Source organism: Capsicum annuum, chromosome 11 (assembly GCF_002878395.1).
Source record: "Capsicum annuum cultivar UCD-10X-F1 chromosome 11, UCD10Xv1.1, whole genome shotgun sequence".
Classification (NCBI taxonomy): domain Eukaryota; kingdom Viridiplantae; phylum Streptophyta; class Magnoliopsida; order Solanales; family Solanaceae; genus Capsicum; species Capsicum annuum.
In genome coordinates this window covers 72,823,764-72,895,852 of record NC_061121.1, presented here as the reverse complement: position 1 = coordinate 72,895,852, position 72,089 = coordinate 72,823,764, and positions in this window count along the sequence as shown.

Sequence of the window (72,089 nt, the reverse complement as noted above, 5' to 3'; positions counted from 1 at the left end):
CGAAGGAAAACACAATCACCAAAACCAAATCTCAAGGCACAAAGCCTATGGTCTGTATAAAACTTTTTCCTACTCTGAGCTGCTCTAAGTCTATCCTGAATGATCTGAACTCTGTCTAAAGAATCAAGAAGCAAGTACGTACCTCGAGGTCTTACCTCTAAAATATCAACCAACCCACTGGAGAGTGACAATGCCTACCATACAAAGCCTCAAAAGAAGCCATATCGATACTAGAATGGTAGCTTTTACTATACATAAACTCTGCTAAGGCCAAATGCTACTCCTACTGGACACCAAAATCCATCACACAAAGGCGGAACATATATTCTAAAACTTGGATAATTTTCTTTGGCTGACCATCAGTTTGGGGGTAAAATGTTCTACTAAGGTCAACCCGAGTACCTAACTCAACCTAAAAAGTCTTCCAAAAGTGCAAATTAAACACAGAACCCCAATCTACAATGATAGACACCGGTGCACCATGAAGTCTCACAATCTTACGAATATAGATACGGGCTAACCTCTTAGCACTGTAAGAGACTATCACAGAAAGGAAATATGTGGACTTGGTTAATCAATCTACAATGACCCAAACACAATCAGATCCATGGGAAAAGCGAGGCAATCCAGTCACGTAATCCATGGTAGTTTTTTCCCATTTCTAATTGGTAATGGATAACCTCTGAAGCAATCCACCAGGTCTCAAATGCTCGGCCTTCAGCTGCTGACAACAAAGGCAACTAGATACAAAATCCACTACATCCTTCTTCATACCACCCCACTAGTAATGCTACCTCAAATAATAATACATCTTGGTCACTCCCAGGTGGATATAATACCTAGAAAAATGAACCTTCTCCAAAATCAGTATGATCTAATCACCCAGTCTCGGCACACAAACTTAGCTTCGAATCCTCATAATACCATCTAAATCAATTGATGCTTTCTTAGCATTACCACTTAACACCTTATCTCAAATCAATCCCAATCTTATATCATTAAACTGATGAGCTCAAATCTAGTCCATCAATGTAGACTAGCCTCTACAATTGCCAAAATAGATTCAGGTTTTGAAATATCAAGCCTAACCATATGGTTAGATAATGACTGAATCTCTAAGACTAAAGGTCTCTCTTGGGTCAAAAGATGTGCTAAGCTACCCATGCTAGTTGACTTCTGACTCAAGGCATTTGCAACCATGTTAGCTTTTCCCGGATGATAGAGAATAGTCAAATCATAATCCTTGAGTAACTCAAGCTAACAAAGCTGCCTCATATTAAGATATTGCTGGGTAAAAAAGTACTAAAGGCTATGAAGATTCAAGAAAATCTCATAACGAACTCCATACTAATAGTGCCTCCAAAACTTCAAAGCAAAAACAACCATACATAACTCCAAAATCATGGATACTAGATAGCGTAATTCCTCTAAAGGGGCTTCAACTGATGACAAGAATTTGCAATCACCTTACCCTCCTGCATTAACACAACACCTAACCTAACACCTGAAGCATCATAAAACATGATAAAGTCCACGCCCTCCTTGGGCAAAGTCATGATAAGAGCTAAAGTCAACAAATCCTTGAGCTTTTGAAAGCCTGCGTCACACGCATCAGACAACTGAAAAAAATCTTCTTCTAATTCAACTTAGTCAAAGGAGCTACAATAGAAGAGAAACCCTCAACAAAACACTGATAATCCCTGGCCAAGCCAATGAAACTCTGAATCTCAATGGGCGAAGTAGGTCTAGCCCAATCATGAACCACTATAATCTTGGCTAGATCAACCATAATTCCCTCTCTAGTCACCATATGACCCAAGAAAGAAACAACCTCCAACTAAAGCTAGAGAACTTGGCATATAACTTCTTATCTCTCAATCTCTGAAGTACAATCCGTAAATGCTCCTTATGCTAAACCTCACTCTTAGAATAGACCAAGATATCATCTATCAAAATAATAACAAAGGAGTTAAAATAGGATCAAAACACTTGGTTCATTAACTCCATGAATGCGGTAAGGGCATTAGTCAACCCAAATGACATGGCCAAGAGCTCATAGTGACCATATCAAATTCGAAAGCCATTTTTAAAATATTCGAAGCTCTAATCCTCAAATAGTGATAATCAAATATCAAATCAATATTCTAAAACACCGAAACATCCTAAAGCTAATCAAATATATCATCAATACAAGGAAGAGGCTACTTATTTTTAACGTCACCTTGTTTATCTATCGATAATCAATACACATCTGCATAGACCTATCCTTATTCTTTACAAATAAAATAGGCACACCCCAAGGCGATACACTAGGTCAGATAAATCCCTTATCCAATAACTCCTACAATTGGTCCTTCAATTTCTTTATCTCGGCTGTGGCCATCTTATAAGGAGGAATAGAGATGGGCTTGGTGCCTCGCTCAACATCAATAGCAAACTTAATATCTGAATCTGGAGGCATACTAGGCAAATCTATAGGGAACACATCCATGAATTCATGAACAACACAAGTGGAATTGGAGAAAGAGGTAAAACGATACTAGTATCATGAATATGAGCCAAATAAGTTAAACATCCCCTCTCAACAAATCTACGAGCCTGAACATAAAATATGATCCTCTTAGGACCCAAATAAATAGTACCCTTCTAAGTATCCTCGGCCCACCCAGCAAAGCCAAAGTCACGATCTTAGCAAAATAATCTAGGACAACATGATTAGGAGCAAACTAATCCATACCCAAAATAATATCAAAATCAATCATATCTAACACAACCAAATCTACCAAGTTCTCAAACCCAGCAAAAATCATGACACAAGATTGGTACACCCGATCCAACGTTAAAGAATCACCTATTGGGGTAGATATATGAATAGTCATGGCAAGAGGCTTACTAATTGAATGAACACCCAATGTAAAATACACAGACATATAGGAAAAAGTCAATTCAAGATCAAATAACACAGATGCAGGTCTTAAACAAATAGGGATAATATCTATGATCACAGCATATAAAGCCTTTGTCTTAGATCTCCCTGGTATAATATAGCACTATCCATGACCATGAACAACCTAAGTGATCCCATGACCACCACTATGAGATCTACTACCTCTATTCGTCGCACCTCTGGTAGTACCCCTACCCCTCATAGCTAAAATAAGAGTAACTCTAATCATACATTGAGGTTAGTTCTTAGTCACATAGACAATCTCATCACACACAAAGCAATCTCTATGGTCCGAATCAATAGAAAAAGGTACAACTAGGCTCGGATGAACACTCTAAACTGCTGAACTAGATGATCCACCACATGAACTCTACAAAGCCACCTATATCGGCCTACCTTGATATCCATGAGAACCTCCAAAATCTCTACTATGAGAAACCTGACCTCTGAACTCACCAAAATGACACACCTTCCTGGTGCCTCCTTGAGATACTCAAAGAATACCCCTAGTAATCTTAGCATAATCCACCATACTCTAAAAAATGCCCTAAATACAACTATCTGTGATGTAGCTAACTCAAGAGAGATATCTAAACCCTTCACAAACTTCTAAATCTTCTCAAACTCAGTGAAAACACTAGCATAGAAATATCTAAACTAGGCATGGAACCATTCCTCATACTTTGATACAATTATGGAGCCCTACTTCAGGCAGTCAAACTCATCATGCATTCGATCCCTTAAATTATAAGGCACAAATATCTTAAAAAAGGTATCAACAAATTGATCCCATGTTATCTCAGGAGTAATAATAGGTTTACACCAAACAAAAAACCTCCACCAGTCTCTAGTAGCATCTCTCAATTGATAAGTAACATAAGCAACTCCATGCGACTCAAGCGAACCTAAATTATACACCTTCTCATGATAATCAATCAAGAACTCATAGGCATCCTCATCCACAACATCACTGAATCTAGGAGAATCTAAATGAGTAAATCTCTCAAACCTCTTTTAATCTTCAAAAGAAATAACAATACTCACAACAATATGAGGCGTAGTGAATCTAGCATACTGAGATACCATATAAAGAGGTACCATAGACAAAGGATGAACTCCCAAAATCGAAACACCACACTCAGATACGGGAACTGAAATAGGAATAAGAATCGAGGTCTAAGAAGTACCCCAAATAGAAGCACGTGCAATAGAACGTTCCACACTCAGAACTAGAGGAAGACCCAACATAACCAAAGGAGAAACCTCTAAGATAGTCAGTAAATACATAATCAACCACTCCAAAACTAGGGCAGACAAACTCTAAGAAACTGGAGTACAACCCATACCTCCAGCCTGATCAACACGAGGCTCAAGGAAGAGTCTCCTAGCACTCCTCCTAGATGGGGATAATCCAAAGGCCTTTCTACTCCCTCAGCCCGTCCATAACTTGAGGTTCATCCTCTTAATTGAACTCTCTCTTAAAAAAAGCTTCGTATCTCTAACCTCATGGGACCTAGTCAACATCATCTACATAGAAAGAGTGAAACACAACTCAGAACACAAGGTATGAAAGAATTTCACATGGAAAGGAATAAAATAAGAAAAGTTTCCTAAGGCATCCTATAGCCTCTCGAAGATCAATACAAATATGTATGTACTGATTCATGAGACTCTATTAAATATCTCATTCTTACACCATTGAGACCAATAAAATATGGATGCTCTGATACCAATTTGTCACGACCCAAAATTAAGGGTTATGATGGCACTTGTCGAGGTGTACCTTAACAAGTAAGCCTATCTCCTAAATAGATACACAAAAAGGGGAAAAGACAAAAATACCCCCAACCTAAGGCTTTTTGAATAAAGCCAAACTATATAAGATGATATGTGCAGAAAGAATATAATCAACATACAACCATAACTCCCAAAACTTAATGTCAACAGTATAAGAACATATCTAGTACAACTCAAATCCAAAAGAAATACATAAGATGGAAATATAGGAAAAACTATCTCTAAAATAAAAGTAAGGAACTATTCTATAAGAAAGGTATTAGAATGCATTTGGGTAATTAAAAGTCAATCACTACCTCAAAAGCACCAAATATCTACTGAATCAACCAAGCTGGGACGCACTGACTTGGACTTTCACTGAAAGGGCACAATAGGCATGAGTGCGGTCCACTTGTATTTAGTAGGTATCATTGGTTGACCGAGAAAAGTAAATAATAAAACATACAAAATACACATAAAGGGACATCACCTGCAATCAGAAAATGTCCCACAATGGTAGCCCACACCGCTTGCACTAACAGTTCTAATATATCATATATATTTAAAATAATAATAACCAGATAGAACACAAGTATACATCATATCATGTATAAGTAGAAACAAGGGAGGACATGTATATACAAGATCATCAAGTACAAATAGTGAAGGATACATCAAATAGATATATAACAAAATATGACAATTCAATCACAGCATAAACATAATAAAACAGGTGTAATGTATAAGATAATGATGATAATGCACGGGGTTGTCGCACTACATTCGAATACACCTACGCAGGAAAGCCTACCAATATGGTACCCATTCGGGGTTTGTTAACCCATATACAGTCCATATATATATATCTATATCTCCTCCCCGCACATCCCTTGGGGAGGGTTTTATAAGATGTCACATTTTCTGTCATAAAAAGGTGTTGCCAGTGTTTCCTGGATATTTCCAAGGTGGTACCATTTGTTTTATGAATAGCTATGATATGAGGATAAGATGATCATAACAAATCACAATGAATATTTCCACAACCAAACACAAGATGTAGTTCCACAACTAACCATAATGATATATTCCACAACCATGTAAGCCAATATCCACTAATTATTTCCCACTATCCATGAAATTCCACATGATTCATAAGCTGATAAAGTATGAATATAACAATGCTACCACATTAGGCATTTCAACAACATAATATAATTATTCACAAGTATATCAGGCTATCCACATCATATAGAACCCTACACAGTTACATAAATCACGTAATATATCAGAACAATAATTACATCATATATTGGCCCTCGCACGGGCACAACACTTTAAGATAGCCAATTTTATGATTAGTTTCCATCACCTTAACTTGCATTTTGTATATGAATTAACTACCCAACCCATCTGAAGAGTTAAGCCACAACCTACCTCAAAAGTCAAAACCGATCTACAACACTTCAACCACAAAGCCCTACTTCTCATGAATGGTTTCGAATCAACTAAAACTAAGAATATAGTATCTATGGGTCAAACAAGGTTAATGATACCTATATTGCTTACTTTTGGTTTGGAGTCAAAATGGACCTCCAATGGGTTTTTGAAAAAGGGTAAAATTATAACTTTTCTTCAAATGTGTTCCCCATACCTTTAGAGATCTACAGCTCAAAACCCAAGTGAAATTAAGTAAAAAAACAAGGTTCAAATCAAAGATAAACCATTTTGGAGCTTTACCAATTAATGTCTTTGAAATCCATTTTTAAATCAATAATCAAAGTTGTTTTGAAGATGTAACTGGGGAAAAAACTTGTAACTATAGGATTAAGAACATTATTAAGTGAAAAGGTTTAGAATTTTGGGCTAAATCAAGTACTAAGATTTTTGGGGTTTTTGAACAATTAATCAAGAAATTTGATAAAGAAAGAGAGGTAAATTCTCACTTTAAATCTGTAAGAGAATCAAGAATTAGATGTTAATCTAGATTCTCAAGCACCCACAAGCTCCACTTTTAAGCTCTCACACTATTTTAGAGCTTAACTCTTAAGAGGCAAGATAAAAAATGAGCAAAAATCGAGCAAAAAAGGGCTATTTATACTCATACCAGGTTACCAGGTACATAAGGCATAAAACACATTTCTCAAATGAGTTTGACCCTTTGTGATCCAGGTTGCACTAGCAACTCGGTGCACCAGATTTTCAAAGTCCAAAACAAACTTCGATGGGGTGCTCGAGATTTGTTTGGAATTTGATGTACAAATGAGCTATGTAACCATGCTAAATTCTACGATCCAAAATCAATGACGATATCAGAATTTTGAAAAATATCATTTTCACAAAGTCAACCCCCAAAACCTAAAATCATAATTTTCTAAATCGCGGGTCAAAATGAGATTTAAAAGTTATAAAACCACACCAACCATGTTACCACCTTAAAATCAACATTTCGGATATGTTGGTGCCATCCATTCAGCTATCCGTCACATGAATCAAAAGATAACCATAGAAATCTAAAATAAGACTCTTGAAGCCACCAAAAACTATAGTATTGCATAAATGGTACCACAATGAAACTATGGGAAGGGGTCAAATAGTTAAATCACATAAAATCACAAATTTCATCTAATGTCAGGTCTTTACAAGCCACCTCCACTATCTCTGGCACACTCCTACTTAAGATATTAACCCATTTAACCTCCATACATATTCTCTAAGGGACTTCCTAAATATTGTCTAATGCTTTCTTCATGGTGAAGGAATTTATTGCAAAAATAACAGGAAGAAGTATAAGAAATATAGTATTCTAATCGACATCTCAATGATATGAATTCTGCCTCAAGAATCGTTCCATCCCTAACTAATCTTATTTCAGCATAGATTAAGTTCCTACCTCCATATCTAATTCAAAAAGCACTAGAACAAGGGTCAGGATTGCCCTTTCAAGCACCATCAATATGAATATACTTAAAGAAACTAGTTCTAGGAGGTTTCTATTTGACCACTTTGCACGCTATCAAAGGTGTATTTTCTTCAAGATACTTCACTATCATCAGATAACTATTAGGAATACCCTTCAACCAAGGATATATAGAAATAACAAACAATTGATGTTTCTATTAATCTCCATCACCATAGCATAAAAACACATTCTTTCTCATAATGAATACAATTTCTTCTTTTTTATACATGCCACACCGCCATAGCTGGAATAACCTTGAATAAAGATTTCTATTTTGGAACATAATCATCTTACTACCACTTTAGAATTGTGTCCTCCAATTGAATAAAAGGACCATGAAGCCCTACTGAATTAGCAAACACTTAGCAGATCTTTTTAGTATCAGTACATTCCAAAAATAGATGTTCAACAATCTCCATTTTTGAATGGTTGCAAAAATAACACTGCACCCTATCCACTAGCCTCATCTTAACCAATTCCTCACCAATATGAATATATTTTTAAAAACTCTCCAAAGAATAAAAGAAATCTTAAATCGTTGGTTCATGACCTAAATATTTATAGAAAACTAATGCTTCTCCCTTTTCTCTCTCATCAGATTCTAGGAATTCCCCACTGAGAGTTTACCATAGCTATTTAGTCTCAACCATGCTCTATCCTATTTTGTAGAATACTACAACCTCAGCTTATTAATTACATAAAACAAATCTCATTAGGTAACAACTGATGTAATAAAGGTTCATTCCAGCTATTCTGTAACATAAATTGATTTAAAACTTAAAAGCAATCCTGGAACATATTAGAAATAGGTAGAACATAATACAAAGAATCCAATTGGGTCTAATTATCATATAAAGTAATAGATGACCACATCTAGATTCCCACTATATTTATTTATAAAAATCCCCTAGCTTCAATTATATACTTTCATGTTTGTGAACCTCCTCTCTATTCCACAATTTGAGGTCTATGCATCTTAAAATACTTGATCCACATAAAGTTTTTCCACAAGGGTATCTTTATCCTGAAATTCTACCATAATTTAAAAAACAAAGCCTTTTAGACATCAAATAGGGACCTGACACCCAAACACTCATTATTTTTTGGAAACAAACTTTAGTCCAAGCTACCTAGTGTTTGTTTTTCCTTTCCTCCTTAAAATTCCATTTAAAACCTTGTAAGAACTCTATGAAGGTCATGAATTACATACTTAAGAGGACTAATAACAGGTAGTAAATGTATAAGGATGTTTTGTAATACTCTATTCATCAAAATAACTTTACACGAAAAGAAAGTAATTTAACTTTCCAAGCTTGTAATTTATTATGTAATTTTTTCAACAATTTAGAAAAATGGGTTTTCCTTTTCTCAGCATGTACAACTGGACATCCAAGATAAATTAAAGGAAACTTTTCTTTATTAAAATTAGTAATATCTTCTACTTCCTAAACAATTTAGTGAGTAGTTTTACTGAATATGAAGAAAGAGCTTCTTTCTTTGTTAATTTTTTTGGCCTGACTACCTCTCATAGTCATGTAGTGTCGCCATAATCAGTTGTAGTGTCCTCTTTTCAACAACAAAAAAATGATGGTATCATGAACATATGCTAAATAATTGATGTTTTAACTCCATTTAGGCATTCTAAAGAACTTAAACTATTTGTTACAGAATAAAATATTAAAAGCCTTAAAAAGTACCTCAACAACAAGAATAAATATTATAGTGGATAGAGGATCCCCTTGCTTCTCTCCTCTAGAAGAATGGAAGAAACCATGAGCCTGTCCATTTATAAGGAGTGAATACTAGTTATTATCCACTAACCTACATATCTTTTCAACTACCAGATTATCAAACCTATAACTTCCAAGACTTCATTAAGAGCTTCCAGTCTACCCCGTCATAAGCTTTTCCCATATTTAGCTTTATAACCAAATAAACAAGCTTTCACCTCTTCCTAACATCAATAATGATCTCTTGTGCCAAAATCACATTCTCCGTAATTCTTCTACCCTTCAAAAATCTAGATTTATTTTGTGAAGTTATTTTAGGAAGTAATTTCTCCAATCTGTCATGAATCACTCTAGAAATCTGTTAATTCAGAAAATTGTTAAATTACTTGGACTAATTGGTATCAAGTAAGAGAAAGTCTAAATTGTTTTCTTTTTGGGAAACAACACAAAATTAGGGTGAGTAATTAATTTAGGCATAGTACATCTGTCAAAAAAGGCAACCACTATATCTACAGTATCCTTTCCCACAATGATCCAACAAGTTTGATAAAATGGCTTGTAAAATAATTACTGGTACTATCTCCATTAAGGTCAAATACCACCTTTTTAATTTCATCTTCTAGTGGAATAAAGTTCAACATGAGATTTTATGCAACAATAATAATAGGAGAACTCTGATTTAGCAAGGTTAACTCCATATTTTAAGTATCACTAGTAAACTTTTCCTGAAAGAAAGCAACAACCTTAGTAGCCACTACAGTTTCACCATCTGCGTAGCTACCATCCCTTTTAGCAATTCTATTAATGTTTAACCTTTTCCTTCTTCTATTTACTTAACTATGAAAAAACTTGGTATTCTTATCACCCTCATAGAACCACTATACCCCTGGCTTCTGTCTCTAATACTCTTTTTTATAACAACGATACTAATTTAATTCAACCTAAGCTCTCTGCAATACCACTCTATTTCAACAGATGGATGAGATTTGAATTGATCTTATTTAATCCTCACAATCTCTTCATTGATAATCAATTTATTAAAAATATATCCAAACCTTTCCCTACTCCATTGAGATAGAGCAAGTTTAGTGTTCTTCATATTCTGCGTTAATCCAATAAATAAATCTTCAGAACTTGTAGTTCTACAACTATTTCTCATAGTCTAAGTAAAGTCATCAACTTTAGAATTTCAAAAATCTAAAAGGACTAACAAATTGTTGAGCCCATCCATCACATGTTAAAAAAAAAGAACACGATCAGAACCAATTCTTGCTAAGTATTTAATATCTACATCCCAAATATGCCTAACCATTCCTGATTCATCAAAACTCAATCAAGCCTTCTAGAAAAAGAATCTTCTCAACTTTTCCATTCCACTATGTAAAAGGACATCCTTTAAACTTGATATAAAAAAGATCACAGGATCTAACACAAATGTAAAGTCTTCATATTCTTGTGGATAAATAGGCAAACCACCAATCTTTATATCATGACCTAAACTCTGGCCTGACTGTGTTGAGTAATCTCAAGCCCACCATGGACTAGAGACTACCACCTTAACCTTACATCATGAGTATAATAATAATAAATAGCGGAAGTCAACCAAACTAATGATATATAAATATTACCAAAAGAAATTTCAAGAGTCAACATAGGACACAAAACCATCCCTGCAATGTCCATAAAAGCCTCTAAAACCATAATACCAACTAAGTCTGGAAATGCCCTCGACTTTGACCAAAAAGAATCCAAAGTACTAAAACAATAATGAAGGAACAAAGAAATGACAGGAACTTTTAAAGGATGGAGGCTCACCATTTCACAGCTGATTAATAGAAGTACTCAACCACCTAACGCTGTACAAGAGAACCAGAAAAGCCCTTAAACCTTACATCATGAAATGATGCAGCGTCTAAGGATGATCAGTGGGGTGAGTATTGGCGTGTAACTCAGGTAAAGGGATAAAATAATACAAATTCCAAAACCAATCATAACCACATGCACAATAATTATATATAAATAAGATGCCGAGGTAGGAAAAAATATCAATTAATATGATAGTTTAAAAAATTAACCTAAAATATGTAGCTTTCTTTGTTCTAAAGACACCCATGGGCTATATGGTTCTAGTTCTCCCTGCTGGAAGGGTCCCAGTGCATGTTAGCCGTATGAGCAAAGGAAAAACTGAGGAAAGGCTACAGACACAAAGGTCATTGAACTCTCAATCTCTCTATATATATACACACACACACACATACATATATGTGTGTGCGTGTGTGTGTGTATATAGATATATTTCATGTGTGCACCAAGCACACGATCATATGGACCCCCGATGCCACAACCCAAACTTGGGCATAGCCGTGACAAAAATATCAAGTCCACTAAGGACCGGAGACTACCCCTTAGCCTAACCCAATAGAACCAAGTATAACTAGCAGCGGATGAATTTAAACATAAATAAGACAAGATAAAAAGTTCAAGAACCTATGATAGATTAGTCCAGCAACCACCAACCCATAACTAATATCGATAACCAACCATAGTACCCATATCAACAGTAATGTCCAATAAAGCCTCTAACAAAACCAAAGATAGTCTGGTTGGGACATGCCCCCGATCGTAGCCAAAACTAATCCAAATAAAAGAGTCAATACATAAGAAACACAAAACATAAATTGGGGTATTTCGAATGATGAAAGATCACCAATTTAGTTTGACTCATGAGCTGTCCCACAATTACCTACTCACTATATAGGAGAAAAAAGTATGGCCAGTCCTGCATCGCGTGGGGATACAATTTCTGAAGATGGTTAGTGATTGGAGTGCTAGCATATAACAAAGGGATAAAGGATAAAATAATATCGTGATCCATACTACAAAAACTATTAAAACCAATGATCAATACCTCTGTACATACATACATACATACATATATATATATATTATATGCTGGGAAAAAGAACAGGTCTTAGCATGAACTTTAAAACCTTAACTTGGACTGTGTAGCTTGACCATTCTAAAACCCTACCCATGGGCTATATGAGTTCATCTCGCCCTGCTAAAAAGGCTCCAATGCGTGTTTGCCGCACAAACTAGAGGTACCATTAAATAATGGGAAATACTTACCCTTCACCTTACATGATACAAATATATAGTGTGACATAAGAACACGATCATTGAGACTAATTCGTATGTCGGTAAATATAAGTTTCCAGTATTCATCCCCTCGGGACCTCCACCTTCCATGGTTTTGCTAAACAATCCCCTTTAGGCCCAATTAAAAATATTTTACACATAACCCAACCACCAATTCCAGGAGTCAAATATTAAGGCATTATTTGGTGGTATTGTCATACTGGCTATAGCTTGCAAGCAATGTCATTAGCCAACCCTTTGGGATACCCCGTACCCCAGACTCCATTATTAAATATCCACTTAGGGTCCATTATACCCCAAAAGGTTTTCAAAACCATCCTTAACTATTTTACCATTTATGCAATGCATTAGTTTCAAAAAGAATAGCCAAAACAAATGATATTTCTTACTACAAAACCAATTATGCAAGTGGTTCAAGGTTATTATCAATTTCCATACCAAAACCAATTATTTAGGGAAGCCATTGTACCCCTAAATTTATTCACCATTCCCATGCACCCCAATGAGTGTATAAACCAACAATTCTAGCATAATAAATCAATAAAAACCATGGAAAAACATTAAAACAATTTATATCTAAAATCCTCAAACCATAGTTGAAAACCCAACATAAATCAATGAATAGTAAATAAATTTTCATGCCATTAATAAAATACAAGTATAAGGGAAAGAGGTGCATGCCTTAGACACACAAAGATTTGTGAGCAATTGTGAAATTGGATCCTTGAAGATGAATGCACAATGAAACCTTTAACTCTCTTGTTTTGTTTGTTTGTGAGTGGAATTATAGTCTTGGTATCGTGAAAACTGATGAAATAAGTTAATATAGTGTTTAAAGGCTGTTCATTGGTGAAAAGACCTCAATACCTCCCATCCCAATTAATTAAAACAAAAGTGCATAGATTTTTATGCAGGTTAGTGGCATGGGCCTTATTGCGGAGGCTAAACTCCTTGCTGCGGACCCTAACATAGAGATTATCCTCCATGTCACAGACCATAATGTGAGGTTATCCTCCATGACACGAGGATATCGCAGAGTCTCACTGCCTACGGGGTCTAAAACCACCCTGAACCCCATCCAAAAATTTCTAAAACTCTTCGAGGATACCCCATTCACATGTCTATACATCATTTAAATCAAAATTATACATTTTGAAAATGGGAAGGCAAAAAATAAAATGGTCAAAATTTGGACCATGTTACATTATCCCCCCTTAGGATCATTCATCTCGAATGATGAGCTAGGACACTTTCTTCTTGAGAATAGCAATATTACACCAATAGAATCCCGGATAATAACAAGAGAAAATGAAATTTATACCTTAAGCTCCTTCGCCAGACACATAGAATAAGAATGGGTACTTGGCCTTTACATCTTCCTCAATCTATAAACTTGTCGAACAAGGATTTCCACTGGGACCTCCCCGTATACCTGAAAATCCAAAATATCAACACTCTCGATAGGCACTACCAAGGAATAATCACGTACACATTTCTTTAATATAGATACATGAAACACAAGGTGTATAGAACTCAAACTTGCAGATAATTCTAACTCATAGGCAACATTCCCCACTCTCTTCAAAATCATATAGGGGACAACATAGTAGGGACTGAGCTTCCTATTCCTTCCAAATTACATCACTCCTTTCTTGGGAGACACCTTCAAAAATACCTAATCACCCACATGGAACTTTAACTCTCTTCGCCTTACATCTGCATAGGACTTTTGGCTAACTTGGGCAGTCTTAAGCCTATCTCAAATCATTTTTACCTTTTCCATAGCTTGATGAACTAAATTAGAACCAAAGAACCTTATCTCCCCAACTTTGAATTACCCAATAGAAGATCTACTCCTCCTACCATAAAATGCCTTAAACAGAGCCATACCAATGCTAGAGTAAAAGATATCATTGTACACAAACTCTACAAGGGGAAATTGGTCTACCCAACTACTACAAAAGTCAATTACAGAAGCCCAAAGCATATTCTCCAAAGTATTAATGGTCCTTTTTCACTTATCCATCAATTTTTGGGTGGAAAGCCGTGCAAAGGGATACCTTAGTCCCCACACATTGCTGAAAAATCTGCCAAAAATAAGATGAGAATTGAGTTCCACAATTTGAAATAATGGAAACTGGTGCACCATGAAACTTCATTATCTCCTGAATAAACAAATTTGCATAGTACTCAATAGAATAATTAGTCCTCGCTGGCCAGAAGTGTGCTGAATTAGTCATCCTATCCACGATGACCCAGATAGAATCACACTATTTTCAAGACTGCGGAAAACCTAAAAGAAATTCATATTAATCACTTTTCACTTCCACATAGGCAACTCCATTTCTTGAGATACCCCTCCGGGCCTCAAGTGCTCCACCTTCACTTGTTGACTGACCATGCACTTAGCCACAAAATTAGCCATATCCCTCTTTATGTTATTCCACTAATAAATCTCTATAAGGTAATGATACATAGTTGTCGAACTAGGATGAACCAAATAACATGACTTATTAGCTTCAACCAAAATTCTACCTCATAGTCTATCCATATTGGGAACACATAACCTCCCTCGGTACCTCAAGATACCATCTCCACTAATCTCAAAATCCATCATCTTCTACTTACCCACATTATCCTTGATTTGAATCAAGAGAAGATCTAATACCTGCTCTTATTCACCTCGATGCCAAGAGATAACCTCGCCGCTTCTTGTACAAACACACCACCATTCTTAAAATCTAAGATATGAGCTTTAATATTAGCCAAATGGTAAATACCCTTCTCCAAGTTCCGCTTATCCTTGTCCATATAGGATAATATTGGTGACATCTAAGCTATACCTCCCCTCAAAAGGTGATACAATCACTGCTAAATATAGTAACCCAATAAAGGTTGGGGCAAATACCAAAGGAATACATGGAATTATGGGTCTCAGCTATTGTAATCAACTGGCGAAACTGGAAAAGTAAATGAAGGGATTTGACTATCAATGTCAAACTAGTAGCGAATATCAACTTTTAACTGTAATCAGTTATAAGTGAACACTAGGATTGTGTTCCCCCTAGCTTCTCAAATCCTTATTCTTATCGTGCTTTATTGAACCAACCTGATACCTTATATGCTGAATCAATAAGTTATGTACCTTCTGTAGTCTTTTGGATGTTTAGAAGGATTTTACCCATTACTTTTTGAGTCTCAAAATATCGCCTTACTAACCCTTATCTTGATCCTAGTTAAATATTACCTTTTGAGTCTTTAGTTATTAGATAAAATTTAACCATCTTACTAAGATAAAACCTAGAAGCATGGATCGATAGGTTAACTCCAAATTATTGTTGTCTTTATCTTTTTCTAGTCACTACTCCTCTTTTGAAGTAAGTATTAATAATCTAGGCAGGATCCTAAAACATATATAAAGTGCGTAACTCCCACTAAAAACACATAAATGGTATTTATAGTACTTGAGGAAACCCTAAAATCAAAGCCTGAATAAAATAGGAGAAAATAGGGTTGGTGGCCACTCATGGTCTCTACTTATGCCCTAGACCTAGGCGCAGGTAGCACTTGTAGCCTATAGGGTGGGTGCAAGTAGCGACCGCAAGTGTTAGGACCAAAAATCCTGTAGGCCAGCTCACGAGATTTTGGACCCCTAGAACTTGCTTTGCCCACATGTGGACCATAAGTACTGCTTTTCAGTTTTTTTTGATTTTCAAACATGCTTTGATCACGAACAAGCCAGAAAGTGTTTTGGACATCCATAATTACTCCAATAAGTATCCAAAACACCTTTTTTCATATTTTTTCATGAACTTAGCATCCAAAACAGGCTTTCCTGCAAAACATACCCAAAATTCATCATATCTAACAAAATAACCTCAGAAATTTGCATATTTTCCTTGTTTTAAGCATTGAAAGTGCTATATTTCTATAGCACATCAACACCCTCAACTTATAATATTTGCATGTCCTCAAGCAACAAATCACAACAAAATAAAAATAATGCTTAATTAGGAGAATCTAAGCTATTGAAGGCACTCAGTCCACACTTAAAACTTAGAACACAACACCTCATCCAATCTTACTTTTCAAAACCAACTGTGTATGAACATGAAGCACAACAATATGATACAATAGGATAAAGGCATGGCATTACATTAGCGATATACAACCACTCATAAATACAAGCTACACTATTTGAAATAATTAAATAGCTGGCAATATGACTCATGTGCCCTCATAACATACATGTTTTACTCGCTCATATGAAATAATGCATATCAAAGCAGGGACAGTTAAGTGACACTCACACTCAAAAGGGAAGTTCCAAGCAATGTTCATCAAATATCATAGGCTTGCTCTTATTTTCTTTACCTTAGAATTTAGATAGTCAAGTTAGGATCACTATAGGAATTTTCTCAGCTTGTAATGTAGGCTTGGAGGTTGGTATGGTACATATGAACATATCAAATGATTAATCCCCCTTGGAACTACACTAATCTTGGGGTCTCACTTACTAGGCAATTTCTTTTTTATTCCACCCTTATTTCTCCCTTTTTATTCTTTATTGCATATTCAGGTTGGCTGTGGTCTTTTATTCTTTCTTTTTCATTTTTTCATAATTTTTTTCTTACCACACCCAGCCCTACTAACTTTTTCTCTTATTTTACCCTTCTACATACCCAATTTACACTACACACCCCTATGATAACCACCCTTAACTTAGGCATTTTGCGTGAGTTGAGGTGCATAATGTCTAAGGAGGACCAGGGCTAAAAAAAGTTCATTATAGCACAAATGGGAAGGTTAATAGGTAAAAAAAGAAAAATAAGCTATGAGGCTCAAAACAGGGATCAAGGGATACAATTCACACATGAAAGGTCATTTAGGCTAAAAGTGAATTAAAATTAAAAATGACCTATGATCCTTTCCTAACCGACTATCTTCCAACCTAGGCAAGACTAACCAAAAAAGGTTTGAGTTTAACACACAAAGGGAGCTAAGTATCATCTCACACACACATAACACACAGTCAGTATTACAAGCTGCTACTTATCCAGTTTATACAATTATCAGCAAGTGATCATGATGCCTCTAATCCTATGTCATAACAAGATCCACAATATTCATACATATATATATTCACACAGTTCTAGAACACAAAATTTTAAGGGGTTTCAAAAATAAATTAAAAATACATAACTACTTTCTTACATACTTAAAAATTTCCTAATTACCCAAAGACACATCACAATGTGAAATAAAACATAATATGATACAAATTATCCTAGACATGCTAGTTCTAAAACTATACCACGACTGATAGTAAAAGAAACATAGCAACAAAAACCCACAACATCTACACTCCACCCCAACTAAAAAATAATGCATTGTCTTTAATATGACAAAATAATACAAAACAAAGAAAAGTGAGAACATACCTAGGACGTATTGGGAGTCCGTGTCATGAGCATCCCCAAATAGGGTCATATTTGTTGGCAGATGAAGTGGTGGTGGTGGTGCACTACTAGAGAATGCAACCACAGTTATCTTTATGCACCTTTGATTTTTAATGATTACAGTCTCCATCAAATCATGTTGGCCCTTTTATAGCCTGGTCATACTGCATATCAGGATCTCACAAATCTCCAAAGTGACCTCTCTTGGCCCAAACTACTGGGTTCTCCTCATCATCCTTCATAAAGAAATCAAACTATCTCAGTGCATGTGGGGTAATATCTAGACCACTAGGAGCATAATTGAGGGAGTGAATACTACACGACTCTCTGTAAGAGAGCGTACCTCTGCTCGTAATATATCAAAACCCTTTCTTATCTAAGATAGATTTGATGCATCTGTCTCTGTGAATTAGGCTATAACCTATCTCTCAAAATCATTAAGCCATGTTTGAAAGTCAGCACATAGCTCAGGTAGTGCAATTCTTTATACAACCTTTTATCTGGCCTCTGCCTGCTCAAATCTGCTCTAAACCCTAGATCTCATCTACTCATAGAGGTAGTGATCTCAGTCTTGACAACCTTCAATCGAGCATCTGTGGCTCTCTGACTGTACACTAAGCTCTATAAAAACTCTCTGGATATATTAATCATACCTATATCAGGAGTTATAGTGGATGGGCGAGTAGGCTCTAAATATATGCCAACTAACTTTGAGGTTGAAGTCGGGGCTCATAAAGAAGTAGCTGGTGTCCCCTTGCCCTGTGTACTCAAATCTGAAGCCTCTCTATGCTCCCCTATCTCTATATTAACATCAATACCCATATTTTCTACATGTGCCTCACCAGGCTCTATGGACATTGCTGGACCCTTAGTTTGGGCCTTAGGTACTGAGGCTGGCTTTATAGATCTTTTAGAAAGGTCTGGGTGTGCCAGACCCTTCATACTCTTTGTCTGTGCTGTATCTATAGCACATACCCTCACATCTATGCCTGATATCTTAGGTACACCGACCTTGTCGCATAGTCTATGAATTATGCAAAGAATGGTAGATTAGTCAACTCTCTAAATGATCTGTCATGGATCTCATACTGGAGGATAGCTGTAAAATCAATAGAATATCCAGTCATTATACTAACAACCTATGCTGCTCCCTCCCAAGTAAAAAATTATTCAAAGTAGTCAGAAATAGTCGGTATTGGATGAGCAACCACCAAAACTTGGCCTCAAATATTAATGTAACCTTATTGATCACACCATGCTCCTTCATCCATGGGGTAGCATCACCTAAAGGTGAAATATAACTGGCTATCCACCTAGCTATCTTAACCCTCTGTCATCTGTGTTTAGTCTCCCATATGATGTGTCAATCCTGTATGACTCTCAGTCTATAGTCATACTCAGCTGTAGATGTGAGAGTAATATAATTTAGGCTAAAGATGACTAGAAAAATAGTCTTTGCTGAGAAATCAACTCTGACCCTTCTCACAAATATATCATCAAGCTATGACTGCTCAATGTTCCTCATCGGTCCTAGCAATCTGTGCATGTGAAGCTATACTGTAGCTATGTATGATATATAAAACTCACATACCATAGTTAGGCTATAAGAGCCAAGTGGTCTAGTCATTCATTCTAACTGATAGTCATCCACTGTGGATTGCCTCCCACTCAGTGCTTGATTTAACGTCGTGACATTACGTGGCTGTATTGGTAACTCAAACTTCACCAATAAGCCCATGGGTTGACTCCCATATAGTTCTTGACTTTATGTCGCAACACGATGCGAGTATGTTGTTTACTCAGAATTCATCAAGATACCCATAGGAGTACCCCCCAAGGGTCATCAATATAATTAATTATTGATACCACTCTCATGTCGGTAGGCTGCTTTATTAATTTTTGGATGTTGAAGGTGGTTTCCTCACATTGACTCTGAATTTCAACTCTCTTTTATCCATGTAAACCATTGCCCTACCTGTGGCCATAAATGGTCTCCCCAATATAATGGGTATCTTACTGTCAACCTAACAGTACAAAATGACTAAGTCTGTCGGGAATATAAAATTGTCTACTCATACAATCACATCAAACAAAATGCCAATAGGTTTTTTCACTGTGCGGTCAACCATCAATTGCCATATTAAAGTCGATTTTGAAGGGTTCAAACCCAATTGTTTTAATATGGCTAGTGGTATCAAATTAATGCTGGCTCCTAAGTCACATAAGACTCTAGAAAATTGGGATGACCCAATAGTGCATGGTATAGTGAATGCTTTATGGTCACCTATTTTCTGAGACAAAGACATCATAGTGACTGCACTATAGTGGTGTAAGCCATCAACATCCTCTATCACCGCTCCTTTATTATTATTGAGAAACTACTTTATCAAACTGGCATATGCAAATATTTGCTCAACTGTCTCGAGAAAAGAAATATTCAAGCATAGTTTTTTCAGTATCTTGATAAGTTGCTTGAATTTTCCTTCCTTTTTTTCTGCTTGAATTGATGAGGAAAAGATGGGGGCGGTCTTGAAATCTATCTTATTTCCTGCTTAAACTCTGGTTCCTTACCTTTTTCCTTTGCATCTACATCATCACCACCTATTGATTTTTAAGGTTCCACAATAGGTGTCTCATTATTATCAGCTTCCAAAGTAGGTAGTGGGGGATCCATAGTAGTAATATCACTTCTCATGGAAATGGCAAGGACATGACCGTTGGTTTTTGGATTCTACAAAGTATTACTCGAAAGGGTACTTAGCTACCTCTGGTTTAGAGTTGGTGATATATGCTCAAACTGGTGATTCAACAACTTGATATCAGTGGCATGATATTCGACCTTTTGGGTGAATCCTAAAATATCGACCTTAATCTCCTTAAGGTTTATCTCCTAATTTTCCTAACCCTTTACTAGCTTAGTCAGCATCTCTTCCATTCTAGATTCTACATCTCTTCTTGTAATACCCTGTACTATTCTTAGTTTAATTCAGCTCCTAGTTGCATGTAGGAGTAGTACAATTTAATATATATCTAGTGGAAAATACCTAACCTACATAGGATAATGTAATATATTCTATGGTGGAACTATGTAGGATAAGGATATGATGTGCCACGTTTTTGCTATGTATAAAAAGAGCAACGCAATGCATCAATAATCGCGTTGACAAGAATAACGCAACGTGTTGATGTCTACACTAGGAATGGCAATGTGATGCATTAATATTGTGTTGGCTCACCGAAAGTTGAGTCTAAAATTTATTCTAAGTTTTGAAAGTCCTATCCTTTGCCCATGCCTTTTGTAGTGTATTTCTAATGAATTTCCAACCTTCTTATGGGTGATTGTAGACAAAATGACCAAATTATCTCATTTCTTGATAGTTCATACATCTTATTCAATCGAGGACTATGCCAAGATCTATATTAGAGAGTTGGTTAGGTTGCATGGGTTCCCGTTGACTATCATTTCAGATAGAGGTACTCAATTTACCTCTCACTTTTGGAAATATTTTTAGAAGGGTCTTGGTACCCAAGTTTAACTTAGTACAACTTTTCATCCTTAGATAGATGGTCAGGCAAAGAGGACCATTCATACCCTAGAGGATATGTTGAGGGCATGTGTTCTTGATTTCAAGGGTAGTTGGGATGATCACTTACCTTTGATCGAGTTTTCCTATACTAAAAGTTATCACTCCAGTATTCAGATGGATTAGATTGAGGCTATCTATGGGTGGAGATATATATCTTCTATTGCAGTATCCTATGCAATGGAGAAGGTTCAGTTGATAAGACAGCCTAAAGCCGTCAGAAATCCTATGCAGATGTAAGGAGAAGGGATCTTGAGTTTGAAGTTAGAAATTTGGTGTATTTGAATATTTAACCCATAAAGTGGTGAAGAGATTTGGCAAGAAGGGGAAGCTTAGACCTCGATATGTTGGGCCTTACAAAATTTTGAATCATTTTGGCAAGGTACCTTATGAGCTTGATTTGCTTGCAGATTTGGCATCAGTGCATCCGGTGTTTCATGTTTCCCTGTTAAAGAAGTGTATTGGTGATCCAGCTATTGTTGTTCCTATAGAAAGCACAGATGTTCAGGATGGCCTTTCTTACGAAGAAATACCAGTCAAGATCCTTGATGTTAGATTCGAAGACCAAGGAACAAAGAAGTTCCCTTGGTTAAAATTCTTTGGTGGAACAAGTCCGTTAAGGGAGCCACATGGGAAATAGAAGCATATATGCATACCAAGTAACCCCATATTTTCTCCATAAACTCAAACTCAACTTAAGGTAATGATTTTTCTTAGATTGACTCTCTCCAATTCTCAACTTCAGTTATGTAATCCATCTCATGTCATTGCATGCATTCAAGAAATCAGTTCAGTCATGTATTATGTTTTAGACTCAGTTATGTAATCATGTTCTCAGTTATGTATGTTCAGTATATGATCACAGTTTCCCCAGTTTTCCCTAGTTTTCTTAGCTTAATCAGTCTCATTCGAGGATGAATGTTCCTAAGGGAGAGATATTGTAATACCCCATACTATTCTTTGTTTAGTTCAGCTCCTAGTTGTATGTATAAGAGGCTTAAAGCTTGAAAATTTCACCAAGTGTTGGGGACTTAGTAATATTTTGGGCCTCTTAACTTTGAAGATTTTTAAATTGGTCTTTCTGACCCCGAGATATTGGTTTATGAGTTAATTCATGTTTAAGGATGTAAGGAGAATGCATTGGAGAAGTTTTGGATTTTTCAGATGAGGAATGGCTCATGTTTGGATCATGAAACACTAGAGTCAGCGCTATTGACATCTCCTAAGTGCACACGCAAGTGTACGTGGTCTACCATGTAGTAAAATGGCTTTCAAGAAGCCAAGTATCGATCCCACAGGGACTTGATCTAACAACTATTCGATTTTAGCTTAACTTCTAAGATTAATTTGATGCAAAGGTAACCAAAAAAAGAGTTTTGAATATTGTAAAATAGAGTAAAGGAAATAATGCGTAAAATAAAGTCTTGGAACAATCAATGGATTAAAGCCCAAGGTAAAGCACTTTGAATAATCATACTATGTTATTGAACTTTATTCGTTAACTTGCTTATCTTGGTTGTTGATTCGTAGGGTTAATTGCACGATCATGGTCTCTCGATCTCTAACCATTTACCTAATTTAGGAATTACAACTACATCATTGAGCAGGGATGTAATAATCCAATTAAGTGTTTAAAGCTATCATCGTATGTTTGAATCAAGTAAGGCACCTCTGTATATCCCTGTCCTAGATGCTAATTTGAATTCCTTATTTTATAAAAGAATACAAATCATACTTTGCTTATCCCCATGTTCTATCTCCCTATTCACTCTCCTGAGATCACAAGGTCGATAATATATATATTTTACGGGTGATCGATCCATAAAATAATTAAAAGAAGAATAAACAAACAACCAAATATGATAAGTAAATCCAACAAAATTTAATCCAAAATAATAGTACTCATGTTCTTAGCTTTAACCCCGAAAAGAGGCTTTTTAGCCGATAATATTCATAATCACTATCCAAATATTGAATACATGTTATGATATATTTAAAAGCTAAAGAAATAATCAAAAACCTAATAAGAAGTAGCAGCCTCCTCAAAATAATCCACTACGTAACAAGTGTTCCTCGAATAGTCCAAACAGTCACCCTTCATCCCCCAACGTGTACATTGTGATATATACTTATAGTGGAATTATACCTAATCCATGTAGGAGTAGTACAATTTAATATATATCTGGCGGAAAAATACCAAACCTACATAGGATAATGTAATATATTATATGGTGGACAATTATCTAACTATGTAGGATTAGGATGTGACGTGCCATGTTTTTGTCGTGCATAAAATGAGAAACGCGATGCATCAATGATCGTGTTGAAAATAGCAACATGAATCATTGATATCTGCACTAGGAATGGCAACGCGACGCGTTGATATCACGTCGACTCACTGGAAGTTGTGTCCAAAATTTATTCTAAGTGTTGAACGTCCTATCCTTTGCCCATGCCTTTTGTAGTGTATTTCCACTGAATTTCCAGCCTTATTATCATCAATATATGACCATATTAAGATTACAAAGCTTCCTACATAATCACACACCATAAATTAAAGATCAAAACAACACAATATCCTCAACGATGAATCAAAACAAGAGCTGAAATAAGGCTAATTCGCAATGATCTTACTTATTATTCCACCTCTTAACTTAATCAAATTGAACATTGTGCATTCCCAACAAGTTGTTCCACATATAATTACACTATTAAAATAATTTGTAACCTTTTAAACACAATAGAATCCAATGAAACCAACTAGACACACACCTAACTCAAGTTAGTAACACTAGTTTTCTGGGTTGAACTCTAAATGACTCAATTAAGTACAGACTTGTTTGGAAAACATGTTAAACATTGTAAATATATACTTGAACACTTACATACTTATTTATATCATATTAACACATAAATAACATGAATTGTCCTCAAAACAAGAATAATTAAGCTAGAATAGTCATACTAGAGTGCATAAATACACCCAACATCAGCGATAAGGCTGTGTCGCAGCGTTAATACAGATGGCACCTTTGACACATTATATTCATTCACATTTAACCCATGTATTTTAGCCTAACCTCATCTCATATACTAGTATATTCAAAGTCTGATCGCATAATTTTTTCATGCTGATGTCTTATATCATAGGTTCAAACACACAATTTCCTGACCGCGCTTAGATAGTTCAGTGTTACAGCAACAACAGTAGTGGTGAGTCCTCATTCTTTTAAGACAAGTTTATCTTTCATTCAGTTATTTCAGTATTCCTTTATTACAGTCAGTTGGAGTTACTTGGGGGTTTGTCCTATCAACTCCATAGTCGGTCAGTTAGAGGCTTTTCAAATATTTAGACAGTTAGTTTGTTTGTTAGACTCATCAGTTGGATTTCAGTATTTTTTGCAGATGTTTCAGACTTGCGAATTCAGTTGTATTTATAGTATCCAAACCTTATGGCCTTATCGATTATTTTTCATGCATGTCTATTGTAATTATATTATTTAGTACCCATAGCAGGTACCAGCACATGGGTTATCTTGTGGTCACTTATGACCGCAAGCACTGTTGTCGCATCGAGGGGGTAGCCTCGGGTTGTGACACTTCTACCAAGCAAAATGTTCCTATCTCTCTTCTCTCTGTAGTAATCCTTCTTCCTCCAATTACCATCTCTCTCTCTACTATAGTCTCTTTATCTACCATAGTAGTTTTGACCTTAGTTAACTTTCCCTTGGGCTAGAAAACCTGCCAATTGCTGATCTAGATAATTTGGTTCCTCCTTTAATTTTAACTCAGAAGCTTTGGAAGTCGACCACTGTGCTACTACTGCATTTACTTTCTCAGAAGTCATTGCTGCAAGAATCTTCGCTATTACCCCTAGATCAATTCTTAGCAATGAAATATCTATCTTTACGGAATTATTAGCTACTTCCCGGTCACAGAAGGCACCAATAGCATATGTGCCAGATCCCATCTGGGCCACCTGAGTTTGCCATCCTCGATTAGTAAGTAAGATCTGATCTAACATCTACGAAGCTATTTCCCTACGTAATCTCATAAAGGATCCTCCAGGATGGTGTCTGCCATGGCTCTAGAACTGATGGTCAATGCTCGGTAAAATATCTCTAATAAACCCAAATGGTGTCTGCCATGGCTCTGGAACTGATGGTTAATGCTCGGTAAAATATCTTTAATAAACCCAGATGGTGTCTGCCATGGCTCTGAAATTGATGGTCAATGCTCGGTAAAATATCTCTAATAAGCCCATCTCTGACATCCAATGGTTGGGTACCATACTTAGTTTCTTAAACCTAAACCATGCCTCGTACATAGATTTTAACTGCATTAGCCTGAAATTCTATATTTTATCCTTAATCTACAACATCCTGGATGGAGGAAAGAACTGGTTTAAGAATTGCCTGTGCAACTCGTTCTATGTAGTGATAGAGCCCCTTGGCAGTTTCCCTAACCATAAAGATACCTCTCCTGTGAGTGAAAAGCGGAAAAACCTCATTTTAAGCACTTCTTGATTCACCCCTAGATTTGTATACGAGCTATAGATCCCGATGAAATTAGCAAGGTGCAAATTTGCATCATCTATAGGCAGATATGCAAATACACTATTGTTCCCAAGTGCACACACAAGTATACATAGTCTCACCAAGTAATAAAGTGGCCTTAAATAAAGTCAAATATCGATCCCATATGTACTTATTTTAACAACTATCATATTCTAGCTTAACTATTAAGATTAAATTGATGCAGTTCATAACCAAATAACTAAACGTAAATTAAATAATGCATAAAAGTAAAGTGCTTAGACAATTAATGGATGAAAACCTAGGTTTAAAGCACTAGAATAATCATACCACTCTATTGAACTTCATTCGTTAGATTACTTATCTTGTTTGATGATTCGTAGGGTTTATCATATAATTATGGTCTCCCAACCTCTAATTGTCTACCTAACTTGGGAATTACAACTACATCATTGAGCGGGAATATAATAATCCAATTAGATGGATGAGGCTATCATCCTACATGTGAACCAAAAAAGGCTTCTTGGTATATACCTATCCTAGTCGCTAATTCAAATTCCTTATTTTCTAAAAGAATAAGAACCTAGTTCCATCTATCCCACGCTCTATCTTCTTTTCCCCCTCCCAGGATCACAAAATCGACAATGGATGTATTCTAAGGGTAGATAATACTTAAAATAGTTATAAAAATGATAAATAAGAAATCAAATATTATAATGAATTAAAACCATATCAATTCAAAGCAATAGTATCATGTTCTTGGCCTTAACCCCGAAATAGGGCTTTTAGCCACTCATGGACATAGTCGTAATCAAGATAATTGAATAAATAATTAAATCTATTGAAAAGCTAAATTAAAGAGAAATAAACCCCTCTCTATGTTCAAAAATGCCCAAAAGTATCCAAGGTGTCCAACAAAGTGTACAACGAATCCTATTTATAGTGGGGGATTTTTGCCGTGTGTGGAGTAAGTAGTGTGTTGCGTTGGTTAGCCTTTATGGCCGGATAAAATATTGAGTGGATTAGTAAAATGGAGTTATAAGTACTCCACATTGATTAGTACACCAGGGATAGGTCCGTATCGCATCCATATCGCGTGGGCTCTATGGAAATTGCATTTTCTACGTTAAGCTTTGCCTTTCCACTTGTCCTTCCATCCCAGCATTATGGTGTTGTTTTATTTTGATTTGAAGCTTGTATTTCCTCAATATATCACCATAATAAACTCAACAATCATCCTATATCAACATACACCACATATTAGAGCTCAAAACAATACAACATTCACACTGATGAACTAGAACTCAAGCTAAGACTAGGCTTGACAACGTTGATCTTTAACTTGATGTTTTGACTCTTTGATTATTCCAATAGCACTTTGAACATTATAAAATTTTTTTCCCATAAATAATTACAAAAAATTAACCCTTAGGAACTCATTCAACAGATTAGAATCCATCGCAATAGACTACAACGACACCTAGCTCAAGCTAGTAAAACTAGTTTTCTCAATTGAACTCTACGTGATTAATGTAAACCCAAACTTGTTTGAAAACACCTTTAAACATTATAATCACATACTTAAGAACTTAGATGCTTATTTATATCATAATTAAAACCTTAAAAACACAATTTTCCCTTAAAATAAAGTTAAATAAGCTAGGATACAACACGAAAGTGCATAAAACCACTTCATTATTGCGCTTGTTAGGTCAAACTTGATGCTTGGGGGGTAAAATAGGAGGAATAATGGATCCAATATCTGCCGGCTCAATGTATCCTAGATCTTCTTCATCATCTATATATGGCTTCACATACTGATATGCTAGGATCTCTTAAACACCGGCACTTTTAGCTCTGTTCTGATTTCCATCGAGTGCTTCTCAGCGATATGCTTCTTGTCTCTGCTCAGTTAGCTCTGCCTCCCTATCTTTCTACTAATATTCTTATATTGCCCTCCTCTCATTCTTATCATAAGATAAAAGTTGACCAGCCTATCGATCAATAATATCCTTTACTCATTTGGGAGGAGGGGGATGTATAAATAACATCACGAACCCCTTCAGGATTATCATCCATTTTATATTCCACCATCCTACTAGGTGTTTATAGGATCCTCTCTGGATTGAATTTACTAGGATTAAGGGATTTCCTGTACTCTATGTTCTAGGCACACACCGATGTATGACCAGCAAAGAACAAAAACAAAAAAAGAAAAACTCATAAACTGCAACAACTTCAAATCATAAATCAATCCGTATTCCCAGACAACGGTGCCAAAATGTGGTGACATCCAAGCTACACCTCCTTACAGAAGATGATATGGTCACTAGAGAATATAATAACCCAAAAAAGATTGGGGTTGAATCCTAAGAGAATACGTGGAATCATGACTCTTAGCTATTGTAGTCAACAGCTGAACTAGAAAAGTAAATGATGGGATTGGAGTATTGATGTCTAATTACTTGCGAATATCAACTTTCGATTATAATCATTCGTAAGTGAACACTAGGATTGTGTCCCCCCCAGATTCTTAGCTCCATAGTATTATCTTGATTTGCTTAACCAACCCAATAACTTGCATGTTGAATCGATAAGTTCTGTACCTTCTATAGTCTTTTGGACGAGTAGAAGGATTTTACCCTTTACCTTTTGAGTCTCAAGATGTCACTTTACTAACCTTTATCTTGATCCTAATTAACTATTACCTTTTGAGTCTCTAGTTATTTGATGAAATCTAACCATCTTACTAAGATAAAACCTAGAAGCATGGATCGACAGTGAAACTCCAAATTATTATTGTCTTTATCTTTTCGTAGTCACTACTTCTCTTTTGGAGTAAGTATCAATAATCTAGGTGGGATCCTAATGTGTGAACCCATTAAGAAAACTATTAAAATGAAGACAAAGTAATACATGCATGGGTATCGGTTCTGAACAACAATAGCATTTCCCCTACTTCGTCAATCCGCTAAGGTTTCCACAACCCTAGCTATGGGTTTTTAGACGCTCATGCTTGTGAATAAATTAACAAAATTCATAATTGAAAGCGTTGATGAAATCACAATAATAAGAAGTAGAAAACCAACAACTGTAACTGAATTAATCAACTGAAGTTAATAAAAGAAAATCCCAAGATTAAAATCTAATCTTGGAATCAAAAGATGTTTATGAATATCAAAAGTGCATAACTCCTACGAAAAAACACATAAAGGGTATTTATAGTACATGAGGAAACCCCTAAAATCGAAGCCTAAATTAAATAAGAGAAACAGGGTCGGTGGCCACTTATGGTCTCTACTTGTGCCCTGGCCATAGGCACAGGTAATACTTACAGCCTGCAGGGTGGGCACAAGTAGAGACTGTAAGTGCCAGGACCAAAAATCCTATAGGTCAACCTCGAGATTTTTGACTTCTGGTACTTGCTTTGTCCACATGCAGTCCATAAGTACTACTTGCGGTCCACATGTTGACTTAGCAATTTCCAGGAGTCATCTTTTCAGCTCTTCTTCGATTTCCAAACATGCTTTGATCACAAACATGCTGGAAAGTGTCCCGATCATCCTAAATTGCTCCAATAAGTTGCAAAAAACACCTTCTTCATGAACTTAGCAACTAAAACATGATTTCCTGCAAAATATACCCAAAATGCATCATATCTAACAAAACAACCTCAGAAACTTGAATATTTTCCTTGTTTTAAGCATCAAAAGTGCTATATTTCTATAGCACATTAAAGCTCCTCATACATAACCTACTAAGAGCATCAACAACCATGTTAGACTTACCTGGGTGATAGTGGAGACTCATGTTGTAGTCTTTGAGAAACTCAAGCCATCTAATTTTCCTGAGATTCAACTCCTTCTGGGTTAATACATATTATATGATCTTATAATCTGAATAAATATCAACATGGACCCCATATAGATGGTGTCACCAACTAAATCCAAGAAGCTCTAAATATCAGTTAGAGTCATGGGTCTGGTCCACTTCTTAAAACCAACAACTTTTTATGGATCCACCATAATCCCTTTACTAGAAATGACATGACCCAGAAAAGTATCAATATTCAACAAAAAATTCACACTTCAAAAACTTAGCATACAATCGCTGATCCTTTAGTATCTGTAATACAATACGGAGGTGATTGGCAAGATCTACCTCGCTTTTCCAATACACAAAAATATCATGTTTAAATACAATCACGAACAAGTCCAAAAACTGATGGAATACCCAGTTCATGAGATCCATAAATACTATTGGGGCATTTCCAAAAAAATATGACCAAGAACTCAAAATGTCCATACCAGGTACAGAAGGAAGTCTTAGGGATATCCTCCTCCCTAATCTTTAACAGATGATAACCCGATTGAAGGTTAATCTTAGAGAAATACTTAGCATCCTGAAGCTGGTCAAATAGATCATCAATCCTAGGATGAGGGTACTTATTCTTCAGTATTACCTCATTCAACTGATGATAATCAATACACATCCGAAGAGTGCAATCCTTCTTATGTATGAAAAATGGGAGCACCCTACGAAGACATACTAGGGGGGATAAAACCCTTGTTAAGAAGGTCTTTTAATTGCTCCTTAAGTTTCTTTAACTCAGTCAGAGCCATTCTATAAAGAGAGATAGATATAGGATGAGTGTTCGGAAGAAGGTCGATCCCAAACTTAATCTCCCTATCAGGAGGAACGCCCATTAGATCATCAGGAAAGACCTCAGGAAATTCACTAAGCACAAGAATAGATTATAAAGAAGGACCCTCCAAAGACATGATAAGGAAAAATCTGTATCTTCAAAGCCTGGAGTTTTTTTTGACATAGACTTCTTCCTTCAGGTTTCCATTTAGGAAGACACTTTTAACATCTACTTAAAACTATTTAAATCACATGTATGCAGCAAATACATCAAGAATTCTGATTGCCTCTATTCTTGTTACATGGGCAAAGGTCTCATCATAGTCAATCCCTTCTTCCTGGTTATAACCTTGAACAACCAGCCTTGCTTTATTTCTGTTGATAGTTCCATTCTCATCTTACTTATTTCTATACACCCATTTACTCCCAATAATTATTCTATCAACAGTCCTGGAACCAGATGCCAGACTTTGCTTCTTTCAAATTGCTGAAGTTCTTCTTGCATTGGATTAATCCAATCTGCATCTTTCAGGGCCTTCTTTACATTCTTGGGCTCAATTTGGGATAAAAATGCTAAAATTCCATAGCATTCCTGGCTTGAGATCTTGTTTGGACTCTATTTTCCAGGGGTGTAGTTAGGTTCTCAAGGTATGAGAGGATTTGTTCCTCTAATTTTGCCTTCTGAGATTGATACCGCTGTGATTAGGTCCATGTGAATTTTGACTAGTTTTCTCTGGTTGTTCTTCTAGTGGAGCTAGAATTTATGACTAAGATCCTAGATCATCATCACTGTCATCACTCCCATCTGCATCATCGATTCCATGATTATTATCTTCAATAATAGCATCCCTTTGAACAAGAATAAGTTCTTCATCTTATGAATCTTTACCATCTCCGGAGTTCATTTGACTTCCTGACTCATTAAAGATCACATAAAACTTTCTGTAACACACAAAGCTCTTTTATTGAACACTCTATAAGCCTTGCTTGTTGAGGAGTAGACTACAAACCTAGGTTCATCACTTTTGGAATCAAATTTTCCCAATTCTCTCTTCCCCTTTTTAGCACAAAACAATTGCATCCAAAAGGTCTGAAATAGTCTATCTTAGGCTTTCTATTGAAAACCAGCTCATATGGAGTCTTATTCAGAAGTGATCTAATCAAACAACTATTAGTTAGATAACGCAGTATTCACTACTTCAGCCCAAAAACTCTTTGGAAGACCACTATCAATTAGTATAGTCCTAGCAATCTCTATGATTATTCTATTTTTCCTTTCAACAACTCCATTTTATTGTGGAGTTCTAGGAGCAGAAAAGTTGTGACTTATTCCAAGATCAACACAGAATTCATCAATTTGAGAATTCTCAAATTCAGTTCCATGATCAGACCTGAATTCAGTTATTTTGCAATTTAGCTTCTATTGGGTTTTCTTGGAAAAGCCAAAAGAGCCGCATATGTTTTATCCTTCGTTCTTAAAAACATGGTCCAGGTGAACCTGGAGTAGTTGTCTATAACAACATTCATATATTTCTTACCTACTCTACTTTGGACTTTTATAGGTCCACATAAATCCATGTGTAGTATTTCAAGAGGACTGGAGGTACTTGATTTTTCAATTTGAAGGAGGATCTGGTCTATTTACCTTTAACACTAGCATCACAAACTATAGGGTCTGGAAATTTCAGCTTTGGTAAGCCACGGACCAGGTCTCTTGAAATCATCTTGTTTTACAAAGAGGAACTTACATGTCCCAGTCTTTTGTTCCATAAATTAGCATCATCATTTTGAGCTCTTAAACAAGTCAATTACCTATCAACCACTGACTCCAAATCAGCTGCATATATGTTTTTATCCTATTATCTTTGAGAATAATTCTTCCAGATTTCATGCTTGATACAATACATCCATCAGATGAGAATTTTACCTCATTTTCTTTGTCACAGATTTGAGATACACTTAGAAAACTGTACTTAAGACCATTTACATAATACATATCTTCTATTGCATGGTGAGGTGATTTTCTAATCCTTCTAACACCTTGGATGTACCCCCTTTTTACCATTTCCAAAAGACACACCTCCCCCATGAAATGTCTCGAGGGTGAGAAAGTAATCAGCCCTTCCAGTCATATGTCTAGAGCAACCACTATCCATAAACCAATTTTGGGTGAAATTCCCCCTGTCTACCTTATTTTCTTCTTTATATTCAGTAGTTGCCATTAGAGAACACCAGGAATCTGAGATTATTTTATTATCATCCTTTTTAAACATGAAACCATCTCTATACTCTGTCTTTCTTAAATTTATTTCACAAATCTTCCTATGCAGCCAATACCTTCTTAGCTACATAGCTAGTTGCATCCTTCCTTCTTGACTTCTCAAGATTTTGGTCCTTCTCTTACACTGGGTAGTTCCTCATGATTTCTTCAGAGCTTCCACCTTTGTGACATACTTCAATTTTACCATTTCTTTTGCTAACCTTACCACCTTTTTTTATTTCCCTAACAATCCGTGTTTCCAAAAGTACAACATCAGTGTATTCTTTACTTGAGTCAAACTCTAAAGCCTTTGCTTTACTTTCCCAGGACTTTGGAATAACTATCTAAATAGTTCTCATTTCTTTACACAAGGGAACCTTTTCTCCCCTATTTTCAGATTTAGTGAGCCAACGATGATGACAAAACCACTCTAGGTATGAACCTTTTAGAGTGAACCCACTATGATACCAGTTGTTGAGACCCTTAGGTATTGCACCTCATAGTGAGGGACCAAGTCCCTCAAAGTCAAACACATGAAAAAACATAGTAAAGACCCCAGGAATAAAAAATAGTGTAAGAACATTAAAAATACACGATTTTAACGCAAAAACCCCCTTGCTCAAGGAAGGAAAAAAATGGTTTTCCCTCACAAGCACCTTAGAAATCCACTATAATCAACCTCTTGATTACAGACTCAATTTCAGCCTAACTCTAGGCACCTCCTGCTTATAGTAACTCTACTACCGCTTAACCATGGCAACTCTACCAAGACACTCTCACCACTAGCTAACTCTAACCAGTTTTGGACATAGGCAATTCTACCTAAGCACTATCAAACAAGAAGAAAATTTCATCACTCTTATAAATTGAGTAATTCATTTACAAATCAAAACTCTCTTAAAATACTCTCTAATTTAGCACGAAAAAAATAAGAACTTGAGCTAAACTTGAGTTTTTGCCTTTTTCCTCTTTTCACAATTTGAATTTGCAAAAAACCATTTGATGAAGAAGCATTTTTTTCCCTTTATAGATGAGTGATTATTAGGGCTGAAATGTCATTGGACCAGGCGTCCTAATCATTAAGAGCAATACCTGCCTTTTTGTTACACAAAAGGACAAAACTGTGCAGTCACGCATGCCAGTTGTACTATAGTCAGGAACATCTGGGGACTTGGTCCCTTGTAGTCATATGCTCTTCGTATAAACTACATATAGCAATATGAACCTTTCCTTAGGAACTAGGGAACTCCCTTATCACTCAAAGACTGGCTCATTAGGAAATTTGAAAATGACCTTACGGGTTCGACAGTCTAAGGAATCATAGCACGAATGCAAATAATCCATCCTCAAGATGATATCAAAATCTAGCATGTCTAATTCAATCAGATCCATCAAAGTTTCCCTACCACTAAGAAATACCACAAAACCCTTATAGACCCTTCTAGCAACCACCGAGTCACTCACCTAGGTAGAAACCAAAAAGGGGTTTGAAATACACTCGGGATCGAAACCAAAATGTACAACTACAAATAGGGTCACATCAGAAAAGATAGACCCCGGATAAAGTAAACAATACACATCACGAACGAAGAGTGTTAACATACCATTAATAACATCCGAAGATGCCTCAAACTCCTGACGAGTAGTATGTGCGTACATGTAATTCTGACCAGCGTCGTTACTAGAAGTGGCACCCTTTGGTGCCAGAGCTAATGATGTGCAAACCAAAAACTTAGTAGCCCCCACAGCGAACTTGCCCACGGGGCAATCCTTCAACATATGTCCTGATTGGCAATAATTGAAACATCGATTCCTTTTTTCATCATAGAAATCACAATGCAACGGTCCATAAAGTCTGCAAGAAGGATACGATGGAGCTGACAAGACCTCATTGGCCTATGATTGGGCACCCTGTGCCATATAACCATCACTACTTTGGAAATGATGATCTCTGAATGGCTTCTGATAAGGTGCATTAGCCATCAAATAGGAACCAGAGTTGTCCCACTTCTTTCTAGACCATTTCCCACCATCCCTACCACTCTGCTGCTGACCTCCACCCTAATCCTAATACTAAAACTTCTTACTTTGCCACTCTTCAACTTTTGTTTGCTTTTTTTTTTTATCTTCAACCTATTGCGTATACACCACCAGTCAAGAGATATCCATATAATTATTCAACATGGCAGCCTTGCTCTCAAAAATCAATTCACGAGACAAAATGGAAGTTAATTTTCTCATTCTAGCCCTCATGCTAGACATTAGCTCAGGAGCATATCACGACAACTAGTGGAACTTCAAGGAATATTTCTTTACTGTCTTCCTACCTTGCTTCAAATTCACAAACTCTCCAATTTTTGATCCCTTAACTCCTGAGGAAAGAAGCAATCAATAAAAGGACTAGAGAAATCATCCCACAAAGTAGGCTCAACATAATCACCCCTAAGTTGCTTCCACTCTTCATACTTTTTGTATGCTACTTCCTTCAATTGATAAGTAGTTAATTCCACACCCTCCACCTCATTAGCTTGCATAACCCAGAAGATCTTCTTCATCTCATCTAAAAAACCTCGAGGATCCTCCTCAACCGTAATACCAATGAATGTTGGAGGGCTTAATCTCATAAATTGGCCAACTTTAATGGCCTTAGATAAACTCCTAAAAAATTAGTAGAACCCACCTAATATGACTAAGATATCACCAACTAGGTGAACAAATGAATGAATTGGCAAAACTCAAATTAGTAATATATCCCTGAGGTGCCTGAGTACGAGTGCCACTAGATGGAGAAGGATTAGTGGAGCCAGGTGGAACTCTGTGGGGACAATCAGAAGAAGTGACCCTTGACTAGTTCTGTACCCAAAAGTTGGACGAGATCCGCCCACATTGTCCTAAGGCAGGACCCACATTGTCCTATGGCAGGACAGATGATTTTCTATGAGCTTCAGATTATCTGGGAGGCATGATCTGAAAGGCGAATAAATGGGAGTTAAAGGAATCCAGGACCTTAAACTCTATATCCAGTTACTTTACAACAGGAATAGAAGCATGGCCAGTTCTTGCATCACATGGTGATACAACGTCTGAAGACAGTTAATGGTTGGAGCGCTAACATGTAACTCAGGGATAAAGGATAAAATAATGCCATGATCCATAATACAGAAACCATTAAAACTAATGCTCAATATCAATATACAATACATACAAATATATATCACATGTCTATAAAGGGAACAGGGTTAAGCATGAACTTTAAAACCTTAACCTGGACTGTATAGCTTGACTATTTTAAAACCTCACCCACGAGCTATATGGGTACATCTCCCTCTATTAAAATAGACCAGTGCATGTTAGCCACATGAACTAGAGGTACCATTAATGATAGGAAATCCTTTTCCTTTGCTTTCCATGATATAAATATATAGAGTGACGTAAACACACGATCATTAAGACAAACCCTCACGTCGGCAAAAATAAGTTTCTAGTATCGGTCCGCCGGGACCTCCACCTTCCATGATGTTGCTACACAACCCCCTTTAAGCCAACTTAAAAATATTTTACACATAACCCAACCACTAATTCTAGGAATCAATTATTAAGGCATTATTAAGTGCTATCGGCATACCGACTATAGCTTGAAAGCAATGTCATTAGCCAACCCTTTGGGATACCCCATACCCCAGACCCCATTATTAAAGATCCACTCTGGGGATTCCATTATACCTCACAAGGTTTTAAAACCCATCCTTAACTATTTTACCATTTATGCAATGCATTAGTTTCAAAAAAAATAGCCAAACCAAATGATATTTAATATTCCAGAAGTAATTATGCAAGTGGGTCGAGGTTATTATCAATTTTCCTACCAAAACCAATTATTTAGGGAATACATTGTACCCCTAAATTCATTCACCATTCCCATGCACTCCAATGAGTGTGAAAACCTACAATTCATGCATAGCAAATCAGTAGAAACCATAGAAAAATATTCAAACCATTTATATCCAAAACCCTTAACCCATAGTTCAAAAACCAACATCAAAACCATAAATGATAAATAAATTTTCATGCCACTAATAAAATACAAGTATAGGGGAAAAAGGTAAATGCCTTGTACATACAAGGATTTGTGAGCAATTATGAAATTAGAACCCTGAAGATGAACGTACGATGAAACCCTTAGCTTTTTTTTTTAGTTTAGGAGTGGAATTATAGCCTTGGTATCATGAAAACTGATGGAAATAAGTTAATATAGTGTTTAAAGGTCGTTCATAGGTGAAAAGACCCCAATACCCCTCATCCTAAGTAATTAAAACAAAACTACTTAGATTTTTTACGTCCATGAAACATACCTAATCACGGAGGCTAACCTCCGTGCTATGAACCCTACCGCAAAGATTGTCCTCCATGTCATGAACCTTAACGCAGAGGCTATCCTCAATGACATGGGGATATTGCAGAGGCTCACTGCCTCTGGGGTCCAAAACCATCCCAAACCCAATCCAAAAATTTCAAAACTCTCTGGGGATACCCCATTCTTATGTCTAAACACCATTTAAGCCAAAATTTGACATTTCATATACGGGAATGCAAAAAATAAATGCTTGAAATTTAGAGGGTGTTATACCCAATGTCGACAAACGTGGTTTCTAGTGTTCATCCCCCTGGGACCTACACCTTCACGGTGAGCTACAGAATTCTTTTTACGACTAAATTAAAACAATTTGCACATAAATTAACCATTAACCCAGGAGTTATTCATTACGATATTTACCACTTGGTATCGTCATACCACTATGCTTGCAAAATAATATAATCATGCCAAACTAGTCCATATAACCAAATTGACTCCCAAGTTCCATTCAAAATCGGCACCAGGGCTATCCAAAGTTTATATTTATCCATTTATACTTTAATGCAATGCAATGGGTTTAAAAATAAATTAAACTATAAAATTATTCATATTTAAAACCAAGATTATAAAGTGGGTTGAGGATAATGCCATTATCAAGCCAAAATTTCCTCAATTTGGGGAAACCCCTGTCTCCCATTCCAATCAGTTAAACAATGCACAAATTCAGTCCCAAAAATATCAATTTAAAGCATAAATAATCAATTTAAAACATGGGAAAAGTAATTCAAGCGATAACAATCAAAAACCCTAAACCCCAATTTCAAACCCATCATTTAAATCATAGAAATACTTAATAAATTAATTTCACAATGTAAAATACAAGCTAGGGATGAGCAACATGCTTGAAATACATAAGGAATCAAAGACAATTTGAAGTTTGGAGCTTAAATACTGAATCCTTTGTGAAACCCTTGAGTTTTCTTGGGTTTTCAGTTTAAGAGAGAAAGAATGGAATTTGATCTTTTAAAATTGAAGAAAAATGGTCAATTTTATGTTTAAAAGTCATACAAGGGGTAAAAAGACCAAAAGCCCCCCCAAGTGAAAAAAACAAAACTGGATAAAATTTACATAGCGGCGTGGAATACCGCTATCGCGGAGAGTAGCCTTCATTCCATGACCTTATCATTGAGGTTATCCTCAGTGGCACACCACTATCGAGGAGGCTTACTACCTTGGGGTCACAAAATAACCCCGACTCCTTTTGAAAATTTCCCTAAACACCCCTTTAACATCCGTAAACATAATTCAAGTGAAAAAAATTGCCATTACGCACGTGGGAGAGTCAAAGATAAAATAGTTAAAATTTTTTGGGGTCTTACATTATCACCCCCTTAGGATCATTCATCCCCGAATGATGAGTCAGGACACTTTTAGCATGATAATAGTGATCATACATTGGAATCAAAGGAAAAAATTTGAAATACGACATGAGGGAAATGAATCTCATACCTTAAGCACTTTCACCGGAACAAGAATGGAAACTAGGATCTCATATCTTCTTCAGCTTCTGATGTAGCTTCTTTCACCTTTTGTTTCTCCAAAGAGCCTTTACTGAAGCTACATCCTTTGTCTTTAATCTACAAACTTTTCTATCAAATATCTCGATCAGGACTTCCTTGTAAGACAATGAATCCATGACATCTACATCCTCAACAAGCACTATCAAATAAGGGTCACCCACACACTTTTTCAGAATAGATACATGGAAAATAAGATGAGTAGAAGTTAAACTTGCAGGTAATTCCAACTCATAAGTGACATTCTAGATTTTTCTCACAATCTGGTATAGACCAATGTAATAGGGACTGAGCTTCCCCTTTTTCCCTAATATCATTACTCCTTTCATAGGAATCACCTTTAAGAACACCCAGTTAGTACTCTTACTTTCCAACTCTCTTTGCCTTAAATATGCATAGGACTTTTGGTGACTTTGAGCAGTCTTAATTCTATCTCTAATCACCATTACCTTCTCTATGGCTTGATGAACCAAGTTAGGGCCAAACAACCTAGGTTCACCTACCTCAAACCACCCAATCGGAGACCTATACCTCCTACCATAAAGAGCCTCAAAAGAAGCCATTTGAATGCTAGAATGATAACTGTTGTTATAGGCAAACTCAATAAAAGGCAAATGATCAACCCAACCACCTTTGAAATCAATCACACATGACCTTAGCATATCCTCTAAGGTCTGAATATTATGTTCCGCTTATCTATCCATTTGAGAGTGGAAAGCGATGCTAAGGTTCACCTGATTACCCAAGCCTTTTTGAAATAAATGCCAGAAGCGCAAAGAAAACTGCATACCTCTGTATAAAATGATGGAAACCAACGCTCAATGTAACTTGATAATCTTTTGAATGGATAATTTAGCATAATCCTCTCCTGAATAGTTAGTCCTCACAGACAAAAAGTGACCAGACTTAATCATCCTATCCATAATGATATAAATGGAGTCATACTGCTTGCAAGACCATGGAATAACAATAATGAAATCCATATTAATCATATCCCACTTCCAGATGGGAAACTCTATCTCTTGAGATATGCCACTAGGCCTTAGATGCCCTACCTTAACTTGCTGACAGACCATACACTTAGCCATAAAGTTTGCCATATCTCTCATTATGTTATTCCACCAGTAGATTTCCTTCAAGTCATGATAGAATTAGTTGAACCTAGATGAACTATATATCTAGACTCATAAGCCTCAACCAAAATCCTTTCCCACAGCCTATCAATATTAGGAACACACAAACTCCCTTGATTTCTAAAAATGCTATCTCCCCTAATCTTCAAAGCCATAACCTTTTAATGAATCACATAATCTTTAATTTGGAAAATTATTGGGTCCAAAGCCTACTTTTATTTCACCTCAGCACCAAGAGATAATTTAACTACTTCCTAAATAATACTCCTCCATTATTAGAGTCTAAAAGATGAACTCCTAAGTTAGCCTGCATATGAATATCCTTCGCCAATCCTCTTTTCTCCTTATCAACATGAGATAAGCTCCCCTAAGGCAACCTGGTCATAGCATCAACAATAACATTAGCTTTACCTGGATGCTAGTGCAAACTCATATCATAATCATTAAGCAATTTGAGCCACCGCCTTTGTCTGAGGTTCAATTTCTTTTAGGTAAATAGATACTGCAAGCTCTTATGATCTGCATAAATATCCATGTGCACCCCATATAGATAATGATGTCAAATCTTCAAAGCAAAAACTATAGCCGCCAACTCTAAATTATGAGTTGGTTATTTCCTTTCATGAAGCATAAGCTACCTAGAAGTATATGCCAAAACCTTTACGATGTAAAATGAAATCGCAACACAATCCCACATGATATGTATCAAAATACACAACAAAACCATTAGTACCCTCGGGTAGGGTCAAAATAGATGCAAAAGTCAACGTATCCTTCAACTTCTCAAAACTACCTTCACAAGCATCGAACCACAAAAACGTAACCGTTCTTTGAGTTAACTTCATCAATGGAGCAGCAATAGAAGATAAGCTCTCTATAAACCTCCTATAATACCCCACTAAGCCCAAAAAGGTACTAATGTCAGATGGAGTCGTAGGTCTAGGACATTTCTTAACTGCCTCAACTTTATATAGATCCACCTTGAACCCTTTGCTAGAAATAACATGCTCGAGAAAAGTCGCAACACTTCGCCAAAATTCATACTTAGAAAATTTTGCATACAATTTCTGATCCGTAAGACTCTGTAACACAATTTGGAGGTTATTGGTATGATCCTCCTCACTTTTAGAGTACACCAAAATGTTTTTAATAAAGACTATAAGAAATAAAACCAAAAACTACCTAAAAACTAATTCATAAGATCCATGAATATAGCCGGAGTATTAGTCAACCCAAATGACATAACCTGAAACTCATAGTGGCCATGCCGGGTTTGAAAAGCAATCTTGGGAATATCAACTTCCCTAATTTATAACTAATGGTAGCCCAAATGAAGATCAATCTTAGAGAAACATCTAGCACCCTAAAGCTGGTCAAAAAAGTCATCAATCCTAGGAAGAGGGTACTTATTCTTCACTGTAACCTTTTTCAACTGACGATAGTCTATACATATTTGAAAAGACCCATATTTCTATCACATAAGTAGCACAGGAGCACCCCCATAAAGAAACACTATGGTGAATAAAGCCCTTACCAAGAAGATCCTTTAACATCTCCTTAAGTTTCTTTTGTTCAGTCGGAGCTATCCTAGAAAGAGGAATTGAAATAGTATGATTATCTGGTAGAATATCAATCCCAAAATCTATTTTCCTATCGGGAGGGATCCAAGGAAGATCATTTGGAAAAACTTTGGAAAATTCATTAACCGCAAGGACAGATTACAAAGAAGGACTTTTAGAGTTAAAATACTTGAACCAAACTAGATGATATATACCCTTTGGAAATCATTTTCTAAGCTCTAAGATATGAGATAAACCTCCCTTTGGGTATTATGAAACTCCCCTCCTGTTCAATCATCGATTCATTTGGAAAGTGAAAACTGACCTTGGGCCTTATAATCTAGATAAGCATAGAACGAATGGATCCACCCATCCCCAAGATCACATTAGGATCCAGCATATCAAATTATATCAAATCCACCATTGTCTCCCTATTATTAATGGACGTTACATAACCCTTATTGATTTTTGTAGCAATAATAGAATCACCCACCAGAGTAGACACAAAAAGGGGTCAAAATATTTTTAGGACCAAAACCAAAGTATACAGCCACATAAGGGGTCAATAAGATAGGGTAGAACTCGAATCCAGCAAATAGTAAACATCATGAGAGAACAGGTGTAACATACCAGTGACAACATCTGGGAATGCCTCAGATTCGTGATGAGTAGCAAAAGAAAAGAGACGATTCTGGCCAGTGCCGGTAACTAAAGTAGCTCCTTTAGGGGAAAGAGTTGAAGAAGTGGCAACTGAGACTTTATTAGCCCAGTGGTAAACTGGATGAAGGACAATCTCACCTTATATGACAAAGTTTACCAATATTATATCACCAATTTATCCTCTCCTCATAATATCCATGGTAAAGTTGTCTACAAAAATGACAAGGAGGGTAAGGTGGGGCTGACTGGGCTCCACTAGCCTAAGACTAAGCACCATAGGTCTTTGGACCACTGCTAGCCTAAAATTGACACCTAATGGCTTAGGATAAGGAGCACTGGCTGACAAATATGAATTTCTCCAATTCTTCTTCTTAGTCCACTATCCACCATCTCTTTTACTGTTTCGTTGATTCGCACCCTACCCTAAATATTTAAACTTCCTCTACCTGATGCATATTAACTACCAGCTTGGATATATTTATATTATTATTCAATATAATAGGATTACACTCTCACACCAAATCACGAGAAACCCAAAATCAAACTTTCTTATTTGGGACCTCATATTAAACCCCATTTTAGAAGCATAGTGAGAAAATTAATGGAACTTTAGTGCATACTCCTTGACACTCATCTTACCCTAGTTTAAGTCCAAAAATTCTTCAGCCTTAGCTTACCTCAACTCTTGAGGAAAGAAGTGATCAAGAAAATCACCAAAAATGTCATCCCATACTGCCTATTCAACATTATCATTCATCTTTACTTCCCACTCTTTACCCCACTGACAAGTCATATCTTTTAATTGATAAGCAACAAACTCCACACGATCTAAATAAGTAGCATGCGTAACTCAAAAAATCTTCTTCGCATTTTCAATAATCCCATAAGGATCCTCCTCAACCTTAGAGCCTTAAAGATTGAGGGATCAACCTCATAAATAGGCCAACCTTGGTAACCTCAGATAAATTAGTAAAAGGGCCAACCTAGTAATACTGATGAGACTATGATGCCACCAATTAAGTAAGCATATGAATAAACTTACAGAACTCCACATTAGAGATATCTTCTTGAGGTGGCTGAACATAAGTATCACCAGCCCGAAGGCGCAAAAAGGACTAGTAGGGATTGATAGAACATCACATAAAGTGATACAGTCAGGAATAGGGACCCTAGACTGGGTATGCACTCTAAAAGTAGGGCGATTTCCCTCCATATTTTCCTCAAGTAGGACAAAGGTTCTAGTAGTGTTTCTACAATCATCAGATCTTTGGGGTGGCATAATCTAAAATACGAGTAATCCATGATTTAGAGAATCTCATAGCAACTAGACTCTATAGCGTATAATAGAACATAAGAAAGGGAAATATTCCTAAATATCTTGTAGCCTCCTCTCATAAGTGTGGTGTGGTACACACCTATAAAAGCAAATCTACTAGACACGACTTTGTGGATACCCAAATACCCTAAACCTTGCTCTAATACCAAGCTTGTAATAACCTAAATCTAGGCCCTATTGTGATAGGTAATCTCAAGACCACCATGGACTAGAGCCCACTCCCTTAACCTTACTTTATGAGAACTATAATAATAAATAGTAGAAGTAAACCAAATAAATGATAGATAGTGTTACCAAAAGAAATCTCAAAGAGTCAACATAAGCGACAATCCCATCCCACTACTATCCATTAAAGCCTCTAAAACCAGAATACCAACTAAGTCTGGACATGCCCTCGACTATGACCAAAAAGAATCCAAAGTACTAAAATAGTAATAAAGGAACAATTAAATAACAATGCCTTCCAAAGGATCGAGGCTCACCACTGCATAATTGATAAATAAAAGTACTTAACTACCTAAAGCTACACAGGATCAACAAAAAATCCCTCGAACCCTACATCATTAAATGATGCAACATTTAGGGACGACCAGTGGGGCGAGCACTGTCATGTAACTTAGGGAAAGAAATAAAAAATGCCAATTCCAAAACTAGTCAAAACCACGTGAATATATATATATATATATAAAAGATGCCGGGATAGGGACAAAGGTTAATTAATATGATAGTTCAAAAAATTAACCTGAATTGTGTAGCTCGCTCTATCCTAAGGGCACCCATTGGCTATATGGGTCTAGATCTACCTATTGGAAGGGCCTCAGTGTATATTAGCCACACAAACCAAGGAAAAACCAAGAAAAGGCTAAAGACACCAAGGCCAGGTAAATGTTCCACTGTATTCATGGTTCGTACCTTCTATGAATATGTGAACGGTCCACCGTATTCATGGTTCATCCAGGTCGGTAGCTTATGCAAACGCAAGGGAACATCCACATTTATGATGAGGGCACTATTTATCCAAACATTATTTAAACCTCAATTTTGGTAATTTTCCATAATTTTAACCATTCTTGGACCTAGAGATCTAGGGATAGGTAATTTTAATGGTACTTTTTTGTTAAACTTATTTAGGTAATCTTTTGAACCTAATTTATTTCGTTATCCATTGATTATATAGCTTAAACACCTTCAAAACTTGACATGACCCAAAATCAGGAAATATTGTATGGGCACGTCAAGCCCACATGAATTAGAGGTCACCCCGATAACATCACAATCATCATATCAATCACAAGGGTCAGGTGAATCCCAACTGCATAATAAGAAGCAGAAATAATACTAGAAGTCGTAATTTAACAATGTCTAACCATTTCATAATTATCAACACACTAAACAATATACCCAAGTCCACTTTCATCCATAATACCTCTATACAAACTAAAGTTTAAAAATATATATGTTGGGACAAGTCCCTGATAATAGCCAAACAAAGTCAAAATAAGACTAAGTCCAAAGATCGGAGACCAAGAATACATGTCTTCTGAAATAAGCAAGCTCACCACTCTGTAATTATTGCACTAACCACTATGATCAACTAATCACTACGTAGGAAGAGAAGATGATGCTCCAGCCCCTATGTCGCGTGGTGACATAGAATCTGGAGACGGTTAACAATTGGAACGCTAGCATGTAACTCAAGAATAGGGATAAAGTAGCATCATCATTCAACAATATACCAATATATCATATTCAATCATATTCATACACTTTATCCTTACATATAAGTATATCACATGATAGTCAAGAAATCAAGGCTTCACAACATACTTGAACATTTATTTGTTAGAACTGAAGTAGAGGACTCCGACCTTCCACACATAGATTCAACATTTCTTGTAACACCGCACAAAATTCTCTCTTAGTCTGAGCCTTAGAGTGTAATCTGTGAAGAAAAAATCCGGTCTTAAAAGTTTGAGAGATGTCTTCCCAAGTGTGAAATACTTTGAACCATGTAGAATTTCCCTAATATCAACTTTTTGTCATGTATAGCATTGAATAAGCTTTTCATCGATATCAAATTTGCCCAAATTCGATACTCGATCAAGGAGTTAGAGCAATTTTAGTGAGATAATGTGCTACCTGGCACTTTAGCGCATCGTGGAGTCAGCCAAAATGGCAATCGTCAAAATCCAGTGAGCCTCCATGATTATAGCACATAACACCAATCCTTAATTTTAGAATTTTCAATTTCTAGTGCACCAACGTGATTCCACAGCATTGTGGTGCCTTTCCAGTTTGCAACTAAGGTGGCAACACAATTACCACCACGTCACGCCATCATGCAGTTTCCCAATTGTCTAATTTCCAGTGAACTGGAACGATTATGGCGCATTACACCCGCATGTAAAATGGGATTTTTCAATTTAATTCCAAGGGAGTTTTGGTCTTTACCCACTCTTTTCAGCCCCTATATATACACCTGATAAAAGGCTCTCAATCTTATTTCCCATCTTCAACATCAAAACTAGGGTTTAACAAAATCAAAACCCTTATATATTCTTCAAGAAAAATCAATAGATATCAAGAGAAATCAAGATTTGCTCCAGAACTTTCAAGAAAAGAGTTTTCTCAAGGTATGTAGATGTTGATTCTAGGGTCCCTTTTACCTAAGAAGCTCAAGAACCCTTTTCTAAAATTCAAAGATATTGTGTTTATGGGTTTTAATGATTCGTGTGAGTTGAAATTGATGTTCCTTCTATGATTGAGTTATGATTTATGTTTGTTTACAAGGCTTTCAATATTTGACCATAGTATGTGGAATTCATGTGATGGTTATGATAAACCCTCTTCAAGTTGCTTTCTATATGATGTGTTCATGTTAATTAAGTGTAGAAATGATTGAATAAGCAAAGCATGCTCCCCGTATGTTTGATAAAATGCTTATGTGAAGAATTAGGGCCATTATAGCATGTTGATTAGGAAACCCCAGTTGCGTGCAAGTTTATGCATGCCAAGTGTTTGTTGAAATTCCTTAATGAGTGAATTATGGTATGATAGCATGAAATCCCCAATTAGGTGCAACCCATGCATGCCTAGTGTTTGATGAATGCCTTAGTGAATGAATTGTGCCATGATAGTATGGAATCCCTAATTAGGTGTAGACCCATGCATGCCTAGTGTTTTTTGAAAGGCCTTAGTGAACAGGTTGAGACATGATAGTAGGAAATTGCCCAATTTTGTGTTCTTTAAAACATGCTAAGCCTTTAATACATGCCAAGTGATTGACGAGTAAGTTATAACAAGATAGTATGAAGTTTCCCCAATCACGTGCTATCTAATACATGCAAAGACTAATATACGTGTGAAGTACTTGATGCAAGACCTTGTTGAATAGGGTATGACCTAGTAACATGTTCCTTTACGCTATTATATGTCTATGATTCCTAATTGCTTGAAGTGATGCCTTAGTGATTGTGATGGTGAATATATGGTTGTGATTCCTAAATGCTTGAAGTGATGCCTTAGTGATTGTGATAGTGAATATATGGTTGTGATTCCTAAATGCTTGAAGTGGTGCCTTAGTGATTGTGATGTGAATATATGGTTATGATTCCTAAATGCTTGAAGAGATGCTTTGGTGATTATGATATGGAATGAATGACCGTGGTTATGACTAGTCAAGAATAGTTATGTCTTACTTTTGTGTTATCGAGTCCTGGGGGTATTTATACCCGATAATTTAACTACTGTCTTGAGCCTGTGTCAGTTTTTACGATAATCCCAGTTGGGCCATGATTCTCAAAACCTTGTGAATTATAGAACTTTGTATCCTTAGACAGATATAGAACTTAAAAAATCTCAGTAATCTCATTAATCTTTGTAAACCTTGTATCGCTAGTAATCTAGCCTCAACACTATACTCAGCTTAGATCTAGTTGTATTCAAGTGTTTAGTTCCGATCGTGGCAGTGACTAAGTAATCTATTCAAACCCTGTATCGTCAGTTAGATACTGTTATTTAGTAGTATTCCTATCAAATACGAAACCATATGAATTTAGCTTAACTCAGTCAGATCAATTGAGAAACGTGATCAGTATCAGATTTAGTTCAGTTTGTGTTCAGTTGAAAATTTAGTTCAGAGTCTTTTAGTTGGGATTAGGAGCTAGCACCGAGTGAGGAAGGGGATGGAGACTCCTCGTTAGAGAAGGCCGAGTTTCTAGGAGCAATCCCTGAGCTCTAGAATTACGTAGCTAGTGTAGGATGCAGGAGTCCCTATCGATAGAGGCTATCACCGTTAGAGGGTTTGACTATTATATTGCCATAGGTTGACTTCTTGCAAGGATCTTCCATTAGAGAGGATTGATCGGAGAGGTGTTTACTCGTGGCACGGTATTGACACCCTTCCAGCTGGGGTTACAGGTTGGACCCTACCTATGAAAGGTTGGGGCATGTCGGTTACGTAACTACTTCCCACAGTTGTAGTTTCAGTATCAATCTTCAAAAATTAGGACTGTGAGGTACAATCGTCTATCTCAGTGAGTAACTTAGATAGTTCCATTGATTCATGACCATCCATCAGATAGGCTAAGTCTCAGATTTAGTTGAGTATTCTTGTTATTAGATCTAAAGATCTCTCAATTGATAGGCTTAATCTCAGTCTCAGATTTAGTTGAGTAATCTTGTTATCAGATCCAGAGATCTCTTGATAGATAGGTTTGATCTCAGTATCAGATTCAATTGAGTATTCTTGTTATCAGTTCCAAATATCTCCTAATAGATAGGCTTGATCTCAATCTTAGATTCAGTTGAGTATTCTTGAAATTAAATCTTGAGATTTCCTGATAGATAGGCTTGATCTCAGTCTCAGATTTAGTTGAGTATTCTTGTTATCAGATCCAGAGATCTCTCGATAGATAGTCTTGATCTCAGTCTCAAATTTAGTTGAGTATTCTTGTTATCAGATCTAGAGATATCCTGATAGATAGGCTTGATCTCAGTCTCAGATTTAGTTGAGTATTTGTGTTATCAGATCCAGAGATCTCCTGATAGATAGGCTTGATCTTAGTCTCAAATTCAGTTGAGTATCCTTGTTATCAGATCTAGAGATCTCCCAATAGATAGGCTTGATCTCAGTCTCAGATTCATTTGAGTATTCTTGTTGTTAGATTCGGACATGATCATTTTCTTATCATTGATAATAGATTCCAAAGTTATCCATTAGAGAGATGTTGATCTATGATTCCATCAGTCGAGAGCAGTAAGCTGAAAATTTAGTCATTTATGTGGGTATATTCAGTTAATCAATTATCAGTATCAGATGATTCAGTGATTTTGTATCTCTGTGTTAGTAGTGAGTTCAAATGACAGTAAAGTGGTATCCGAGTTTCAGTATCTAGAGTTGTGATAATTGTGATAACGGTTTGTGCATTCTTGTATGTGTTTTCATTTGGTACTCTCATGATTATTCGGTTATGTAACTATTCATGCATGAGCCCTTGCATTTAGCCTTACCTCATCTGTATACTCGGTACATTCTCGTACTGACGTATTTGTGCTATGGTGTTTTATTTGACACCATAGGTCCAGAGGCACATGATCTAGAGTTCCCTCAGAAGTTCAATCCTAGTCAGCAGTAGTAGACGTAGAAGTGAGTCCTCTTCATTCTAGGATGATCCTTGCATTATTATTGCATCAGACTTTGTTTATTTTTAGTGCACAGAGTTAGTTAGGGACATGTCCCATCAACTCCACAGTTCAGACAGTTAGAGACTTTTTGGATAGATGTATTAGTATTCAGTTTTTAGTTTTGAGTATTTATAGATGTTTTGAACCTTATGGCTTGTTTTTTCCTATTTTTCCATATTTATTTTAGATATTATGCAGTATTTATGGTATAGATATCAGGAAAGGGTTAGCTTGTGGTCCTTTGGGGTCATGAGCATCGTGTAACGACTAGGGGGTAGTCTCGGGTCATTACAAACTTGTTATTAGAGCCTAAGGTTTAAGAGTGTCCTAGGGAGTCTGAAAAGCCACATCTTATAGAGTCTTGTGCATAGGTGTGTTGCATGCTATATTTATGTGCAAGAGCCTACAAGATGTTTTATGAGCAGTTTCCCTTTTTTCAGTGTTCTTGTCATGGAAGTAAGCATGAGCTTAAGTTGATCCTCAGTCTAATCCACTTGTTTTTTCCATCTACAGAGTATGCCTCCTCACAGATATTATGTTCGTGGGGTTGATGACCAACCCCCTCAGCCAATAGATCCTAAGAATAAGAGTGTGTCACATGCTAAGTTTCGGGCAGCTTTTCATGCACTAGCCCAAGCTGTGACCAATGTTCAGGGCAACCACCAGGCTGTAGCCCCACCTTAGTAAGATGGGGATTCAGCCGCAGCCAGGATCCTAAGTTTCATGAAAATAAACCCACCAGAATTCTTTGGGTCAGTAGTAGGTAAGGACCCACAACTTTATCTAGAGGAGGTGAGGAAAATTACCCAGATTATGCATGTTTTTTAGGAGGAAAGTGTTGAGTTAGCATCCTATAGGTTGAAGGATATTGTTCATAATTGGGTAGTGATTTGGAAGGAGGGTAGAGGGAGGGTGCAGCTTCTGTGACTTGGCTAGAATTTTAGGATGCCTTTCTAGATAAGTATTTTTCACTAGAGATGAGAGAGGATAAGGTAGAGGAGTTCATGAATCTAAGGCAAGGTTCCATGACAGTGAAAGTGTATTGTCTTAAGTTCAACCAATTAGCTAAATATGCTTCTGACTTGATAGCTGACCCTAAAGCAAGTATGAGTAAGTTTGTAACTGGTGTATCCGAGTTAGTATTAAAAGAGTGTAGGGATACTATGCTTCATAGATATATGTACCTTTCTAGTTTGATGATGCATACTCAGCAGATTGAGATAGATAAGATGAAGAAAAGAGAGAGAGAGTGAGCAAGAGGGCCACGATAGGTAGTCGTGGTTTCTCTCAGGTAGGGTCATAGGGTGGTAGCCGTTCCCAGCATAGTTAGAGATTTCCTGTCCTAATTCTATCCTTAGCTAGTGTACTTGCATCTATGTGCGGGGGTGTCTGCTCTGGTAGAGCGCCAGGCTCTAGAGCCCAGAGTAGTACTAGTGGTGTTCGTACCTATCCGCTTTGTAGAGAGTGCGGCAAGAGCCACCAAGGTATGTGTAGAGCTGGTAGTGATGTGTGCTTTAGGTATGGTGAGTCTAGACATAGAATGTGAGAGTATAGAGTGGTAGCTCAGAGGGGTAGACTCTGTGCGCTTCAGGCTATCCTTGATCGGGAAGGATTCCCTGGAATAGACTTGGGTATGTTATGAGTCCTTTATCTTTGTGATATGCATTGTTTGACCCTTTGCTTCCATTTTAGGATTATATGTTAGTATGATTCATGCATGAGTTTCAGATCTTAGTCGGTCAATTATGACCCAGTTTATGGTGTCCCGTGTACCATTCCAGTGTTTCAGCAAATTGTGTTTAGAGGGACATAGAGTCCCAAGAGAGAGATACCCTATGGTACTATTATGTTTGCATGTCCTTAGACTCATTCAGTTGCATATTCGGACTCTCCTTACAGGGTTAACACTAGTTATCATTGAATTGCCAGTCATGCTTTTCAGAGTCAGTTCAGGTAGGCATTTATGCATTAGATATGCATGTTTAGTGGGAAGAGTTCATCTTGTCGGTGTGTTCTGTTATACATTCATAAGATCAACCCAGTTATGAGTCCATACATGAGATATGCATGTGTACTATGATAATTCAGCTATGAGTAGCTTCAGTAGAGTATCCCATGCATTAGATATGCATGTCTAGTATGAGAACTCAGTATGTCGGTTGTTCCATTTGTGTAGTCATGTATTGAGATGTTCTTGTTCCCTGAGTAAGTTTAGTTGATTAGTATTCTTAGTATATCAAGTGACATTTGAGGATGAATGTTTCCAACAGGGAGATAATGCAATACCCCAAAAAATTCTCTTCTAGTCTGAGCCTTAGAGTATGTTCTGTGAAGCAAAATTCTGGTCCTAAAAGTTTGAGAGGTGTCTTCTTAAGTGTGAAATACTTTAACCGTGTAGAATTTCCCTAATATTGACTTTTTTTCATGTAGAGCATTGAATAAGCTTTCCATCGATACTGAATTCGCCCAAATCCAACACTCGGGGAAAGAGTTAGAGCTATTTTAGTGAGATAGTGTGCCACTTGGCACTTTAGCGCATCTTGGAGCCAGCTAAAATGGCAATTGTCAAAATCTAGTGAGCCTCTGCAATTATGGCGCATCGCGCCAATACTTAATTTTAGAATAGTCAATTTCCAGTGCACCAACGCGATTTCATCGTATCGCCATGCCTTTTCAGTTTGCAACCAAGGTGGCAACGCGATTGCCACCGCATCACGCCTTCATGCAGTTTTCCAATTGTCTAATTTCCAGTAAACTGGCGCGATTATGGTGCGTTAAGGCAGCATGTAAAATCAGGATTTTTTAGTTTAATTCCATGGGTTTTTGGTCCTTACCCACTCTTTTTCAGCCTCTATATATACCCGATAAAAGGCTCTCAGCCTCATTTCCCATATTCAACATCAAAACTAGGGTTTTACAAAATCAAAACCCTTATTTCTTCTTCAAGAAAAATCAATAAATATCAAGAGAAATCAAGAATGTCTCCAAGAAATTTCAAGAAAAGAGTTTTCCAAGGTATGTAGATGTTGATTGTTGGGTCCCTTTCACTCAAGAAGCTCAAGAACCCTTTTCTAAAATTCAAAGATATTGTGTTTATGGGTTTTCATGATTCATGTGAGTTGAAATTGATGTTCCTTCTATCATTGAGTTATGATTTATGTTTGTTTACAAGGCTTTCAAGATTTGACCCTAGTATGTGGAATTCATGTGAGGGTTATGATAAACCCTCTTCAAGTTGCTTTCTATGTGATGTGTTCATGTCAATTAAGTGTAGAAATGATTGAATAAGCAAAGCATGCTCCCCGTATGTTTGATAAAATGCTTATGTGAAGAATTAGGGCCATTATAGCATGTTGATTAGGAAACCCCAGTTGCGTGCAAGTTCATGCATGCCAAGTGTTTGTTGAAATTCCTTAATGAGTGAATTATGGTATGATAGCATGAAATCCCCAATTAGGTGCAACCCATGCATGCCTAGTGTTTGATGAATGCCTTAGTGAATGAATTATGCCATGATAGTATGAAATCCCCAATTAGGTGCAGACCCATGCATACCTAGTGTTTGTTGAAAGGCCTTAGTGAACAAATTGAGACATGATAGTCGGAAATTCCCCAATTACTTGCTCTTTGATACATGCTAAGCCTTTAATACATGCTAAGTACTTGACGAGTAATTTGTGGCATAATAGTATGAAATTTCTCCAATCATGTGCTATCCAATACATGCCAAGACTAATATACGTGCGAAGTACTTGATGCAAGACCTTGTTGAATGGAGCATGATTTAGCAACATGTTTCCCTTACTCTATTATATGTGTATGATTCCTAACTTCTTTAAGTGTTGCCTTAGTGATTGTGATGGTGAATATATGGTTGTGATTCCTAAATGCTTGAAGTGATGCCTTAGTGATTGTGATAGTGAATATATGGTTGTAATACCTTAATGCTTGAAGTGATGCCTTAGTGATTGTGATGTGAATATATGGTTATGACTCCTAAATGCTTGAAGTGATGCCTTAGTGATTGTGATGTGAATATATGGTTATGATTCCTAAATTCTTGAAGTGATGCCTTAGTGATTGTGATGTGAATATATGGTTATGATTCCTAAATGCTTGAAGAGATGCTTTGGTGGTTGTGATGAGGAATGCATGAAGGTTATGACTAGTTAAGAATGGTTATGTCTTACTTTTATGTTATCGAGTCCTGGGGGTATTTACACCCGATAAATTAGCTGCTGTCTAGAGCCTGTGTTAGTTTTCACGATAATCCCAGTGAATTATAGAAGTCTGTATCCTCAGACAGATGTAGAACTTAAGAAATCTCAGTAATCTCAGTAAACTTCATAATCCTCGTATCTCTAATAATCTAGTCTCAGCGCTGTACTCAAATTAGATATAGTTGTGTTCATATGTTCAGTTCCAACCTCGGTAGTGATTGAGTAATCTATTCTAACTATGTATCGTCAGTCAGATATTGTGATTCAGTGGTATTTAGTCAGATATGGAACTATGTGAATTCAGCTTAACCCAGTCAGATCAATGGAGAAACGTGATCAGTATCATATTTAGTTCAGTTTGTCTTTAGTTAAAAATTTAGTTTAGAGACTTTCAGTTGGGAGTAGGCGCTAGCACAGAGTGAGGGAGGGGATGATGACTCCCCGTTAGAGAGAGGTTGAGTTGCTAGGAGTAATCCTTGAACTCGAAAACTGCATAGCCAATGCAGGATGCAGGAGTCCCCATCAGTAGAGGCTGTCACTGTTAGAGAGGTTTGACTATTATATTACTTTAGGTTGACTTTCTGCGAGGGTCATCCATTAAAGAGGCTTGACCAGAGAGGTATTTTCCCATGGCACGGTATTGACACCCTTTTAGCTGGGGTTATAGGTTGGACCCTACCTATGGGAGGTTGGGGCATGTAATTTAAGTAACTACTTCCCATAGTTGCAGTTTCAGTATCAATCTTCAGAAATTAAGACTGTGAGGTACAATCTTCTATCTCACTGAGGAACTCAGATATTTCCATTGATTTATAACCATCCCTCAGATAAGCTTGGTCTTAGATTTAGTTTTCTTATTATCAGATCCAGAGATCTCCTGATAGATAGGCTTAATCTCAGTCTCAGATTTAGTTGAGTTTTCTTGTTATTAGATCTAGAGATCTCCCGATAGATAGGCTTGATCTCAGCCTTAGATTCAGTTGAGTATTCTTGTTATCAGATCCAGAGATCTCCCGATAGAAAGGCTTTATCTCAGTCTTAAATTCAGTTGAATATTCTTGTTATTAGATCCAGAGATCTCCCGATAGATAGGTTTGATCTCAGTCTTAGATTTAGTTGAGTATTCTTGTTATCAGATCTAGAGATCTCCAGATAGATAGGCTTGATCTCAGTCTTAGATTTAGCTGAGTATTCTTGTTATCAGATCCAGAGATCTCTCGATAGATAGGCTTGATCACAGTCTCAGATTCAGTTGAGTATTCTTGTTGTCAGATCCAGAGATCTCCTGATAGATAGGCTTGATCCCAGTCTCAAATTTAGTTGAGTATTATTATTGTCAGATTCGAACATGATCATTTTCTTATCATTGATAATAGTTTTTGGAGTTATCCATTAGAGAGAGGTTGATATCTGATTCCGTTAGTCGAGAGCAGTGAGCTTACAATTCAGTCATTTATGTGAGTATATTCAGTTAATCAGTTATCAGTATCAGATGATTCAGTGATTCTGAATCTCAGTGTTTGTAGTGAGTTCAGATGATAGTAAAGCAGTATCCGAGTTTTAGTATCTAGGGTTTGATGATTGTGATTATGGTTTGGCATTCCTGTATGTGTTCTCGTTTGGTACTCTCATGATTATTCAGTTACGTAATTGTTCATGCATGAGCCCTTACATTTAATCTTACCTCATCTGTATACTTGGTACATTCCCGTACTGACGCATTTGTGCTATGGTTGATTATTTGACACTATAGGTCCAGAGGCACGTGATCTAGAGTTCCCTCAGCAGTTCAGTCCTAGTCAGCAGCAGTAGACATAGAAGTGAGTCCTCTTCATTCGAGGAGGATCCTTGTATTATTATTGCATCAGACTTTGTTTATTTTTAGTTGATGGAGTTAGTTGAGGACATGTCCCATCAACTCCACAGTTCAGATAGTTAGAGGCTTTTCGGACAAATGTATTTGTATTCAATTTTCAGTTTTGAGTATTTATAGATGTGTTGAACCTTATGGCTTGTTTCTGCCTATTTTTCCGCATTTATTTTCAGATATTAAGAGATCTCTTTAATGAAGGGACGTTGACCTCAAACAATTTCATTGGCAAGGGACTACAACCTTAAGCCATTTCATAAGGCAAGGGACTTAAACCATGAGCCATTTCGTAAGGCAGGGGACTTCAACATCGAGCCATCACAACTATCATTAGTTGACCTTGGTACTTTAACCCTTTTCCCATGCATCAACATTCATTCCATATAACACTTAAGGACTTTAACCATTTAACTAATTCAACACTATACATGACCTCATGGTCCTTATGGGAGCCATCATTGCTCAACTATTTCAATAGGATATTGCCTTCATTCAATCCATCATACAATTCAAGTTATGGTCATAGAGACCCTCACAAACTATTCACATTTTATTAACCATCTTAACTGCATTCTCACTATACTTGGTTCAACACATAATTCAAATACATTTTTATGTTTAGGGACTTCAACCCCTTGTTAGTCAATTAACCCAACATGGTCATCAATTATACTATACATATGTCACAATACTTTTAAAATACCATTTATCAATCATTCATATGTATTAGGCCATTGCTTAATTCTAAAACATCACCAATATGTGACTAGGTAATTCACTAAGACATTTCCACAAACCCCTTATGTGCATACCTCTAACAAGGCTATTTTCATTGTAGAATTCGTCAAGGTTAGGGTTACTCAAGGCCCTTATTTTTGACCTCACAGAACAAGCAGCCACATATGAATATCGTCATCACTAAAATGTATAAACATATGTCTAAGCAAGAGTCAACATTATTCATTATTAGGCAACAAAATCCTTTTCATTTACTTTCAAAATCACCATTTACACTTAGTAATCCAAGTGTAAAATTCATGGGTTTAGAGTTATTTAACAAAGGGAAGAGGTACATTCCTTAAACAAGATGATTCACCAAGAAACTTGACTTCACTTTGCCTCTTGACGATCACCTTTGAAACCTTGGCCTCCAATTCTTCAAAGATGACTTTGAGAGAGTGTTTTAGGTGTTTGATCCACTCAAAATGTGTTTAAGAAGGCCTTGTAAACTTATATGGTGAAGGGACATAGGGTTTAAGGGACGATAAATGACCACAAGGCTCTTAGTTAAAAGCTATAAAATAAACCCATGCAGGGGTATGATTCACCTTACGAATCATAGCCTAGGGTATGAGTGGTACCCTGACTCGTACCCTAGGCTTCTCCTAGGTCACCTATATTGTCAAGGGTACGATCACACACCCTTGAGTCTTATCCAATGGGTAAGACTCAACCCCTAACTCGTATACACCACTCGTACCCAAAATAGTCCACTCAAGCAAGGGCTTAACTCTATACGATCATGTTGGGTAAGACTCGTATACTTTGGGTACAATTGAAGAAGAGGGTCACATATATAGTGGATAGTCTACTATCCTCTGAGGCTTCTCGAGGTATGAGATAGGGAGGGAAGAGTGGATATGATTCATATCCCAAGGGTATGACTCAAGCCACAAGTCATACCCACCCTAGTGACATCAAATGGAGAAGTTTTTTCGATGGTTCAAAGTCTAGGTATTTTAATTCTCACCCACTTGGATCATTCATCTGCGAATGACAGGTAAGTCAAGAAATAAACAGAAGCTGATATATCATCACACATTAAAACAACCTTCAAACAAGTTATAACAAGCATACAACAAAGATATAACACACATCAGGCTCATTATCAATCAATCATTAACTTCATCGTCTTTGGGACTCAAACCCATTATTTATCAAGACACTTGTTCATTGCAAAGCTTAGGGACTCAAACCCTTACTTATCAACACTTACTCATTTCACAAATTAGGGACTTCAACTCATCGACTTATCAAGGATACTTGCTCAATTCAAGGATTAGGGACTCAAACCCATCATTTTACCGTGGACATGAATCAACTCAAAACACTAGGGACTTAAACACATCATAACAAGACACATAATTTAAAAGCATTAGGGACTTGAACCCATGGCCTATCAAGGAATAACTCAATTTCAAACATTGGGGACTTCAACCCATTTTCCATCAAAGACATAAATCAAAGAAATAAGATCAACACATACCTTCACCCAAAGTTTCTGGAATAGGAAAGAAATGCGGATACTTGGACCTCATGTCCTCTTCTGCTTCCCACGTAGCTTTCTCGGACTTTTGGTTCCTCCATAGAACCTTCACCAAATCCACCTCTTTTGTTCATAACCAGTGAACTTGCCAATCCAAGATCCTTATCAGGATCTCCTCATAGGACAAAGAGTCCGAGATATCAACATCCCTCAAGGGAATAACCAATGATGGATCACCCTACACATTTTCGCAACATAGAGACATAAAAAACTGGGTGAATGGAGTTCATACTAGAAGGCAATTCCAATTCATAGGAAACATGGCCTAACCTCTTCACAATAAAGTAGGTACCAACATATCAGGGACTAAGATTCCCCTTTTTACCAAATCACATCACTCCATTCATGGGAGATACTTTCAAGAATACCCAATCGCCAACACAAAACTCTCAGTCCCTACGCCTCACATCCGTATAGGAATTTTGGAAATTTTGAGTGGTTTTCAACCTATCACAAATCACCTTTACCTTCTCTAAAGCTTGGTGAACTAAATTGGGGCCAAGAAACTTACCCTTGCCAACTTCGTACCACTTGATAGGAGATGGACATCTCCTACCATACAATGCCTCAAAAGGGACCATGCCAATATTAAAGTGGTAACTATTATTATAGGTGAACTCAATCAAAGGCAAGTGATCATACCAACTGCCACCATAATCAATCACACAAGCCCGTACAATATCCTCTAATATTTGGATGGTCCGTTCTGCTTGCCTATTTGTTTATGGGTGAAAAGTGATACTAAGGCACACCTTAGATAAAAATGGAGGACCAAGATTAAATATAATAAAAATCAGAGAACTGTGCAATTTCACGATCTCTGTAAGATACAACTTAGCATAATCTTCTGCCGAGTAATTAGTCCACACGATGAAGAAATGAGCGGACTTGGTAATTCTATCAACAATGAACCAAATAGAATCACATTGATTCTGAGATTTAGGGAGACCAGTAACAAAATCCATATTAATTGCCTCCCACTCCCATTTGGAAAACACAATTTCTTGGTACAAACCACCGGGCCTCATGTGTTCAACTTTCACTTGTTGAGATACCATACACTTGGCCACATAGCTAGCTACCTCACTCTTTATATTACTTCACCAATAGAACTCTCTAATGTCATGATATATCTTGGTGGAACCAAGATGAATAGAATAACGGGATCCATGAGCCTCGACCATGACCCTTTCCCTAATCCATCAACGTCGGGAACATATAGCCTAACTTGGTATCTCAAGATACCATCACCACCAATCAAAGTTCACAACTTTATATTTGCCCACATTACTCTTTATCTTCATCAAGTCGGGGTCCAATGCTTGCTTCTTCTTTATCTCAACAACAAGAGATGGATAATATACCGAAAGCACAAATACTCCTCCATCCTCGGAGTCCGCAAGTCAAAATCCACGATTAGCCAAATGCTGAATGTCCTTCACTAATTCCCACTTATCCCATCTACATGGTCCAAACTTCCAATGGACAATCTACTAAGAGCATCAGCAACTACATTCGCCTTATCAAGATACTAATAAAGACTTATATCATAGTCTTTCAAGCACTCGAGCCAACTTCTTTTCCAGAGATTTAACTCATTTTGGGTAAAATATATTGGAGATTCTTATGATCAGAAAGATATCGACATAAACCCCATAAAGATAATGCCGTCAAATCTATAACGCAAAAACCATGGCTAACTATTTTAGGTCATGAGTAGGGTAGTTATTCTCATGAATTTTCAATTGCCTAAAAGCATAGGCTACTACCCTACTATGTTGCTTCAATACACAATCAAGACCGACACTAGAAGCATCACAATATACCATAAAACCATCAATACACTCAGGCAAGGTCAAAATCAGAGTCAAATTCAACTTATCTTTCAACTTTGCAAAACTACCCTCACACATACTCGACCATAAGAACTTGACCCTCATTTGGGTAAACTTGGTCAATAGGGAAGCTATAGTAGAGAAACTCTCCACAAATATTCTATAGTAATCGACTAGACCCAAGAAGCTCTGAATATCGATTGAAGTCATAGGTCTAGGCCACTTATTAACTGCCATAACTTTTTGGGGATCTACCATGATCCTTTCACTAGAGATAATAAGACCAAGAAAAGCTACTACTTTCAACCAAAACTCACAATTGGAGAAGTTGGCATACAAATGATGATCTTTCAAAGTTTGAAACACGACATAGAGGTGATCAACATAATCTGCCTCACTCTTAGAGTAGACTAAGATATCATCAATAAAGACGATGACAAATATATCTAAGAATGGATAGAAGACGCTATTCATCAAAGCCATGAATGCCGCTGGGGTTTCGGTCAACCCAAAAGACATGAAAAGAAACTTATAGTGACCATACCGGGTTCTAAAGGTAGTCTTAGAGATATCCGCATCCCTAATATTAAGCTAATAACCTGATCTAAGATTAATCTTAGAGAAACACTTCTTACCTTGAATTTAATTAAACAAATAATCAATCCTAGGAAGAGGATATTTATTCTTTATGGTCACTTTGTTCAACCGACGATAATCAATGCACATACAAAGAGAATCATTCTTCTTGCGCATGAATAACACGGGAGCACCCCATTGATACACACTAGGGTGGATAAAACCTTTATTTAAGAGATCTTTCAATTGCTCCTTAAGGTCTTTTAGCTCCACCGGAGCCATTCAATAAGGACAGATAGAAATTGGATGAGTGTCTGGAACAAGATCAATCCCAAAATCAATTTCTCTATCGTGAAGAACAACGAGAAAATCCTAGGGAAACACCTCAAAAACTCATTAACCACGGGAATAGATTCTAGAGAAGGCTTGTTTGAGTTAGAATCTTTAACTCGGACCAAATGATACAAACGTCCCTTTGAAATTAACTTTTGGGCTTTGAGAGAAGAAATGAACTTCCCCTTAGGCACTAGGGATCCACCTTCCCATACAATGACTAGATTATTAAGGAATTTAAGCATGAACCCTACAGGTCTGACAATCTAAAAAAGCAAAGAAAGAGAGCAACCAATACATTCCCAGAATGACACCAAAATCGACTATGTCCAACTCTATCAAGTCTAGAAGAGTATCTTTACCACAAAATGATATCACACACCCCTTATAGATCTTTCTAAAAATCACAGGTTCTTTGATGGGGTAAAAATAGAAAAGGGAACTGATAGACTCTCGGGACCACAATTAAGATGCACAACCACATATAGGGTCATATAAGAAAAAGTAGACCCTGGATCAAGTAAACAATACACATCACAGGAGAAAAGTTTCAACATACCCGTGACAACATTGGAAGACATCTCAAAATCCTGGCGAGTAGAAATTGCACACAAGCAGTTTTGGCCAGTGCTGATGCTAGAAATAAAAGCAGAGGCAGACATAGCACCCTTCAGTACAGGATTAAAGGGAATAGCAGTAGAGGCCCTGTTGGCCTAAGAATCTTCTAGAGAGGGGCACTCACCCTGCATGTTCCTAATCTGACCATAATAGAAACATCTATTTCTCCCCTTCTCACACTAACCATGATAACTTTAACAACAAAATCTGCAAGGAGGGTAGGGTAGAGCCGACTAGGCACGACTAGCCTAGAATTAGGCACCCTATGCCCTGGACCTACCACTAAACTAAGACTAATGATCACTCAAAAGTTTTGGATAAGGAGGGCGAACAATAGCCGAGGAGAAAGAACTCAAACTCCCCCACTTCTTCCATGGCCACTTGCCACCATCACCACCACTATGATCAGAAAGACTAAATTTTTTTCCATGCCTCTCACTAAGCTTAACTTAATTCTTTTTCTCTTCTTTTACTTGTTGCATATACACAATCAATCTAGAAATATCCATATTTTCAAGTAACAAGGCTGCCTTGCTCTCAAGGACTAGCTCATGGGACAATCTTGAGACAAACTTATGCATTCTAGCACTCATGCTAGAAACCATACTGGGAGCATACCTTGAGAATTTATAGAATTTCAAGGTATACTCCTGAACCAGTATCTTTCTTTGCTTCAAGTTCACAAACTCTTTTGCCTTTGCTTTCCTTAACTCTTAAGAAAAGAAGCGGTCTAATAAAGCCTCCCACTTGGAGGGATAATGAGTGGTGATTTTACCCCTTATTCACGCATATCATTCGTGCACCTTACCTTATTCTAAAAGAATAAAACAACCATAATTGTGATTAAATACACTAATATCCATACTTTGTAGGCATAGAGTTGATAAGACTAAAAGATAAGGATTGGACCTTGAAATAATCAGAAGAAAGCAAGAAAAGTGCATCTAAAGACCTGGAGCAGAATGACCTCAGTTACCGCGGTCGTGGTATATTGACCGCGATCATGGCAGCCAAGCATGGTCAATCAACCGCGTCCACATAATCCGATCGCGGTTGTGGTAGTTACAGTTGCATCCAAGCTAATACGATCGTGGCTTAGTGAAAGATTGCAGCGCAAGGGAAAAACTAGAAATGCACGTGACTAATCCCAAAATTTGACAAAAGAGGAATCAAACCCTAAGCATCTTATTCATTGAACATATTCCATCTTCCCCAATAGTTAGGTTTTGATCTTCAGTTCATACCCTCCATTTTTGGAGAAGACAATATTGTATAAAATTTTAGGTGAAGAATACATTTGAGTAGCCTCTATGTCGAGGAGTAGCTCACTTTCAATGGAGATTTGTGGGAGTCTAAAGTTTGAAGTAACATTCACTTAGTCTTCATGAAATTATTTTAATAGAGATTATGGGTATATCTTTACTTATTTATCTTATATGTAGCTAGATCTCCCTCTTAGGTTTATGTATTAGGGATTATGGTGTGTGTGGTTTGTTGTTGTTAGCTTCTACTTGGTAGTTCATGTTGATGGGGTTTATCATTGCTTGACGAATTTGATTGGGATTTGTGGGTGAAATCCCCAAATACCTATATGGGTTTAATGGGGGAAAGCTCCAAACTCTAGAAATCTCAAGGCTATCTTTGAAAGAGGGGTTTTTGGGTGAACTTTAGGAATCTATGTCATCCTTGAAAGACAGATGTGGAGACGAAAGCAATGGTAGATAATTATGTGTGTAGTTTGCCAATCTATCACTATCTTAGACATAAGGGTGATTTGTGAAGTTTATTATACCATGGGTATTATCCTAGAAATAGGAATGCCTAAAATGAGGTTTGGTTACCAATTGTTGAACACACCCATTAGGTATGCGAAAGAATCAATGGGTGAAAGTTTGGTGTTTTGTTGAAAGACTAGTATCAAAATCTATAACCAAACCTACCTTCACTTGATCTACTAAAATGATGTTGACTATTAGCATTCATATGTAACTCACCTTAGTAATACATAATCCTAAGATCCGTGCCTAATTGATAAAACTCTAATTATTCGTTGCCCTAAATTTATACTAGAGAAACCCCCCAAAAAAATTAGTGTAGATACCTATGCCCCCCATTTTTATCTTTTTGTACTATTCGTTTGAATTTAAGTAGTATCTATTATTTCGAATTAACTTAATTGCCACACATCGTTTCTCATGGATTCGACCCCAATTCTAAAGTTGGGCAAATATATTAACAATGATCGCCTTGCATTTAAATTGATGTGTAAGTTGAGCGTTATCACAGGACTAGTATCAATGCCTCAAGATAATTATTATCCTTCATACCATTGGTATGCTACATATTTCAATTAGTAGGAAGCAAAATCAATGGCCTTAATCTCTGAAGCATGCATGATTTAGAAGATCTTTTCCATTTTATCAATGAAGCCTTGAGGACCTTCCTCAAACTTCATACCATAGAACATAGGAGGGCTCAATCTCATAAATTGGCTAATTCTTGTGGCCTTAGAAGAAATGGTAGCCGGAGCACCATGCTCCGATTGAGAGGCTACTAATTAAGTCAAGAGGTTGATAGAGCCATGACACTCAACATTAGTAGCATCCCTTTGAGGTGATGGAACAAGAAGGTCACTTTTATAGTTGGGGTTGGTGGGGATAAGTCGAACCCCATGAATATGTTCAGATTCCACAGCCCTAGCCCGGGTCCAAACTCCAGAAGTTAGATGAACTTCATCCATAGGGACCTCAGAAGGGTTTTCCTGAGTCGCAGATCTCCTTGGAGGCATAATCTAAAAGATAGTAAACAAAAATTAGAGGAATATAAGACCTTAGGATCTATAGCTTGAGATTGAAACACAAAAAAAGGAAATATTTCCTAAAATGTCTCATATCCCATTTTTTATAAGTGCGGCAAGCTTCACACCCATAACATAGACTCTACTCGACACATCATGTGGCTACCTAACTGACCATGAACCTAAGCCCTGATACAAACTTGGCATGACCCAAAACCAAGCCATATTGTATAAGAACCTCAAGCTCACATGAATCGGAGGTCACCCCGATAACCCATCATAATCGTCACATCAATCACAAGGGTTGGGTGAATCCTGACCACATAATAAGATAGTGAAAACAATACAAGAAGTCATAACTTAACAATGTTTAACTATTTCATAATTATCCACACACTAAAAATTATACCCAAGTCCATAGTCATCCATAATACCTCTATCAAGGCCAAAGTTTAGAATGTATATTGGGACAAGCCCCTGACAATAGCCAAATCAAGTCAAAATAAGACTACGTCTAAAGGTAGGAGACCAAGAATGTATGTCTTTTAAAATAAAAAAGCTCACCACTCCATAGTCAATGCATGAACTGCTTTGATCACCTAATCACTGCACAGGAAGAGAATATGATGCTCCGGCCCCTATGTCATATGGGGACATAGAGTTTGGAGATGGTTAATAATTGGAACGCTAGCATGTAACTCAACGATAAGGATAAAGTAGCATCATCACTCAACAACATGCCACTATATCATATTCATACACTTTATCCTTACATATAGGTATATCGCATGCTAATAAAGAAATCAAGGCTTAACAACATTCTTGAATATTCATTCATTAGACATGAAGTGGAGGACTCTGACATTCAACACTTAGATTCGATATTTCTATTTAGGCATAAGACTTTAACCATGCTCACATATTCATTAACCAAGGACTTTAACCATATACACAATCATTCAAACAAGGGACTCTAACCATATATATATTTTCTAGGAAAGGGACTCCAACCATATGCCTAATCATTAGACAAGGGACTCTAACCTCATGCCAAGGGAGTCTAACCACAATCCTATATCTCTTTAAGCAAGCGACTTTAACCTCAAGCAATTTTATTGGGCAAAGGACTCCAACCTTAAGCCATTTCTTAAGGCAAGAGACTTCAACCTCGAGCCATTTCATAAGGCAAGGGATTTCAAACTCGAGCCAGCACAACTATCATTAGTTAACGTTGGGACTTTAACCCTTTGTCCATGTATCAACATTCATTCTATACAACACTTATGGACTTTAACCATTTAACTAATTAAACATTATACATGACCCCATGGTCCTTATAGGAGCCTTCAATCCTCAACCATTTCAATAGGCCATTGACTTCATTCAATCCATCATACAATTTAAGTTATGGTCATCAAAACCATTACAAACTTTTCACATTTAATTAACCATCTTATACCACATTCTCACCATACTTGGTTTAACACACAATTCAAATACATTATCATGTTTAGGGACTTCAACTCTTTCTTAGTCAATTAACCCAATATGGTCTTAAACTATACAATACATAGCTCATAATACTTCTAAAATATCATTTATCAATCATTCATACTTATTAGGCCATTTCCCTAGTTTTAAAATATCACCAATATGTGACTAGGCAATTCACTTAGACATTTCCATGAACACCTTATGTGCATACCTCTAACAAGGCTATTTTTATGGTAGAAATAATCAAGGTTAGGTTTACTCAAAACCTTTATGTTAAATCTAATGCAACAAGCACCCACATATGCAAATCATCATCATTAACATGTATAAATATAAGTCTAAGCAAGAGTCAACATTTTTTGTCATTAGGCAAAAAAACCCTTTTTATTTAATTTTAAAATCACCATGTACACTTACTAAACCAAGTGTAAAATACATGGATTTAGAGTTATTTAACTAGGGGAAGAGGTACATGCCTTAAACAAGATGATTCACCAAGAAACTTGACTTTACTTTGTCTCTTGAAGAATACCCTTAAAACCCTCACCTCTAATTCTTCAAAGATGAGTTTAAGAGATTGTTTTGGGCATTTGATCCACTTAAAATATTTTTAAAGAGGTCTTATACACTTATATAGTGAATGGAAATAGGGTTTAATTCATGGGAAATGACCACAAGTCACTTAGTTAAAAGCTGTAAAATAAACTAGTGTAGGGGTATGACTCACTTTATGAACCATACCCTAGGGTATGAGTGATACCCTGATTCGCACCCAAGGCTTATACTAGGTCACCTACACTATTAAGGGTATGATCACAAACCCTTGATTCGTATCCAAAGGGTACTCAACCCCTAACTCGTATACTCCACTCGTACCTAAAATAGTCTACTCAAGCTAGGACTTCTCTCTATACGATCATGTTGGGTATGACTCATATACTTAGGGTATGATTGAGGAGGAAGGTAACTCATATAAAGGATAGTATACTGTCCTTCTAGGCTGCTCAATGTATAAGAGTAGAGGGGAGAGTGGATATAACTTGTATCCAAGGGGTACGACTCAATGCCCTAGTCATACCCAGCCTAGTTACATTAAATGGAGAAATTTTTTCAATAGTTCAAAGTCTAGGTATTTTAAAACTTGAATTTTAAACTTGGGATTTTGGGTTTTACCTAGTAAAGTGAGAATTTGGATTTTCATAATTTCAAGCTCAGTTTCAACTTGTGTTTTTTTGATGGTTTATCATATTTAGAACCCTTAAAGTATTGGTAACATGATTATTTAATAAAAAGTTTTTGGAACTATAATATAAGTGGCTAATATGGGTATCCTGAGGCTCCTATTAACGTGTAGACTATATTTTTTATTGATTGGGTTCATTCTAAGGCAACACAGAAATAAAAAAAATTCTTATTAAGGTGTCTAGGCTTATGGTTTAATTTTCAAGGTAGGTTTTAGGTTAGCTTTCTTTAGATCATACTGGCAGTTAACTATTTATGTAAAGTATGTTATGGGTTTGGGATTTTGTTATGATATTCTTCTTTTAAGATTATTATTTTATCATTTTGCCCATGTGGGAGCTTGTGTGAATATTAATATTGACTTGATAGGTTATTATCATTGAGATAACTATTTTAGGTATTGGTCTTGGTCTTGGTTGATAATTATTTATACTTTATTATTATTGTAATGATCTTGTGGGTTAATTGATGATGACTTAGCAATTTTGGTTGGCTTTTTATAGAGTAATATGGATCATGCCATGATAACTGAGATAATTTACCAAGACAATCAAAGTGGTGGTTGTAAGAGGGTACAACAATAGGGAAATTTGAATGGACATTTATCCTGAAGTAGGGATTTATAAAGTAGAAAATCTTATTATTACCATGACAGACCAATTTAGCCAGCTTTGCAGAGTTTAGATAGTAGTTTTATGGGTTTTAAGGCTTTGAGTGGTTTGATATTAGGCCATGTAGGCTGAGGGATTTATTTCATCCATCAGGTTATGGTCATTTTGGTTCTCCTGGGGACTTCATATCATAATACATCTAGTATGTTTGTTTTGCTTTTGATGAGCTTGTACACTTAGCACGAGATTTTCCCTAATATATGATTGTTTCTCCCCATCAGGCTTATCAACTTTAGCTTTGTCTGACAGAAGTGTCACTAGTTAGAGGTGTACACAAAGTAGTAGAGGTGTAGCTCAAAGATTTCAAAGTAGTAGGTAAGAAGTTGCTTAGTTTGGTAATAGACACAGACAATACTATACTTTTGTTGGGAGACTTGTGAAAGCGACCTCTGATGTTGTGATTACAGATATCATTCCAATTTTCTATCATCCTATTTATATGTTATTTGACCTTGGATCTACATTCTATTATGTTCTTGCGTATTTATCTACTAGTATTAAAACTATATGTGAGTATCTTGTCATGCCCATTTATACTTCTACCCTAGTAGATAATTTTTTATAGTGGATCAGGTGTACTGATCATGTGTGGTGACCTTTTTGGGGTGTAATTCTTGGGTTGACTTGATCATACTTGATATGGTTGATTTTGATATCGTATTGAGTATGGAATGGTTTTCTCCTTATAATGTAGTTTTTGGATTATTTTTCCAAGATTCCGACCTTAGGTATTCTGGGTATGCCAAGTTAGAATGAAAAGGTACTCTTAGTTTGTGTCTAAAGGGGTTATATCTTATTTTCAAGCTTGTCACATGATAGAAAAAAGGTCCCTTTATTATTTGGACGATGTAAAGGTCTCTTTATTATTAACCACATCCTTTGGGTTTTGTAACAATTATTAAAGCATTTATGAACATGTTTCCAATGGACTTACCTAGTTGTCATCTTAGTAGGAATATTGATTTTTCTATAGTTTTGGACTAGAGAACTAAGACCATTTCTATTCCTCCATATAGGATGGCCTAGGTTGAGTTGAAGTATTAAAGAAGAAACTATAGGATTTATTGAGTAAGGGTTTTATTAGACTAAGTGTCTCTTTGGAGTGCTCTTATCTTGTTTGTAAATAAAAAAGATGGATCTATGCATATGTGCACTGACTATTAGTAATTGGACAAAGTGACTATAAGGATCCCTTCCTTGATTGATGATTAGGTTGATCAGCTTTAGTATGACTTAGTGTTTTCTATGATCAACTTGGTACTTGGTTACCATGGTTAATGATTTGGGATTTAGATATTCCAAAGATAACTTTTCGAATGCATTAAGGCCAGTATAAGTTTTTGGTTATGTCTTTTAGACTGACTAACGCCAGACTAACTTTTTGGAGTTGATGAACAAAGTGTTTTGACCTTATCTTGATTCTTTTATGATTGTGTTCGTTGATGATATCTTGGTTTACTCTAAGAATGAGGTTGAGCATGTGAGTCATTTGAGAGCCCTAGTTTAGTAGTTGAGAAATGAGCAGTTGTATGCCAAGTTCTCCAAGTATGAGTTTTGGTTGGATTTTATTACCTTCTTGGGCCATATGGTGACCAAGGATGGTATCACAGTCAATCTGATTAAGGTGGTAGTGGTGTGTGATTAGGCTAGGCCTACTTCTCCTACTAAGATAAGGGGTTTTATTTGGTTAGTGGTCTATTATTGATGGTATTTGTAGGGTTTCTCTTCCATTGTGGATCCTTTGACTATGTTGACTGAGAAAAAGGTTGTTTTCGAGTGGACAAATAATTATGAGAGAAGCTTTCAAAAGCTTAAGGAGTTGTTGGCTTCGACTCCTATCTTGACTTTGCTTAAGGAGGGAGTAGGTTTTATTGTGTTTTGTAATGCTTACAGATCTAGTTTAGATGGTATGTTGATGTTAAAGGATAAGGTGGTAGATAATACTTCTAGATAGTTGAAGGTCCTTGAGAAGAACTATCCTACTCATGATTTGGAGTTAGACACAATTATATTTGTGTTTAAATTAAGGCATCACTATTTGTATGGGGTTCATTGTGATATTTTCTTTGATCATCTTTAGTGTTTTCTAACTTAGAGAGATCTTAATATGAAATAATGGAGATGGTTAGAGTTTCTTAAGAATTATGATCTAACTATTCTTTGTTATTTAGGTAAGGCTAATGTGGTAACTATTCTTTGTTAGAAGGTAATGAGTATAGGGAGCTTGGTTTATCTATTGTTTGAGGAGTGACCTCTAGAATTATATGTTCAGTATTTGGATAACCAGTTGGTTGTATTGATATTTTAGAATTTAGGTATGCTTTGGCATATTTTAAGGCTAGATGCTCATTGACGGAGCATATTCAAGCTCGAAAGTTTAATGATGAGAAGTTGAGATTAATTCATAATAAAGCGTTGAATGGTGAGGCGAAGATAGAATCTCCTTATCAAGAAGATGTTTTGAGGATTAGTGGCTATGTTCGTGTGTCAAGAGTTTATGGTGTGATTAAACTGATCTTGGAGAAGGCTCATTGTTCAGGGTATTCTATTCATCTATAAGCAACTAAAATATACCATGACTTGAAACAACACTATTGGTGGTGTTGGATGATGAAAGGCTTTGTAGAGTTTGTGCCAAGTGTTTGAATTATCAGCAAGTGAAGTATGAGCATCAACAACCAGGTGGTACAATGCAGAGGATGCCAATCTCAAAGTGGAAATAGGAATAATTTATTATGGATATTGTGGTTGGTCTACCTCTAACTCTTGACAAGTTTGATTCCATTTGGGTAGTTGTGGATAGGTTGATTAAATTAGTGCACATTCTACCTATGAAGGTAAGTTATAATGTAACAAAGTTTGATAAGATGTACATTCAAGAAATTTTTTAGTTGCATGGTGTAACTATCTTCTTCATTTCTGATAGAGGTATGCAGCTTACCTTAAAATTTTTGAGTTCTATACAGAGTGAGTTGTGTACTCAACTTGAGATGAGCATAAATTTTCACCCTCAAATGGATGTCTAGTTAGAGAGAATTATTTCAGTGTTATAAGACATGCTTTGAGTGTGTTTTATATATTTTGGTGGTCATTGGGAGTAGTTCTTTCCCATAGCAGAGTACTCTACCAACAATAGTTATTGTTCAAACATTCAGATGGTGCCTTTTGAGGATTTGTCTAGGAGGAGGTATGGATCCCTTATGAGATGGTTTGATTCATTCAAGGTTAGGACTTATGGCACTGGTTTTTTGAGACTCAATACATCAAGTGAGATTGATTCAATAAAGGCATGTGGCTACCAAGAGTAGTGATGTTGCCCGAATTACACCTTCTAAAAAGTATAACATAGTCGCTGTCAAATAAAAAATCCAACAAGTTATGGAAAGTCCAAAAAGTAAGTGTGGGGATTTTGTAATTAACAGTATTGGTTGTAACAATTCTTGAACACTTTAGGTTGAAATTAATTTGAGATGAATACTAGGACCGTGTTTCCCCGAACTTCCTAACTTCTCATACTTATCATGCTCGTCAAACTATCTCGATGCCTTGGATGTAAAATCTGACAAGTTATGTATCACCAACCATCTCTCAACAGCCTTTGGTGAGTTTCAGTCATCTCCTTTTGATCTCAAAGTGTCGTATTACTAACCTTTGTCCTGGATCCCAAATTAACTATCTCATATCGATCTCAAGTTAATTAGATGAAGGTTGGTAGCTTCAAATTACTATTGAGATCTTATTTTCCTAATTTCAACCTCTATCTTGAGTTATTATCGAATACAAATGGGTTCTCAGTGTGTGTAGTCTCTAAGAAAGCAATCACTATAAGGAAAACAACAATATATGCATAAACATCGATCAAGAATGACATTATACTTCCTCTACTTTGTTATTCCATCAGGGTTTCCACAACCTTAATTAAGAGGTTAGCTGCTCATGTTTGCAAGAACACATATAGAATTCATAATTGAAATCATATGAATAATCTCACAATATAATATGAATGAAAACCAGAATCTCAAATTAATCTCAAACCGTAAAAGTCAATAACAACAATTCCAAGATCAAAAGTGTACCTTAGAATTAGAATAATGTTGTAAGTATAAAAAGTGGGTAGAAGTGAATAAACTAATACCAAAACATCAATGGGGTATTTATAGGATACATCAGAAACCTAAAAATCCTAACTATAATAAAATAGGAAAACTAGGTCGGTACCTACCTACGACTCCACTTACGGGTCATAGATACTACCTACGAACTGTAGCTGGGTTCGTATGTCTAAGAGAAATCAACATACTGAAAATCATCAATCTACGGGGGTATGTAAAAGGGTTATAGGTGCCACTTATTCCCTGTATGTGACCTTCGTAACTCTCAGAGAAAAACTCCCAACTTTCAGACCCTTCTTCTGTCACTCACGCTGGTACTTACGATGGGTGTAGGTCACACTTATGACCCGTAAGTGGGTATGTAAGTGGAATTCTTAGCTGCACCTATTTTTTTCTCCTCTTTTGCTCCTAAACTAGTTTTCCTACAAAACAAATGCAAAAACACATCACATCTAACAAAAATGACCTAAGTACTTGCATGATTTCCAGTTTTAAGCATCGAAAGTGCCATGAAATCATGGCATATCAACACCCTCAACTTAGAACATTTTAATGTTCTCAGGCAACTAACACATAACAAAGACAGTATGATGCCTAACTATGAGAGACCTAAGGCACCTACGGTAGTTAACCCAATT